Source organism: Hemitrygon akajei, chromosome 5, assembly GCF_048418815.1.
Source record: "Hemitrygon akajei chromosome 5, sHemAka1.3, whole genome shotgun sequence".
Lineage (NCBI taxonomy): Eukaryota > Metazoa > Chordata > Chondrichthyes > Myliobatiformes > Dasyatidae > Hemitrygon > Hemitrygon akajei.
The window spans coordinates 23,383,107-23,455,195 of NC_133128.1; the positions used below are offsets into that span (position 1 = coordinate 23,383,107).

Sequence of the window (72,089 nt, forward strand, 5' to 3'; positions counted from 1 at the left end):
CTCAAACATTTTTTGTGAACATGTGAATAATCTCTATCATTAGGATGTAAATGTCTCCAAACTTCAACCAGGCCAAAATCAATTAAAAAAGAGTTAATAAGTGATGCAGAACAACTCGGAAGCCGCTGATTGGTTGGACTCTTGTCAACCAAAGTATTTAAACAACAGTTGAAATCACCACCCATTAACAACATATATTCATTTAAATACGGCAATAAAGCAAATACATTTTTTGAAAAAAGAAGGATCATCTACATTGGGTCCATAAAAGTTAACCAGAACAAATTTTCTATTACAAATTGTTCTTTTAACAATTAAAAATCTACCATTAATATCTGACACAATGTCTTCTCGGATGAATAAAATATTAGATTTAATAAAAATAGATACTCCCTTTGTTTTTTTTTGACAAGTAGTGTGAAATTGAAGGCCCTTCCACATTTTAAAACATCTATTTTGATCGCCCGTTTTGATATGTGTTTCTTGAGCAAAAATTATATCGAGTTGGAATCGATTAATGATTTTAAGAGTCTTCTTTCACTTAATAGGATGATTCCAACCACGTACATTCCAACTTATAATGTTTATCTGTTTAGTTACCATAAAAAAATGATTTTATTTAACACATAAATACACGCATACCAGCGCGGGCTAATCAATACTGGCGTGGTAAGTCTAACCATGTACAAAACATGCATGCTCTGGAACTCCATAATGGGAAAAAAATACAAAAAAGAAAACTAAAATTAATCCTACAGTTTTACATGCGTACTTTTACTACAAAATGAACCTTTGAACCTTTTAAAACTTTCAAGAAATATCTCATCAAAACAGGCTTGGATGTCACAAGATGGGAGCAGCTGGCCTTCTCTCATCTTACTGGTCGCTAATCTCCCATCAAGTGGAAAGTGTCTTTGAAGAAAAGCACCTTTCCCTCAAAAGCCAAAGGAAAGTGCATAGAAACAAAGGAAGCCCTGGACAGGTCTTTGACAATAAACACGTGGTTCTAGGATCAGATTATAAGACATGAATGAATTATAGCAGAGATAATCTTTCAAAGGAAAGATTGACAATCATTAATATATTCAACCACCCATCACTGTGTTACCACTAGCTCAATAGCAGCCAATGCCTTCTCACATAGATTTTCAAACATATCTAGAACTGAAGGTAAGTGGCTTAACGATTGGTGATGTAATCAAAACTGGGATTTCATTGGGTATAATTTGATTCTGTAAATGTTTCTAGGGAGAAACATGTTTTATATGTTTGCTCTGACTTAGCAACATTGCATCAGACTCTCATTGTGTGCTCTACTCAATAACTTCATCGGAACATGAAGCAGCAACTGTAGTGTTGGCCCTGCTATCCAAAACAAGTTCCTTCTTCCTGTGTTCCAGGCAATTGTCCTCCTAATAAACACTTAAGAGTAATCATGTACGGAATTACATTTCCTTATTGAACTAACTCAATTGCTGAAGCTGCTGCCATCGCTCTAAGGGGAAAAATACTTCAGTCCTTCTGTCTACTACTCCTTTGTATTACTAAGAGTGTCAATAGAAGAAAATGGGGTTAAATGGAAGGAGATTTTTAAGGTAATTGCTAAAAATAATGGAAGTTTATATAATAAGTAAATGAGCGGTGTGTCTGTAGGTTTTATCAGTTGAGCAGCAGGTAGATTTACAAAGGGCTTGTTTAATGAGAATACTACGACTGGCCAGAGTAGATCTGATTGGCCAGTATCTCTGTCAATCAAGCTTTTCGTTTATTCTGGGAACGTAGACCTCGATGGCAACCATGGCACGTAACTGGTTTATCAGGCATTTTCTGCTCATGTTCAAACATTCTGGTGTTTCTGGGGTCACATAAACATAAGACTGAGAAAGGATAGATGATTTCCATTCCCAGCTGTAAACATTCAGTAGTTAAATGGTCACCATTTTGATTCTGGACTTTAATGTTGTTTAAAAGCTCAGCTGAATGACACTATCAATATCTTCTGTCATCTTAATTCATTTTTCAGTTAAGATAGTCTTTTAGAAGTAAATCATATTCCGTTGATGATTATTTGTTGTGCTGATTTGTTTTCACCTGTTATGAACCCCAGTTTCAACACCTGGCATGGTACGTAATGTACTGGGAATCTGTGTGTTGTGTACCCAGGTATTAATACTTGGAACTGTAGGTGATGTACTGTGAATCTGTGACTTTGTTTCTCGTAGTGTCATGCGATGACCCTCCCCAACAGTATAAAAGCAGCCGCGCAGATTACTCCAGAGACACACGTTGACAGACACGCTTTGGGACAGACCCACTTTGGTGGAGAGTCATTAGTGAGAGTGAAGAATGCAAGCTTCGATCGAACCCAAAAGGGACTGGGTAGTTGATAATGCTGTGCTCTTTGGAGGTGACTGACATTTCATAATCTAAACGTGGAATTTTGGCAGCCACTTTGGTGACCCCTGCAAAGTCTCGGGTGTGCGGTGACCAGTCCTGGAAAAGGGACTTCTGTCAGTTACGTGGTGAAATTCTCACATTTTGTGGACTCTTCGAAACAGACCCCAACGTGAACTCGCTTCCACTGTAAAGGTACGGTGGCCGCTGTGTGATATCAGTGCTTGAGAGGTACAGTGTGTCTGCCGAATCGCCTTCGGAAAGGTATGGTGGCTGTTTCGGCGTATCTCTGTGAGACTCGCAACTTCGCTGTATTTTGAATCTCCGTCTTCAAGATCATCACTTCGCTACACTTCGAAATTATAAGTCTCTCCTATCAATACCCTCGTGAATCCCTTGAAACTTTCTGAACTGACATTCTGAGACTGTGCTCCAGTAAGACTCTGGTAAGAATTGTTCCGAAGTTTAACCGTTTTGGAGCTATAGATGCATAGCGCTGTTAACATTGTTTTAAGTTAGTCGCTTGTTTAATTTTCTATGTTTCTGCTTGAGTGTTAATAAACTTAGTTGTTTTGCAATAATTCTTTGACTCCATTCCAGATCCATTGCTGCTGGTTCCATGTTACACACACGACTCAAAAATATTACCTTCCAAAATAAATTTTTGGTCCTAATTGATATCCAACAATATTTTCCTTGTGACAGGAATTGTAACCAGATGCCCACTGGAACTGAAGCTAAAAAGAGTTAAAAAGGAGAATGTTTTGAAGGGGAAAATCAGCTACAGAGATTATTCAAAGGAACTCAGCAGTGCAGCTGAGGTGGAAGAAATTGTCAAAGGTGTGTTCCAAAACATTGCTGTGTAAGATCAGCTGTGGATTCAAAATTAATGATAAATTGGGGTTTAACATTGCCACGATGTGTGCTGACAATGTCAGAACCCAAGTGCAGAGGAAAGACAAACTCTGATGTAGAGATGATGACCAGAGTTTATTTATAAGAATTCCTATGGAACATCAGTGTCTCGACACTGCGAGGCATAACATTCTCAAAACTAGGACCCCGCAATTAGAGCTCACCAGGCGTCCGCTTAAGTAATATGGAATCCGAGCCTATCAACATAATCTTAACAAGTGAAAACAGAAAACACTAGGAGACGGCATTACAAAAGAGAGGCTGCTTGAGAAAAACGCAAGGAGCCCTAAACAATTAATAACTCTTATTAAACAACAATTATCCAATTCGAGTACTTTTTTAAAAATCAGAGCCCCTCACTCTCCTGCTCCCTGCAAAGGTCTGAAGTGCTCATTGCAAACACATCATAATACTGTAAAAATTAATTTAAAATATCGTGAGAGCCAGCTACTTTTTTCAAAGTTAAATATGGCATGCTCAGGTCTTGTGGCAAAATCACCGTTTTCTCTCAGTAATCATCAATAAAAAGTCAGGAGAAATATGGTTTTGGGCTTTGATGTAAGTCTCTTTAATACAAATCATTCTATCAAATGTTTATTCTGGTAAGCAAGTGAGGACTGAGGCTTTTAAAGATTGAATTTTTAGCTTTATTTGTCATATGTGCATGGAAACATCAAAACATGCAGTGAAATGCCTGCAGTCCAAGGATTCTGCTGGGGGCAGTCTCAAGTATGGATTTGCTTCTGACACCAGTAATTACCTGGCTGTAGTTCTACTCTGTGAACAGTTGAGATTGTACTGTACTCTTCACTTAAATGATTATTAACACATCTACCTTCCAATAGACTGAAGTATTTCAGTGTTTCGCGACGTCATTAACTCTCAAAAAATGTAAACGCAGAGCAGGTCTGAGGAGGAGATGGGATTAAGCTTGGTCAGAGCATCAGGAAAGGTGAGAAAAAAACAAGTGCTGACTATTAATTCAGTAGAATAAAAATGGGAAAATAGACACATTAATGAAATAGTCTTTTATTGAATCATAGAAACATCAAACGCAGTTCAGTTTAATGTATTAGTGGAAGGTCTCATTACCAGAGCACAGCCCTGCACTGGGACCAAATTCATACTGAATATATATTGCAATCACTAAATATAGATTTTGAAGAGAACATAGTTTAAAAATACCAGAAAATTTGCATTGCTCACCTACAAGAAGTTGGTGGCTAGAGATAAAATATTGTTCTGTTGGCAATTTTTGCATAATAGAAAATTCCTACATTGAACGTATACCTAAACCTAAATGGAAACTACTGAACCCAGTGGAAAATTTTCATAATGTTTTAACTATATTGAGCTTCTTTCCACATGCATGGGCTATCAACAGCTATTGCTATTCATTCACCAGTTTATTTAATGTTCACTCTATCTAACAGCAGGATATGTTCTGTTAATACATGGTCAAGGCCTCACTAGCTTTTTTCAGTCTCTTCAGGCGGTTGGAGAGGAGCTGGCGCTTCTCGAAGATACCCGCCTCTTCCATCAGCAACATCTCAATCTGATTCCTGTGCTGCAGCAACAACAACATTTTACGGTGTAGCTTGTCTGCCAACTCCTGCAGCAGGTGAAAGTTAATGGCCATTGGCACTATATCAGCCAGTCGGTTCAAAGCAATCTGAAATATAAAGTGGATCCGTCATCAACCTTCTGCGAGTCTTTGCTGCAAGTGAGGGTTGAGGCTTTTAAAGATTGAATTTTTAGCTTTATTTGTCATATGTGCATGGAAACATCAAAACATGCAGTGAAATGCCTGCAGTCCAAGGAGTGTGCTGAGGTTAGTCTCAAGTGTGGCCTTGCTTCTGGTGCCAACAAAGCATGTCCCCAACTCACTAACCCTAACGGTCTGCGCACCGAGAGGAATCCCCCACTGTCACAGGGAGAATGTACAAACTCCTCACAGGCAGCAGTGGGAATCGAACCCACATTAGTGATCAATGGTGCTGTAAAGCACGAACTGCTATGCTACCAAGCCACCCTTTTGAAGTACCTTGTGTACTTTAGATGTACAACATTTTGGTATTATGACGTATTAAGGAAAAGGTAAGAGAGACAATACACTGTACTATATTAACCAGGTTTATCAGAGTCTTATTTCCTGGTAGCAGAGATTTTTTGCAGACTCAGGTGAACTTTTTCCAGTTTGTCTGCAAAACGAGTTATTTTTCCTCTTTTTTTAGGTCTCTCTTTTCTTCTCAATGTTTCTGGGGTCCTGTCGGAGTCCTTGGTCTACAGCTTTAGCTCAGACTATGGTTTTGCAAGCGCAGTGAATTCCTGTTTTCGGACTCACTGTGTGGCCTGGTATTTCGATATCTCCAGGTGTGGCCTGGAAGATGTGTGCCTTTGGAGTGTAGCCCTGTGGACAACCTGTAGACCCCTGCACTTGATCTCTCTCTTTCCCTTGATGGGGAGTAAGAGTCGGTCCTCAAGTCGAGGAACTCGGACAGGCAACATGGCAGATTGTAACATTGAAACAGTGAGCTGTTCGTCTCCCCTCTTGTTGTTGCAGGAGCAATAACTCTCTGCCGCTTGCTAGTGAGGGGGAGAGCCTGTCTGAGATGTTGAAGTGTTGGGATGGACAGTAGTTCCTGACGAACTCCAGATTGTGGTTTCTGGGGGCTTGCTATTGATTGTATGGTGGGTGGTGGGGGGATTTGATGCTTTTGCTGAACCAAGTGGGGGGAAAGGAGAGAGTTGATGCTCTTGCTGTTGCCTGTAAACGGGAGGGGGGGATTGGGCTTTGCAGTTCTAACATTTTCTGCCATTCATTCTTTGGGTTTTTTTTCTGTTCTGTGGATGTCTGTGAAGAGTAAGAATTTCAGCCTGTATATTGTATACATTCTCTGATATTAAACTGAACCATTGAATCAGAACAGCATCTCATAAACATTCTCAACAACAATCCTACCACACATTTAGGATGGGTGAAGAGGTTTCTGCTAAAAATAACTTGGGCATCTTTGGTCTTTTATACCAGATTATTTTGTTCCTGGAAGCACTTGTTGCTCAGTACCCTTAGGCTGTGGTGACCTTTGCCCTCCTCATGTTCACAATGCTGTGTACATGCAGACCAATCAATCTAGACCTACTGAAGGGAGTAGCATTGTTAGTTTATTGTTAAAAATCTAGTTGTATTAGTTGGCTAACTCACCTTATAATAGGCCTTCAAATGAGTTGACATTCCAGCCATTTGTGTGTTTTTAACAACATTCTCTGAGGTTCCTTCTTCTTCGTCTGATTCTTCATATGTGTCCTGAACCTTCTTCAGCTTTTTGCAGTAAATTAAGTCCTGAGTGTAGATCAGGCTTTCCATTTTGAACAAAGTATTCAGCATTTTCTCTGCTTCCATTTCCTGCTCCTCCTGAATATCATCGATCATTTTCTGCGGAAGACAGGTTGTTTGTAAATATAGGTTGAGTACCCCTTATCCAAAATGCTTGGGCCAGAAGTTTTCAGGATTTTAGATTATTGTTTTGAATTTTGGAATATATAATTGAATAGCTTGGGACCACCATAATTTCCAACTCTGAATTTATGTGCTACTAGTAAGCAGTCTTTGTCTTACACTTGTTCATCACTCACGTCCTGCTGCAGCGTTAGATTTTCATCAGCGGCTAACTTATCAATAAATTTCTCTGCTGCTTCATAATCAGCATACACTTTATCACCACAAATCTTTAAACATTTAATACTGTGGCTTTTCTTAAATTTCTACAAACAGCTTGTTGAATTTTCACAATTACTTTCAATTTTCAGTTTGCCACGAAAGAAATTTGCTTCTTTCATGATCAGCAGACGTTCACTCTGACGCTAATGAATCCATTCTTTCAATACATTGTCGAGATATTCATTTTTCACTTTATTCAGTGTTTTTCTATTTTTCATTATGTTCTGTTCATTACAACTGTGAGGTCCCTTTTCAGAGCTGTCTGTGGTGTGCAGATATCTGCACAATGTCTGGGAACCTTCCCGGCACCTTGGGGAATTTACCATTTGTGACATCATGTCAGCACTCAAAACAACTTTGGATTTTAGAGGTTTTTGGATTTGGAATTTCACATAAGGGATACCCAACCTGTACTTTGCTGGGACTTTACAGATGATTTGCGTCAATGCCAGACTTGGCTATGGGTCAAAGACCACTGCCAGTGTTATCCACTCCCACTCAAGTTAGTCCCGGACTTGGAGAGAGTTGCTTCTACCCAGGGTATACTGAGTGAGATGTTGGTGCATATATCACTCTCCATTGCTGGGCCATGTGGAGATCAACAGCAGAGTCTGACCATGCTGGGATTCCCCTTCATTATCTAGTAAAAACTGCTTCTCCCAGACCTCACCAAGCTAGCATGGCTTCAGATCACTGCTTTCTCAGTGATAGGAATGGGGATTCTGCATTACCAATTACAGGGGAAAATGTACGTAGCAGTGTATTTTCATAACTTATTTCATTTCATATTAATAGTACCATAAGATTTATGAGAAGAAAGCTATTCAGCCCATCATGTCTGCTATGTCATTCATTACTGATTTATTCTTCCTTTTCGACCCCAGTTTCCTGCTTTCCCTCCATAGCCAGTGACATCCTTGCTAATCAAGAACCTAGCAAACTCCATTTTAAATATACCCAGTGACCTGTCCTTCACAGCCACTTGCAATGATGAATTCCAGAGATTTACCAACTTCGGGCTAAAAATAAAAACTCTCATTATCTCTGTTCTAAAGGGATGTCCTATTCTGAGGCTATGCCTTCTGGTCCTAGACTTCCACATCCACAACATCTATGCCTTTCAATACTTGGTAGGTATTTGATAGTTGATTTTCGGTCCCCTTCGATGATATTGCCTTCCCACACACTGTTTCAAAGTGCATTATTCACATAATCTCATTAAACTATACCTAGCAAGACTTTTCTCTCAAAAACTACAACTGGTCTTTTGAGTTACTCTAGTTGCAAACTGAAGAACACACAGGTATATGGAACGAGCTGCCAGAGGAATTTGGAGAGGTCGATAAAATTGCAATATTTCAAAGACATTTGGCCAGGCACATAGATTTGAGGGAGATGGGTCAAACACAGCCAAAATGTAACACTTCACACCCAAGTTAAATTCCACCTGCCATTCCATGGCCCACTTTCCCAGTTGATCAAGAGACAGCTGTACCTTACATAACCGTCACTGTCTACTATAATACCAATTTTTTCAGTCGTGATGAAGGGTCTCGGCCTGAAATATAAACTGTTTACTCTTCTCCATTGATGCTGTCTGGCCTGCTGAGTTCCTCCAGCATTTTGTGTGTGTGTTACTCAGCTTTCCAGCACCTCTTGTTTGTACCATTTGTTTTGTGTCATTTAAAAAGTTACCAAGCATGTCAACTACATTCTCATCCAAATCCATAACAGTGGACTCAGAATCAATCCTTGTATCACTAGACAGAGTTTTACAGTTTTCCAATTGTTTCATTGTTGCCATTACTTAGATTGCTTTTCTTTAATTACTCCATATTTATTTAAATTAGCTGAGATTCAATTCTCCAGTAGCTGAGGTGAGATTTGAACTCATGCCATTAGATCACCGATCGCAACCTCTCGAGCTCCTCAATTCTTTCTAAATATTAACAATCATTTTCCCTGGGAGATTCTGCTTTTCAGATTCAGCATCCTCTGATGGATTTCAGACACATCACTCATTCCCAACCCTTCGCCAATGGAAAAACGGATGTCAACTATCCACGTACCTGGACCGATCTCAGTAGGTTTGGCAGACCTTCAAAGTGCCACAAAGTCATGTTTTTAAGCACTCTCTGGACCAGGCCTACAGAGAAAATAAGAGTGAAGTCAGTTAGAGAATTATAATGTCTTGATTGTGTTTTAAATGACTTACAAGTAAATCCTGCTTAAAAGGCAAAAGCACTGGCATTCAATGGCCACTCTATTAGGAACACCTGGACACCTACTCATTGAAGTAAATATCTAATCAGCCAGCTCAATGTATAAAGCTTGCAGACATGGTCAAGAGGTTCAGTTGTTGTTCAGACCAAACATCAGAATGGGGAAGAAATGTGATCTAAGTCACTTTGACCATGGAATGATTGTTGGTGCCAGACAGGGTGGTTTGAGTAGTTATGAAACTACTGATCTCCTGGGGTTTTCACACACAGCAGTCTTTAGCATTTTCAGACAATGGTGTGAAAAACAAAAAATCATCCAGTGGGTGGCAGATCAGTGTACAAAAATACCTTAATGAGAGAGGTCAGAGGAGAATGTCCTCTGAAACTGACTGGGAGGTGACAGTAACTCAGATAACAATGCGTTACAACAGTGGTGTGCAGTTTGAAGTAGTAAAGGAGTAAAGAAGAAGTAATCAGATAGGGCAGGACAGTAGACTCTGGGAGAAAGGGAGGGAGGAGGGGAACCAGAGGGAGGTGATGGGCAGATGAGGAAAGATGAGATAAGAATGGAGCGAGAAGCAGGAATGAAAAGAGAGAAATTACCAGAGATTAGAGAAATTCCAGGGCCTGAGCTGCTGAGTTCTTCTAGCAATTTGCATCTGTTGCTCTGGATGTCGAGCATCTGCAGAACCTATTGTACTAACTCAAGGAAATCTGCAGATGCTGGAAATTCAAGCAACACACACAAAATGCTGGTGGAATGCAGCAGGCCAGGCAGCATCTATAGGGAGGAAATAGATGCTGCCTGGCCTGCTACGTTCCACCAGCATTTTGTGTGTGTAACCTATTGTGCATATGATTTCCATCCCCTTCCAAATGTTCAGGCTGTGTCATTGGAATTCTACAGTTCAAAAGAATGATCCTGTGTTGTTTTTATTTATCTCTCGACTAACACTCAGTGATGAAATTCCTCTCATCAGATTCCTCCTTCTCCAGTCGTAAGACCATCATACACAGGAGCAGAATTAGGCATTCAGTCTATTGAGTCTGCTCCACCATTCTGTCATGGCTGAGCCCAGATCCCACTCAACCCCATAGACCTGCCTTCTCACCATATCCTTTGACGCTCTGACTGATCAAGAAATGATCGGCTTCCACCTCAAATATACCCACGGACTTGGCCCCCACTGCAATCTGTGACAGAGCATTCCACAGATTCACTACTCTTTCACCAATCAACTTCCCAGCTCTTTACTTCACCCCAACCCCACTCCCGGTTTCACCTTTCACCTGGTGTTTCTTCCCCTCCTCCCCCGACCTTCTTGTCCTCATCTTTTTTTCTCCAGTCTCGATGAAGGGTCTAGGCCTGAAACGTTGATTGTACTCTTTTCCATCCGATGCTGCCTGGCCTGCTGAGTTCCTCCAGCATTTTGTGTATATTGGTTAGAAAAATTAATGCTGAATCCGTCGATTTGGAGGCTACCCAGACGGAATATGAGTTGTTGCTCCTTTAGGGGGCAGGTACTTTCACTATATTTAACAAGGACAAGCAAGGACTTGAAACGCTGTGACATATAAATCTACAGTGATAGTCTAGGATAGAGATGTTATTGTGGTGAGGTTCTTGATGGCTAACACAGTCCATTTCTATAATATATAATTCTTTGAGAAAGAGGCCATTCATCCTTTCAGCTCAATGCTGGCAATCAGTTTTGTTTAATTTCCCCACTCTTTTGTTCTATCCTTGTGAATTATTCACTCTCAGCTGACCATTCAATTCTCCTTCTAGGGAGTAACTGACAGTTCAAAATCCTCACATTGCTTCTTACATTTTCCCCTCAATAACCTGAGATCTTCCACCCCTGGTCCGTGAGCAATCACCTAATGGGGTCAATTCCCCACCATGTATTCCTTCTAGCCAATCAAAACCTACCTTGCTCCCTCTATGAAATCTCTTCTCGCAACAAGTACAAGATTCATGATTGTTTATTGTCATTCTTCAGTAAGTGACTGTGGAATGATTGTTGGTGTCAGAGGAGAATGGCCAGACTGGTTCCAGCTGACAGGAAGGTGACAGTAACTCAAATAATCATGCATTACAACAGCGGTGTGCAGAAGAGCATCTCTGAATGCACAACATGTCAAACCGTGCAGGTGGATGGACTACAGCAGCTGAATACCACAAACATTCAGGAATACACTCACTCAGTAGCCAGTTTATGAGGTACCTCTTGTACCTAGTAAAGTGGCCACTGAGTGTACAAATGAAGCGAGGCATCTGTACCTGAGTGCTCAAAGCTTTTCTGCTTCATGGTTATGGCTTGTTGTCAGTTGTACGCATTACCTGATATTTCTTTTAGCATGGTTAAAGAGTGAGGTTGCATCTTCAGAATCAGATTCCTGGCGAGTGACTCAAAGATCTTGTAACTGGTAAATCCAGGTAATTCTCTCCCACGGGACTTTGCAAAGTGTTCTGTTACTTTAGCTTTCATTAACTTTTCGGCTGGAAAGACAGAAGATTGAAGAATAAAGCCTCTTTACGACTTACTTTTATATTTTGACTATTGTTTTTTTTAAATTTAAAATCTTTGGTGAGCCTGGCCTCTGTTCTTGCCCTTTCCCACAAGCAAATCCATACGTCTTTGGAACATAAAAGGAAACTAGAACACCCAGCAGAAACCCATGCGGTCACGGGGAGACGGTACAATCTCCTTCCAGTCAGCAACAGAGAATGAAGCCCATCACTGGTGGTGTAAAATATTACACAAGCTTCTAGCTACCATGACACCCATAACAGTAACCCATTGGCCTTTGGGTTCACAAGAAAACTTGGGAAGCTTCCTGTATGCACTTTCAAATGCGTAACGCATTACAATATGAATGGAAGTCAGTTTTAATACTTACACTTAGCCTGCTCTAAAATAAGCAGATCATTCCAATCACTGAAAGCCCTACGTGCCGTGCTGTACAGTCTATCGTCATCACTGTAGTCCTTTGTGTACTCTCCGCTTGTTACATTAACGACATCCTCAATGTAGTCTCTAATTTTCTGCAAATAATCCAAGGAGTAATTTCTCAGAGATGCATTTGGGCACCACACTTGTACCAGCACTTTCCATTCCCTCGACACCTTTATAACAATCGTCCCCATTACATGCATTTTGTGATTGCTGTTGTAGGTTTTCGTAAATAAAATGACAGAGACATTTTAAGTTTAATGCAAACCAGTACAACTGACTATATTGTCAACCATGCACAGAACATGAAGTTCAGTTAATAAAACTCCATATCATTACATCACATTATATCATTTAAATGAATCCCAACTCAATGTCGGTGCCTGTGAATTATGTGTAGGTTCCACCCCTTACTTTGTTTTTGTTCCTTTTCATGCAGAGGGCAGCTTTTTTTTTGCTGTTTCCTTAGCATTTGTTTTTTTTTATGAGGCTAAGTTGCAAGCTCAACACTCAACACAGGTGAAAGGTGTTCAAGGAGCCAGTCAGATTCGAACCCAGGCCTCAAAGTCCAGTGTTGAAGCCAGCATAACCATACCCCTGCCTCCCTTACATTACCCTCAACAATTGTTTGAGAAAAATATGTCATCGCAGTGGAAGGCAACACTTTCAGCACTTTATAGAGTAGGTAATTCCAAAGATTCATAATCCTCTTTCTGAAGGAATTCCACTTTATCCCAGTATTAAAATGAAACCTCTTATTCCCAGATTCTAAATTTCCACCTTGGGGGAAACGTCTTCACTCAGCTACCCTGACAAGCTACTCAGAAGAGTTCAAGCCTTGCACTTTATTGTTCACCTGCATTGCACTTTTTCAGTAGCTTTCACATTTTATTCTGCATTGTTACTGTTTTATTTTAGCTCAATACACTGTGTAATAATTTAATCCATATAAACAGTACGCACATAAACACAGGAGATTCTGTGGATGCTGGAAATCCAGAGCAACAAACACAAAATGCTGAAGGAACTCAGCAAGTCAGGCAGCTTCTACGGCAAGGAATGGATAGTCCACGTTTTGGGCCAAGTCCCGATGATTTGTCGCAGCCTGAATTGTCGACTGTTTATTCCCCTCCATAGAATCTGCCTGACCTGCTGAATTCCTCCAGCATTTTGAGTTTGTTGCACAGTATGCAAGACAAGTTTTTCACTGTGTCAATGCTAACATTAATACCAAGGATTCAATAAGAACACAGAATATATAGAAGAATAGAACATAGGAACTTGCCTTTTGAGCAACAATGTCTGTGCTGACTGATGCTGATTTAAACTAATCCTATTGGCCTGCATGAGCTGTATGGGGTATTCAGGGAGGGGTAGCACCTCTGGTGAAGGGGCTTGATGTGTCCATTCTGGGGCTGCGCATTCCCCACTGGACACCCAGCTCCCACCTGTGGCTCCTAGTAGTTATTGACATACGAGAGTAGTCACACTCTGGTACAGCATTTCGACAGGCAAGCTAAACCAGGTGAGGGTAAGTTGGGGGGGGGGGGGGGGTTGTCTTGTACCCCAGTGAGATATGGACATGCCTGCCCTACCATGCAAATTCAGCTCCAGCATGGCAGACTGAGTACACTGAGACCCAAAGGCCAGGATTTACAGCGCTCTGTGGAGAGCAAAGGGCACAGTGAGGCACAGAAGTCACGGACATCCACTGCAGCCAAGGAAGACTCCAGTGTGACAGCTCCTCGTACCATTGGATCCGGACGTCCGAGATCAAGAGAGTGGAATCACCCCAGTGCCATGGCTTTTCCACTTGAAAACTCTCTCACACAGGTTTCTTGTCACCTGTGAATGTGACAGACAACTACCATCAGCCTGCACACAGCCTATATCCACTCATCCCCTGTCTGTTCATGTGCCCGTCTAAATCCCGCTTGAACATTGACACAGACAGCCTGCTCTAGGCACCTACCACTCTCTGTGTAAAAAAAAAACTTGCCCTCGTAAATCTTTAAACATTGCCACTCTCACGGTAAAGTTATGCCCTTAGTATCTGATATTTCCACCTTGAGGAAAAAGGCCATCTCCTGTTTCTATGCCTCTCACTGTTTATCTTCAGTCACGATGCCTCTCAGCCTCTGACACTGCAGAACATATAATCAATGTTTCTCCAACTTCTCCTCATGGCTAATACTCTCAAGAGCAGGAAACATCCTGGTGAACATCAGTACCCTCTCCAATGCTCCCACATCCTTCCTGTAAAGTGGTGACCAGAACTGCACACAGTACTCCAAATGTGACCTAACCAGAGAGCATCCCTACCTTCAGAAAGCACCAGGGTCTGTAACAAAGCTTTAATCTGATGGTTTGGTCTATCCTCTGGCTCACCCATTAGTCTGGAATGTGATTCAGTGGTCCAGGGTGGAAGTAGGATGTGTGGCCAGAGCCAGGATTTAGACTGTGTGCGCAGGCCAGACTGTGAGTGGGGTGGGTGAGTGAAGCCAGGATTGGAGTTTGGATCCTTGCTGATGCTCAAGAACGGGGCAAAGTTGTAGCTGGTGTCAGGGTCTGGAATGTTTTTTATCGCCAGCTCCACTTAAACTAAATGACCAGTCCACATCCCTGCTAGCTAATGAAGTCAAGAATTCTTCTAAGTTCAAACAAGGCTACATATGGATATTGGTGCTATATTTCTCTTGAAGTTGTCAAGTGGTGAAGATAAATTCAGCACCTGACGACACAAGAGAGACTGCAGATGCTGGAATCTGCAGCAACACACAAAGCATTGGAAGAACTCTGGGTTGGTAGCACCTATGGAGTGAAATGGAGAGTAGAGACCCCTCATCTGGTCCAAATGATAGAGAGCTGGCCGATATACAAAACAGAAGTGGAGTGACTTAGTGACACCTACTGACCAGGGGTGGGATTACAGATGTGTGAGGGTAATGCTAACATAATGGGTGTGTTACCAGGCCTGTCTTAAATAGGCTTTGAGAATACACATTTTGTTATAATTGCATTTGGGGAATAAAAAGCTGGTGTCAATGAGATAGTTTCAAATATGACCCTGTTAAAAGACTTCTCCACTGCAGGTTCTATTTATACCAAACATTGGATTATGCCTCAAACACAAGAGATCTTACACATGCTGGAAATCCACAGTAATACGCACACACACACACACACACACACACACACACACACACACACACACACACACACACACACACACACACACACACACACACAATGCTAGAGGAACTCAGGAGGTCAGGCAGCATTTGTGGAAGTGAATAAATAATTCAGAGAGCAGTGGAGATCACAGAGGGGGAGCAGTGAGAGGGTCTCAATGAACTCCAATCGAAGAGAAGATAAAACACATCATTGAGGAAAGCAGGGAGAGAGGATCTCGATGAACTCCTGGAGAGAAGACAGTAGAGATTGTAGAGGGGGACAGCAGTGAGAGAGGATCTCACTAAACTCCCCTCGAGAAGTTAGTGGAGATCACAGAGGGGAGCAGTCAGAGAGGGTTGCCCTGAACTTCAGTGGAAGAGAATATCACAGGCACCTCTGATGAAAAGTCTCAGCCTCAAATGTCGACTGCATATTTCTCTCTATAGATACTGTCTGTTGCATTTTGCCATTTGGATTAAATCATGGCACTCTCCAGCACTGAAAACACCACTTCACCATATTGTATTGATGGTCCATTGGTGAATCCATCCAAATAGTCCTAATCCTCCCAGCCTTCCTCTGAAGCTCCTTCGAATCCTCTTTCCCTTTGGAAATGGAGCTACTATTCTTGGTACTGCATTCCAGTTACAACATTGCTCCTGAATAGAAGTATTTCTTTCTGCTGCCTCTTCCTCTTCAGCCAGTCTCTGTGCTGCCCGGATAGCAAGTTTCACTCTATTTACTCAAACACGTCCACTGGTGCTTTGGAAAACCTCTATTCCAATTTCCACTTACGTAAGTTCTCCGCTTCATAGAAAACAACCCCACTTTCACCAGTTATTCCACACGACTGAGGTCATTCATTTGTAGTCACACCTGGCACATCACGTCCACATACCGTGACTTCGTACTCCAAGACCATAAGACATAGGAGCAGAATCAGGCCACTCAGCCCATTGATTTGTTCCATCATTTCATCATGACTGATCCCAGATCCCACTCAACCCCATACACCTGCCTTCTCGCCATATCCTTTGATGCCCTGACTGATCAGGAAATGATCAACTTCCACCTTAAATATACCCATTGGACTTGGCCTCCTCCGCAGTCTGTGGCAGAGCATTCCACAGATTCACCACTCTCTGGCTAAAAAAATTCCTCCTTACCTCTGTTCTAAAGGGTTGCCCCTCAATTTTGAGGCTATGCCCTCTAGTCTGGATACCCCCACCATAGGAAATATCCTCTCTACATCCACCCTTCGAGTCCTTTCAACATTCAATAGGTTTCAATGAGATTCCCCCTGCGTTCTTCTAAATTCCATTGAGTACAGGCCCAAAGCTGCCAAACACTCCTCATATGTTAACCCCTTCATTCCTGGAATCATCCTTGTGAATCTCCTCTGGACCCTCTCCAATAACAACACATCCTTTCTGAGGTATAGTGCCCAAAACTGTTGACAATACTCTGTAAGTGTGGCCTGACTAGTTTCTTATAAAACCTCAGCATTATCTGCTTGCTTTTATATTCTATTCCCCTTGAAATAAACGCCAACACTGCATTTGAGTCTTGCACAAGAAGTCCTAAGCCCCTCTGCACCTCTGATGTTTGAACCTTTCGCCTATTTAGAAATAGTCCGCGGTATTGTTCCTTTTACCAGAATGCATTGTCATACATTTCCCTACACTCTATTCCATCTGCCACTTTTTTGCCCATTCTTCCAATTTGGCCAAGTCCTTCAACAATTGCATTGCTTCCTCAGCACTGCCTCCCCCCCCCCCCCCCCCCACCACCTACGTTTGTATCATCCACATATTTTACCACAAAGCCATCAATTCCATTATCCAAATCATTTACAAACAACATGAAAAGTAGCGGTCCCAATACTGACCCCAGAGGAACACCACTAGTCACTGTCAGCCATACGGAAAAGGCTCCCCTTATTCCCACTCACTGTGTTATGGCTGTCGGCCATTCCACTAACCATGCCAGTATCTTTCCTGTAATGCCATATGATTTTATCTTGTTCTGCAGCCTCGTATGTGGCACTTTATTAAATACCTTCTGAAAATCCAAGTAAATGCCTCTCCTTTGTCCACTCTGCTTGTTATTTCCTCAAAGTACTCTAACAGATTTGTCATGCAAGATTTCCCTTTACATAAACCATCCTGACTTTGACTTATTTTATCATTAGTCTCAAAATACCCCGATACCTCATCCTTAATAAGAGACTCTAACACTTTCCCAACCACTGAGGTCAAAGCTAACTGGCCTATCATTTCCTTTCTTCTGAAAGAGTGGAGTGACATTTGTAATCTTCCAGTCCTCTAGGACCATGCCAGAATCAAGTGATTCTGGAAAGATCATGACCAATGCATCCACTATCTGTTCAGCAACCTCTCTCAGGAGGTTATGGAGTGTTATGCTTGGACGTGGACACAACACTGTAAAATAACTGAAAATCAAAGCACTATGGATGCTGAAAATCTGAAATTATAACAGAAAACGCTGATAACACTCAGCAGATCAGGCAACATCTATGGAAGCAGACAAAGAGCTATATTTGTTCTCTGAAAAAGGCTCTTTGGCCAAATATATTAACAGTATCTTTATCCACGGATGCTATCTGACCAGCTGAAGTTTTCCAGCACCTTCTGCTTCATTTCATTACTGAACAATATCTGACATCACCACCATCTTCTTCCCAATGCTAAAAGAAAAACATGCAGTGTAGATTACATTGTTGGTATAGTGCCTCTTAGTCCATTAGGGACAAAAATAATTTATCACAAATTAAATTACAAATGAGCTCACTGAGAGCCTACAGGCTGAGTCTTGAGAGAAGTTCTGAATGATTGCCTTCTGTTCCCTAGCTCTCCTGTCAGCCTGACTTCTATCAAATCAAAATGGCTCAAACATTTTTGTCACAAAGCTAAACTTTTTTTGGAGAAGATCCCTCAGTGAGTTCTCTATTGTGAAACACCCCGATTTCCTTGGCTACACAATTTAAGGAAAGACAATCTCTGGCCCCGCTAAACTCGTGAGATTGAGGCGCACTTGATCCCACCCCAAACCCCGGTTTGTGTGGATGCTGTGTCAATTGCTATTCCGTTACAAATTAATGCCATGAAACAACAGACAGTACACTGCATACGATTAAAGAAATTATATTTATGAATCTTAACTAAAGGGGTAGTAAAAAATAACAAAAAGAAAAGGGCCCATTCTAATTAAAGAGTCAAATCTACACAAGTTGGAGCTCATCTTGAACTTCTCTGTCATTCATGTGCTAGGCCCTTGGTCCATGTGAAAGCACACACCAGCTTCTGAACATCACTCGCAATCCATCTCGAATAAATGGGTCTCCCACCGATCGTACGCTACAACCGGTTCTCATCAGTGTCTTCTCTCTTCGTCTCCTCTCCAACAAAAGCACCAAGCCCATCCTTAGTGCACCTCACCAGAGAAACCTCCCCTTAATCTGACCATCCTAATTGGATGGCACACATTTCTCCTCATCTCTTATCTTCAACAGTAACCCAAACATAAGCTGAAAACCAGCAGCTCGCATAGAACACAAACTGAAATACATCCAGCATAACAGGAAAAAATATGAACCAGGACATTACAATTGTACTTACATCAATGAGGAAGGACATCTTTTCCTCATCATCCACAGGCACTCTCCATCCAAGCCTCTGCAATTCCTTATTGGTATCTGCAATTTTGTGCTGAATTTCATTCTGAATTGTTGGTAAAGTTCTCTTCATTGTGGAGAGAAGTTGAGAACATGTTATTATACGCTACAAAACTGTCTTGAGCAGGCAGAGTTTTCCCCCACTGCCCCTCTCTAATTGAAGAATTGCTTCTAAAACCTATTTACCTCTCCCAGGCAGCATTGATTTCGCCTTTTTTTGGAAACAAATTTTTATTTATTTAGCACAGGGTTTCCTAACCTTGGATCCACAGACCTCCTGCTTAATGGTATTGGTCCATGGCATAAAAAAAAGTTGGGATCCCCTGGCTTAGAAATACAGAACGGAATACATCCTTCCAACCCATCATGCCTCACTGCTTAGCAACCTCCAATAACCCCGATTTAACCCTAACCTAATCACAAGACAATTTACAATGACCAATTAACCTACCTGGTACGTCTTTGGCCTGTGGGAAGAAAGTGGAGCACTAGGGGAAACCGTGCATTCCATGGGGAAGACGTACAGAGACTCCTTACAGAGGATGCTGGGATTGAACTCTGAATACTGTCACAGAATAAAAATGTGTGTGTGTGCGTATCTATCTAGATATATATGTATAGAGCCAACAGTTCCCAGCAGTCTGTAGACAAACACATGCAATCCAACTTGTCATTCCATTGATGTAACACTGGAGGGCAGCACTGACAGGAGAGACCAACCTCCAACCCAGTATGGAAGCTATGCCTCCGGCATCTCCTCTCCTGGATACCCAGCAGGCAAGCCCGTGGATTGCGGCCTAGTCATCACTACAAACAAAGCCACACAACTTACAGGCTGGCTGTCGCATCTTACACTATCAATGTCCAACAGGGTTCTGTGATTGCAAGAGAAATGTCTAAGACAGTCACCCGCGGTTACTCTGCACGCTGCTTTCACGCACCAAATACTTCCTGTAGCAGACAGCAACACAGTCTTCACCGAGTCCAGCTCCTCCACCAACAAGCAGCTCACTGATGGGGTAGCCTGCAGTACCCGAAGTTCCTGGAGTCCAGCATTGTCTTGCAATCGTAAGAAAGACATTTTTAAAAGAGAAAAGAACTCCTTTGTTTGGCCCCCGGAGCACACCACCATCTTACCAGAAGAGGATCAGAGGACATTGTGCCATTTGCTGAACGAGCTGCTTGCTGCGCTGTTTTTCAGGGTTTTACAGCTACTCCGAGTATAATACAGAGGTTTATACTACATACCCTCCAAGAAGACCACAACCTTGGATTGGAGGCTTGCATACCTCAATGACCCAGAGAGCAGTGTTGGCTGGAGTCAGGGCTTTATGCTTTGCCTCTTGGTAGGGTCACCCATGCCAAACAGGTCAAAGGGTAGGGGACAGACGAATAGTGGTCTACCAAGCTCCAGGTCTGGGCATTCAGCTCAGGGCCAACAACCCTGACTGGTAAAACAAAATTGTTACGGAAACAGCAATGAAGATCCCTTCTACATCTGAGTGCGATGGATTCCTGAGTCTTGCATGACTGACAGTAGAGAAAACTGAGAGGAAGCTACTGACATGATGAAGGAAGCCCTGACCACTGCCAGAGATGGAAGAGCTAAACGCCAGCAGTGTAACAGGCAGTAAGTTCAGTATACTGGATGAAATAAAGAGTCACTCACCTGAATGTGCATCACCAATTCTTTCGACAATCTAGCAGCCACACACTGTATTGTCGCCGCATTATCGTCCAAGAGTGTTCTAAGAAAAAACAAGAAGGTAAGAGAAAAACATCACATCTGGATTCCTGTGACCACTTAGGTGAGATCATAAAGTCTGCAGATCCTGCAAATCCAAAGCAACCCACAGAAAATGCTGGAAGAACTCAGCAGGTCAGGCAGCATCTGTGGAAATTAATAATGTTCATCTTCTGGGCTGAGATCCTTCCTTATTAATTAGTTAATCATTCTTCAACCCACAGTTGCCGACTACAAAGACAAGATGTGTGCTTTAATATTCAATATTCTTTGTAATCTTCCCTATTGAAACAATAACAATGAAAATATGATGACAAAGGAACAATAACAACCATTTTGTCTTACCTGAAAACCTTATTTTGCTTGAAAAAAGCTTTCTCACTCTCTAAAGCCTTAGCCAGTGTCAAATTGTCATTAATATCCTGTTGTCCACGGCATTTCACAACCATATAACCTTTCTTCAAAGTAACAACCTCGTTATTCACCAGTTTAAGGATGTTTATTTCTGTTCCCTTGTCAACCAGGTCAGGTTTAGTCAATATACCTGCATATGAAAAAGACAGCAAGACTTCTGTTAAAAGCAGCAGAGTCGTGGAATGGCAGAGAAAGGCAGTTTGTCCTATCAGGCCAATTCCTGAATGATGTCTATATTTCTACACATCAAATCCTACGCCCTTGGATCTTCCATCGCCACTGAGTGGATCCTAGTTTAGAGTTGATTCTGGGTGTATACCTTCATGTGGATTTAACGTACTTCTGACCAACATCAAACTATTTTCAGGATTCTGATTGGATGTTAGTTCAACAAGCAGCACATTAGCTACACACGCAGTATAGTGCAGTGATTAGCAAATGCTCTTGCAACTCAGGGCATTGGAGTTTGGAGTTCAATGTCAACCGTATGGATTTTGTACATTCTCCCTGTGAATGCATGGATTTCCTCCCACATCCCAAAGACATTCCAGTTAGTAGGGTAACTGGTCATTGTAAATTGTTCTGTGATTAGGCTAGGGTTAATAGGTGGGTTGCCAGGTGGTGTGACACGTTGGGCCAGAAAGGCCTGTTCAGTAATGTATCTCTAACTTATATATACTTCGCAACTCCCTTGTCCATTCATCACTCCCCACTGGTCTTCCTCCTGGCACTTATCCTTGCAAGCGGAACAAGTGCTACACCTGCCCCTACACCTCCTCCCTCACTACCATTCAAGGTTACAAATAATCCTTCCAGGTGGGGCAACACTTCACCTGTGAGTCTGTTGGGTTTATGTACCATGTCCGGTGTTTCCAGTGTGGCCTCCTGTATATCGGGGAGACCCGATGTAGATTGGGAGACTGCTTCACCGAGCACCTACACTCCTTTCTCCAAACAAGCGGGATCTCCCAGTGATCATCCATTTTAATTCCACTTCCCATTCCCATTCTGATACGTCAATCAATGGCCTCCTCTACTGTCGCAATGAGGCCACACTCAGACTGGAAGAACAAGGCCTTATATTCCGTATCGGTAGCCTCCAACCTGATGGCATGACTTCTCAAACTTCTGGTAATGCTCCCCCGCCCTCTCCTTCACCATTCCCCGTCCCCTTTTCCCTCTCTCACCTTATCTCCTTGCCTGCCCATTGCCTCCCTCTGGTGCTCCTCCCCCACCCCCTTTTCTTTCTTCCATGGCCTTCTGTCCTCTCCTATTCGATTCCCCCTTCTCCAGCCCTGTATCTTTCACCGATCAACTTTCCAGCTACTTACTTCATCCCTCCCTCTCCAGGTTTCACCTATCACCTTGTAGTTCCCTCTCCCCTTTCCCACCTTTTAAATATACTCCTATTCTTTTTTTCTCCAATCCTGCCAAAGCATCTCAGCCTGAAACGTCGACTGTTTACTCTTTTCCATAGATGCTGCCTGAACTGTTGAGTTCCTCCAGCATTTTGTGTGCGTTGCTTTGGATTTCCAGCATCTGCAGATTCTCTCTTGCTTGTGACTGTACCACCTTGACCACTTTTGCTGGCAGCTCATTCAAGGATACACACTACCCTCTGTGTAAAGAAGTTGCCCTTCATGTGTCCTGTGAACGTTTCCCCTTTTACCTTAAACCTACACCTTCTAGTTTTTGATGGCCTTTCCATGGACTGTGTGTCTTCACCCAATATACACCTCTAACATCATCTGAAGTGAAGGGGAAAGATGACAATACACGGCCTATCAAGCAGAAAGAGAAATGCTGAGTTGAATGTTAAAGGTTCACAAGGTTACATCAGAACTTGAGGAAAAACGGGAAAATGCTGTCTTCTGGCAGGATTGCTGCCAGTACTACGTGATAGTGATGGTAAGAATTGGAGGAGATGGCAGTTGAATGCATGGCTGAGGAGTTGTTGCAGGGCACAGGGTTTTAGGTTTTTGGATCATTGGGATCTCTTCTGGAGAAGGTGGGACCTGTACAGATTGGATGGGTTGCACCTGAACTCGAGGGGGAGCAATATCCTTGCAAGTAGGTTTGCTAGCATGGTTCAGGAGGGTTTAAACTGATTTGCAAGGGGGATGGGACCCAGAGTGATAGAGCAGTGAAAGAAGTGCATGGAGTAAAGCCAGATGTAACATATAGAGAGGCTTTGATGAAAAAGAAGCAGAATAAAGGGTGAACAGGTAGTAAGGTAGAAGGGCTAAAGTGTATGTACTTCAATGCAAGAAGCATCAGGAACAAAGGCGATGAACTGAGAGCTTGGATACATACATGGAATTATGATGTAGTGGCCATTACGGAGACTTGGCTGGCACCAGGGCAGGAATGGATTCTCAATATTCCTGGATTTCAGTGCTTTAAAAGGGATGGGGGGGGAGGGGAGGAGGGGTGGTATTACTAGTCAGGGATACTATTACAGCTACAGAAAGGGTGGATAATGTAGCAAAATCCTCTTTTGAGTCAGTATGGGTAGAAGTCAGGAACAGGAAGGGAGCAGTTACTCTACTGGGGGTATTCTATAGGCCCCCTGGTAGCAGCAGAGATACCGAGGAGCAGATTGGGAGGCAGATTTTGGAAAGGTGCAAAAATAACAGGGTTGTTATCATGGGTGACTTTAACTTCCCTAATATTGATTGGCACTTGATTAGTTCCAAGGGTTTAGATGGGGCAGAATTTGTTAAGTGTGTCCAGGATGGATTCCTGTCACAGTATGTTGACAGGCCGACTAGGGGGAATGCCATACTAGATCTAGTATTAGGTAATGAACCGGGTCAGGTCACAGGTCTGTCAGTGAGTGAGCATCTGGGGGACAGTGATCACCGCTCCCTGACCTTTAGCATTATCATGGAAAAGGATAGAATCAGAGAGGACAGGAAAATTTTTAATTGGGGAAGGGCAAATTATGAGGCTATAAGGCTAGAACTTGCGGGTGTGAATTGGGATGATGTTTTTGCAGGGAAATGTACTATGGACATGTGGTCTATGTTTAGGGATATCTTGCAGGATGTTAGGGATAAATTTGTCCTGGTGAGGAAGATAAAGAATGGTAGGGTGAAGGAACCATGGGTGACAAGTGAAGTGGAAAATCTAGTCAGGTGGAAGAAGGCAGCATACATGAGGTTTAGGAAGCAAGGATCAGATGAGTCTATTGAGGAATATAAGGTAGCAAGAAAGGAGCTTATGAAGGGGCTGAGGAGAGCAAGAAGGGGCATGAGAAGGCCTTGGCGAGTAGGGTAAAGGAAAACCCCAAGGCATTCTTCAATTATGTGAAGAACAAAAGGATAATAGGAGTAAAGGTAGGACCGATTAGAGATAAAAGTGGGAAGATGTGCCTGGAGGCTGAGGAAGTGAGCGAGGTCCTCAATGAATAATTCACCAATGAGAGGGAACTTGATGACGGTGAGGACAATATGAGTGAGGTTGATATTCTGGAGCATGTTGATATTAAGGGAGAGGAGGTGTTGGAGTTGTTAAAATACATTAGGACATTTAAGTTCCCGGGGCCTGACGAAATATTCCCCAGGCTACTCCACAAGGCAAGGGAAGAGATTGCTGAGCCTCTGGCTATCTTTATGTCCTCATTGTCCACAGGAATGGTACCGGAGGATTGGAGGGAGGCGAATGTTGTCCCCTTGTTCAAAAAAGGTAGTAGGGATAGTTTGGGTAATTATAGACCTGTGAGCCTTACGTCTGTGGTGGGAAAGCTGTTGGAAAAGATTCTTAGAGATAGGATCTATGGGCATTTAGAGAATCATGGTCTGATCTGGGACAGTCAGCATGGCTTGGTGAAGGGCAGATCATACCTAACAAGCCTGATAGGGTTCTTTGAGGAGGTGACCAGGCATATAGATGAGGGTAGTGCAGTGGATGTGATCTACATGGATTTTAGTAAGGCATTTGACAAGGTTCCACACGGTAGGCTTATTCAGAAAGTCAGAAGGCATGGGTTGTGGTGGAGGGAGTACATTCAGATTGAAGGGTTGTGACTAGTGGTGTCCCACAAGGATCTGTTCTGGGACCTCTACTTTTCGTGATTTTTATTAACGACCTGGATTTCGGGGTAGAAGGGTGGGTTGGCAAGTTTGCAGACGACACAAAGGTTAGTGGTGTTGTAGATAGTGCAGAGGATTGTCGAAGATTGCAGAGAGACATTGATAGGATGCAGAAGTGGGCTGAGCAGTGGCAGATGGAGTTCAACCCGAAGAAGTGTGAGGTGGTACACTTTGGAAGGACAAACTCCAAGGCAGAGTACAAAGTAAATGGCAGCATACTTGGTAGTGTGGAGAAGCAGAGGAATCTGGGGGTACATGTTGCTCACAAATAGATAGGGTAGTTAAGAAAGCTTATGGGGTGTTAGCTTTCATAAGTCGAGGAATAGAGTTTAAGAGACGTGATGTAATGATGCAGCTCTATAAAACTCTAGTTAGGCCACACTTGGAGTACTGTGTCCAGTTCTGGTTGCATCACTATAGGAAGGATGTGGAAGCATTGGAAAGGGTACAGAGGAGATTTATCAGGATGCTGCCTGGTTTAGAGAGTATGGATTATGATCAGAGATTAAGGGAGCTAGGGCTTTACTCTTTGGAGAGAAGGAGGATGAGAGGAGACATGATAGAGGTGTACAAGATATTAAGAGGAATAGACAGAGTGGACAGCCAGCGCCTCTTCCCCAGGGCACCACTGCTCAGTACAAGAGGACATGGCTTTAAGTTAAGGGGAGGGAAGTTCAAGGGGGATATTAGAGGAAGGTTTTTCACTCAGATAGTGGTAGGTGTGTGGAATGCACTGCCTGAGTCAGTGGTGGAGGCAGATACACTAGTGAAGTTTAAGAGACTACTAGACAGATATATGGAGGAATTTAAGGTGAGGGTCAGCACAACATTGTGAGCCGAAGGGCCTATAATGTGCTGTACTATTCTATGTTCTATGTTCTAAAAACGAGAAAACGCTGTCTTTGACCTCCTAGATACTTCCAATGAAGCCCAATACAAACTGGAGGCTCAGCTCTCAGGCCTCCATATTGAATTCATTTATTCCATGTAGATAGTCTTCCAAGATATAAAGTCATCCATTAGTCACAGCATGGAAACAGGCCCTGTACCCCAACTCCTCTTTCCAACTATGAAGCCTTCCTGAGCTAGTCCCATTTGCCTGCAAACCACCCATAACCTTTTCCAATCTATGCACTGCCGAAATGTCTTTTAAACACTGCAATTGCCAGCGGAGAGCTGGCAGCTTGATCCATACTCCCAACACCGTCTGTGTGAAAAGCTTGCTTGTCAGGTCCCCGTTAAATCGTCTTTCTTTTCCTGAATCCTTGGCACTCTAGGTTTAGACTCCCCTGCCCTGGGGAAAATGACTGTGATCCCTCACCTTATCGATCACATGCCTCTCGTGAGTTTGTATACCCGCATCAGGTTACCCCTCAGCTTCCTACATTACAGGCCTATCCACTCTCTCATTATAACCAAAGCCAAGCAGCCCCAGCAAAACAAAAGCACAAAAATTTGGCAGAGGCTGGAAAACCAAAGCAACATATTCATAAATGCTGGAGGAGCTCAGCAGGTCAGGCAGCATTCATGAAAGAGTTGACGTTTCCAGTCGAGACCTTCTCCCCACTTTCTTTCCAGTCCTGAAAGGTCTTGGCCTGAAATGTCAACTGTTTGTTCATTTTCATCGATGCTGATGGCCCCAGCAAAATCCTTGTGATGATATGAACTCCGTGATTCCCTCCCTACAGATGTTGCCTGTATACTTCCAAAGTTCAGATTATCAGCATATTGTTGTTTTCTGTTTCTCATTCATCACCCTCCAGAAAGATCAACAATGATCTATTAACTAAACTGCACTCAAAGCAATTCCCTCAAGAGGACCACAAACTTGTCATTGGGTTTGGAGGCTTGCGTGCCTCAATGACCCAGAGAGCAGTGTTGGCTGGAGTCGGGCCTTTATGCTTTGGCTCTTGATAGGGTCACCCATGCTAAACAGGTCAAAGGGTACAAGCCAGACTAAGGGTGTTCTCCAGGTTCGGAGGTCAACTCAGGGCTAACAACCCTGAATGGTAAAACAAAATTGTTACGGAAATAGCAATGAGGAATCCTTCTACATCTGTGTGTGGCAGTATGGACTGACGGAGATGGAGGACCTTCATTGCTGCCTTAAATGCCAGTGCATAATGGGTAGTAATTACCCCAAGCAATTGTGTCTCACAGCACGAGGAACATGAGATCTTAACCTTGTATGCTGTCTGTGTGGAGTCTGCATGTTTTTCATGTGACAGGGAGATTTCCCACTGCAAATTCCATGCGAACAGAACTGATGCTTGGACCCTGGAGCTGTGAGACAGCAGCACCAACTACTCTGCCACCACGGAATTATCAGCTTGAAGTCGGCCAATACCAGATAGTCAAATGCAATTGATTCATGATAGGAGATTCCCTTTGTTTTCCCATCCTTTCCTCCTTTCTGTGCCTTAAAACATGCTTGTTCTCTCACTTTTTCTCTATTCTGAAGAAAGAAACATAGAAACATAGAAAATAGGTGCAGGAGTAGGCCATTTGGCCCTTCAAGCCTGCACCGCCATTCAGTATGATCATGGCTGATCATCCAACTCAGAACCCTGTACCTGCTTTCGCTCCATCCCCCCGATCCCTTTAGCCACAAGGGCCATATCTAACTCCCGCTTAAGTATAGCCAATGAACTGGCCTCAACTGTTCCCTGTGGCAGAGAATTCCACAGATTCACCACTCTCTGTGTGAAGAAGTTTCCCCTCATCTCACTCCGAAAAGGCTTCCCCTTTATCCTTAAACTGTGACCCCTCATTCTGGACTTCCCCAACATCAGGAACAATCTTCCTGCATCTAGCCTGTCCAATCCCTTTAGAATTTTATACGTTTCAATAAGATCTCCCCTCAATCTTCTAAATTCCAGTGAGTATAAGCCCAGTCGATCTAGTCTTTCTTCATATGAAAGTCCTGCCATCCCAGGAATCAATCTGGTGAACCTTCTTTGTACTCCCTCTATGGCAAGAATGTCTTTCCTCAGATTAGGGGACCAAAACTGCACACAATACTCCAGGTGTGGTCTCACCAAGACCTTGTACAACTGCAGTAGAAGATTGACCTGCAACATTCACTGACCTGACCTGCTGAGTACATTAACAATTTTCTGTTTTAATTCCAGGGGAAAGAAATCATCCAGTAATGTTTATGTTCTTTTCAGAACATCCAGATCTCTTTACAGCTAATGAAAGGCTTTGGATACAATAATAGTAAACATGGTAACCTACTCACACACACACACTAAACACCAACATCAGAGAAATTATTACATGTCTGCAATACTAGCCCTTCCATCCACAACCTACTTTCTTAGCTTCACCAATGGCCTTTGTACTTTCAACCATATCTTCTTGTCCTCGGACATTTCCTTGTACAATCTCTCCGTCACTCATTTCACCTTTAAGAGATCCACAGAACCTACTTCCATGATCTAAGAACTCATTATAAGACTCACTGTCAAATGTTCTTTGATGAAGTTCTATGATAATGTCTTAAGGGAACATAAATAGCTGTTGCAAACCCTTGATGTTTAATCGGAGGTTTGGTGCACTATTAATACAGCAACCTTCTAAAAGTGAGAAACTTTTTCCTTACCCAGTGTTCTTTCTCCTGTAGGGTCAACTTCCTGGGCCATTTTCAAGGCCTCTGTGGTCGCTATGTCAATGTTACATGGTATGACAACAAGGTTAATGGTCTTATCCTCCTTAATGTAGGAGCCAATTAGCTGCTTGATCTGAACGAAGAATGAGGAAACTTAATTCATTCAACAAATTGATTGATTGATTGATTTAATATTTACAATTTTTCTCCATCTCTTTAAACTCAAATGCAACAGTCAATGTGCTCACAGCAAAGAAGATGTTCAACAATATGATTTGTTATCTTTCAATGTTAGTTGGCATATTGGAAATTTTTTTCTGGTTCCTGTCCAGATTGGGACCAGTTGGATTCAGCTGGAATGATCTGAAGAAGGCACTCCTAATGAAACACTAACAGCTCACTTCTGGACAGAAGGAGAAGATGTCACCATTTTGGGATAAATTGTGTAGCTGAAATGTAAACAACATCTTCAGAAAGGACCTAAAAGTGCAGAGCACGTGACATAGAAAATCAATATCAGAACAGCAGATAGATGAAGTGAACAGTTAACAAAAGGGGTAGTAATTCCCGACGTAGATTGTGAAATTGCTTTGCCAAGCCCCTTTGCTCCATCTGCCACAAAAAGCAGCATCTCCTGGTGGCCACCCATTTCAATTCTACTTCCCATTTCCATTCAAACGTGGCCTCCTCTACTGCCACAATGAGGCCACATTCAGGTTGGAGGAGAAATAACTTATATTCCACCTAGGTAGCATCCAACCTGATGGCATGAACATCGATTTGATGAACTTCTGGTAATTCCCCCGTCCACCTTCACCACTCCCTATTCCTGTGTCCCTCTCTCACCTTATCTCCCATCAACTCTCTCTGGTGCTCCTCCTTCCCTTTCTTGCATGGTCTTCTATCCTCTCCTATCAGATTCTCCTTTCTCCAGCCCCTTATTTCTTTTATCAATCAACTTCCCAGCTCGTAACTTCACCCCCACCCCCTCACCCAGTTTCACCTATCACCTTGTACTTATTCCTCCCATCCCTCCCCACCTTCTTACTCTGACTTTTCCCCTTCCTTTCCTATCCTGATGAAGGGTCTCAGCCCGAAATGTCAACTGTTCACTCTTTTCCGTAAATGCTGCCTGGCCTGCTGAGTCCCTTCAGCATTTGGTGTGCTGGCTTTGGATTTCCGGTACCTGCAGAATTTCTTCATATTTGTATTCACTGTTTCCCCAGTTGCTTGCTGGCTTCTGAGAACTTCCAGCATTGTCCATTTGAGAGAAGAAAAGATCAAGGGGGCAAGACATAAAGTGAAAAACAAGAGAAATGTAGAGACAGCAGACAAGAGGAACAGAGAGAGATGACTAGTAGGAGTGAAAGAAGAGGAACAAAATGTGAAGAAGACAAGTTTCACCTGAAACACAAGGATGAGTGGGAAGAAAGAATAACAGATATGTTCAGGTATGAAAGAAACGCTCCCTTTAATTTGCCGTAAATAGAAACTTCAGTAGCTGACTCAGATCCAAAGATTACATTATCACATAATAATTTCCTACCGCACAGTCAGTTTCTGTCTTACTTGGTCTCCAATATCCCGTGGCTGGTTACCAACAGCAACCCTAGTGATGCCTGGAAGGTCGATTAACGTGAGGTCGGGGACGTTGTCAGACTCCACCTCTAGACTGATGAGCTCGGAGCTGATTCCCTGGTCCGCGCCAGCCATGGTGTTCTGAGCTGTGACCCAAACAAACCCATTATCAATGTCGCTGCACAACTACAAGGATTCTGCAAAGAAACACATCGCTGTGGTGGCAACCTCACCAGACAAGTAAAAAAGAGGCAGTCACAACGTGAAGGCCTGAATTCAAGTCCTGCTGGGACAGCTGTGGAGTTCAAAAGGAGACAATTAAGTAAACCAGGAATCAAGTGTCTGGTTAAGCCTCATTTATTAGGGGAAGGGTAGCCCAGGTCTGACCTTTAAAGCAACATGCAATCACACACCAGGGAAAAGGCCCTTTGGCCCACAAAATGAAAGCTGGATAACTCAGGGTTGTTTTCTCTGGAATAGCAGAGGCTGCAGGGAGCCCTAATGTCAGTTTATAAAATTACAGGAGTCAAAAATGAACAATTAGTATCTTTATCTCAGGATCAGAAAGATTCATACTAGAGGATATGCTTTTAAGGTGAGAAGGGGTAAGTTCAAAGGAGATGGGTGGGTCAAGTATTTTATTTTACACAAAGAGTGCAGGGTTCACAGAATGCGGTGCCTGGGATGGTGGTGCAGGCAAACATGATAAAGGTGTTTAAGATGATCTTAGATAGGCAAGTGACTATGTTGAGAATGTTGAAATATGGACCAAGTGTCGACAGAAGGGATTTAACGTCATTAGATTCAACTGTTTGGCACAATATCGCGGTTGGAATGGTCTGTTTGTGTGCTGTACTGTTCTCTGTTCTCTGACTCCATGCTGACCATCAGTTACCAGTTTACATTTACTTTATCATCCTCACATTGCATAGAACACTTCTGCACAGTACCAACCCTTTGAGCCACAATGGTGTGCCGATCTTTTAACCCACTCCAAGATCAACCTAACCCTTCCCTCCCACAGAGTCCTCCATTTTTCTTTCACCCATGTGCCTACTAGTTTCTTAAATGCCCCTGGTGTATCTGCCTCAACCACCACACTTGGAAGGGCATTCCATGAAACCATCACACTGTGTAAACACCCCCACCCACCCTAAAATAATGTCCTTTTGTATTAGCAATTACCTGGGATAAAAGGCACTGGCTGTCCACTCCATCAACACCTCTTTTCATCTTATACGCCTGAGGCTCAGAATCAGAATCAGCTTTCCTATCACTGACATATCTCATGAAATATGTTGTTTTGCAATGTGTGTCCCATCGCTGAACTGATCCCACAACCTACGGGCTCAGTTTCAAGGACACTTCATCACATATTCTCAATATTTGTTGCTAATTTATTCATCATTATTACTTGCTTATTTTTCTAGTTACCCAGTTTGTTGTCTTCTGCACACTGTCTGAATGCCCAGTTGGTTTCACTAACTCTATTATGGTTATTATTAGATTATCGATTTATTGAAGAAAATTAACCTGCAAGATAATTAGTCTCAGGTTTGTATAAGGTAGAACATAGACAACATAGTAAACCTACAGCACAATACAGGCCCTTCAGCCCACAAAGCTGTGCTGAACATGTCCCTACCTTAGAAATTACCTGGGGTTACCCTTAGCCCTCTATTTTTCTGAGCTCCATGTACCTGTCCAGGAGTCTCTTAAAAGACCCTATCATATCTGCCTCCACCACCGTTGCCAGCCCCCCATTCCACGCACTCACCACTCTCTGCATAAAAAACTTACCCCTGACATCTCCTCTGTACCTACTTCCAAGCACCTTAATACTGTGCCCTCTTGTGTTAGCCATTTCAGCCCTAGGAAAAAGCCTCTGATTATCCACACAATCAATGCCTCTTATCACCTTGTACACCTCTATCAGGTCACCTCTCATCCTCTATCGCTCCAAGGAAAAAAGGTCGAGTTCACTCAACCTATTCTCATAAGGCATGCTCCCCAATCCAGGCAACATCCTTGTAAATGCAAACATGAGGAAATCTGCAGATGCTGGAAATACAGGAAACACACACAAAACGCTGGTGGAACGCAGCAGGCCAGGCAGCATCTATAAGAAGAAGTACAGTCGACGTTTCGGGCCAAGACCCTTCATCCTGACGAAACGTCAACTGTACTTCTTCCTATAAATGCTGCCTGGCCTGCTGCGTTCCACCAGCGTTTTGTGAACATCCTTGTAAATCTCCTCTGCACCCTTTCTATGGTTTCCACATCCTTTCTGTACTGAGGCGACCAGAACTGAGCACAATACTCCAAGTGGGGTCTGACCAAGGTCCTATATAGCTGCAACATTACCTCTCAGCTTCTGAGCTCAATCCAATGATTGAGAAGGCCAATGCACCATATGCCTTCTTAACCACTGAGTCAACCTATGCAGCAGCTTTGAGTGTCCTATGGACTCGGACCCCAAGATCCCTCTGATCTTCCACACTGCCAAGAGTCTTACCATTAATACTATATTCTGCCATCATATTTGACCTACCAAAATGAACACCCTCACACTTATCTGGGTTCACCTCCATCTGCCACTTCTCAGCCCAGTTTTACATTCTATCAATGTCCCGCTGTAACCTCTGATAGCCTTCCACACTATCCACAATACCCCCAACTTCTGTGTCATCAGCTAATTTACTAACCCATCCCTCCACTTCCTCATCCAGATCATTTATAAAAATCATGAGGAGTAGGGGTCCCAGAACAGATCCCTGAGGCACACCACTGGTCACCGACCTCCATGCAGAATATGACCCATCTACAACCATTCTTTACCTTCTGTCAAATGCCTTGCTGAAATCCATATACACTACATCTACTGCTGTACCTCCATCAATGTGTTTAGTCATATCCTCAAAAAATTCTATCAGGCTCGTAAGGCACAACCTGCCTTTCATAAAGCCATTTTGACTATTCCTAATCATATTATGCTTTTCCAGATGTTCATAAATCCTGCCTCTCAGGATCTTCTCCATCAGCTTACCAACCACTGAAGTAAGACTCACTGGTCTATAATTTCCTGGGCTATCTCTACTCCCCTTCTTGAATAATGGAACAACATCCGCAACCCTCCAATCCTCCGAAACCTCTCCCATCCCCACTGATGATGCAAAGATCAATGCCAGAGGCTCAGCAATCTCCTTCCTCGCCTCCTACAGTAGCCTCGGGTACATCTCGTCCGGTCCTGGTGATTTATCCAACTTGATGCTTTCCAAAAGCTCCAGCACATCCTCTTTCTTAATGTGTATATGCTCAAGCTTGTCAGTCTGCTGCAAGTCATCACTACAATCATCAAGAGCCTACTCCATAGTGAATACTGAAGCAAAGTATTCATTAAGCACCTCTGCCATCTCCTTTGGTTCCATACACACTTTTCCACTGTCATACTTGTTTGGTCCTATTCTCTCACATCTTATACTCTTGCTCTTCACATGTTTGTAGAATGCCTTAGAGTTTTCCTTAATCCCACCCGTCAAGGCCTTCTCATGGCCTCTTCTGGTTCCCCTAATTTCTTTCTTAAGCTTCTAGATCTCTATCATTACCTAGTTTTTTGAACCTTTCATATGCCCTTCTTTTCTTCTTGACTAGATTTACAACAGCCTTTGTACACCATGGTTCCTGTACCCTACCATCCTTTCCCTGTCTCATTGGAACATACCTATGCAGAACTCCACGCAAATTTCCACTGAACGTTTGCCACTTTTTTTTCCATACATTTCCCTGAAAATATCTGTTCCCAATTTATGCTTCCAAGTTCCTGCCTGATAGTTTCATATTTCCCCTTACTCCAATTAAATACTTTCCTAACTTGTCTTTTCCTATCTCTCTCCAATGCTGTGGTAAAGGAGATAGAATTGTGATCACTATCTCCAAAATGCTCTCCCAATGAGAGATCTGACACCTGACCAGGATCATTTCCCAATACCAGATTATCTACATATTGTGTCAAGAAACCTTCCTGAACACACCTAACAAACTCCACCCCATCTAAACGTATCACTGTAGGGACACGCCAATAGATATTTGGGAAATTAAAATCTCCCACCACAACAACCCTGTTGTTATTACACCTTTCCAAAATCTGTCTCCTTATCTGTTCCTCGATGTCCCTGTTACTATTGGGTGGTCTATAAAAAAAAATACAGCACAGAAACAGGCCACCTGGTCCATACCAAACCACTTAAATGGCCTACTCCCATCAACCTGCATCAGCACCATAGCCTTCAATATACTTCCCATCCATGCACCTATCCAAACGTTGAAATCGAGCTTTCATTCACCATTTGTGCTGGCAGCTTGTTCCACACTCTCATGACCCTCTCAGTGAAGATCCACCTCATGCTCCCCTAAACTTTTCACCTTTCACACTTAACCCATGATCTCTGGTTGTAGTCCCACCCAACCTCCAAGGAAAAATCCTGCTTGCATTTACCCCTCATAATTTAGAACACTTCTATCAAATCTCCTTTGAATCTTCTACATACCAAGAAATAAAGTCCACACCTATTCAATCTTTCCTTATAACTCAGATTGTCTAGACCCGGCAACATCCTCGATGCAGCATTTTTAAAAAAACGTGATGAGTATAACACAATAAATATAAATATAAATGCAATCCTAAAAGCCCCAAAACACAAGTAACTGTTAAATACTGTGCATGGGGAATGAGGGGTGCTGAGGGGCTGTGGAAAGGAGTCACTGAAGTAGAGTTAGTGTTGGTGGGGTGTGGGTTAGTGGTGGAGCTGTTGATCAGCCCGATGGCTTGGGGAAAGTAAATATTTCTGAGCCTAGTGGCTCTGGTGTGGATGCTGCGTAGCCTTCTCCCTGATGGGAATGGGACAAACAGCACATGGGCAAGAGTAAGGAGATCAAGAGAAAAAAACAATAAGAGAATATGAGTTGGGCTTGAAGTATCAGTTCCCTAATTACAAAACTCAGAATTACTGTACATAATTATACTGTATATGATTATAATCAAACATCATGGAATAGACAGGCATGTCATAGCAGTGATCCAGCAGTTACACAATTTCAACCGACCTTTCAGAATTTCTTTGCCCACTTCAGATGGGCCTGACAGTTCTTTGCTGTAGTTGCTGTAACTGATTTTGGCCCTCCATGTATTCTTCACCTCGGTATTCTTCAGCTTCAGTTCCAAAGGACATCTCGTCATTATACCTGACAAATAAACAGAAATGACAGTGTCAGGCTTGCAATAATCAGAAAGGGGAGGGGGATTCACAGGGGCCGGGGTGGGGCGGGAGCTGGGTGTCAGCAGGTGAGTACTTTTGGTCTGTTACTGACTGTCACTTTTGCTACTAAAATAGGATTAATACTAACCAACAATGAAATGACTAATCGACTTCCTTATTTCCCTTTAGAAATCTCCAGGCATAGCCTATTCGGTCCCTCAAATGCTTACTAGCTCTCAATATTATTTCTGTTGTTTTATCATCTCCAGTACATTATTACTAACAAGAATCTAGCAATCTATAACTGAGGGCTAAGTTCCAGCTTTCTCACTATCCTTACCACAGGAGCTTTTGCAGATGCTGGAAAACCAGAGTAACACACACAAAATGCAAGCCAGGCAGCATCTATGGAGACAAACAAGTACAGCTGTAATCAATTATCAGGGTGTAGGCAATTATGGTCTATCCATGTCCATAACTGTTCTTGGCAAATTTTCTTACAGATATGGGTTGCCATTGCTTTCTTCAAGCTGCAAGGAGTTGTAAAATTATTCAGCCCCATCATGGGCACAGGCCTCCATAGTACCCAAGACATCTTCGAGGAATGGGGTCAAAAAGATGATGTCTATCATTAAGGACCTCACCACCCAAGACAGGCCTCTTCTCATTGTCACCATCAGGAAGGAGGTACAGAAGCCTGAAGGCACACACTCAATGATTCAGGAACAGCATCTTCCCCTCTGCCATCCAATTCCCAAATGAACATTGAACCTATGAACACTACCTCACTACTTTTCTATCTATTTCTGTTTTTGCACCACTCATTTAACATGTATATATACACACACTGTAATTTTTTTTTACTATATTATCACAAATTGCATTGTTTTGCTACCGCAAAGTTAACGAAATTCTTGACATATGACAGTGATACTAAACCTGATTCTTATCTACCTGAAGTAGGTAGCTTTGGTAAACCGAGATTAAATTTGTTCAAAGGGATATAGTTCATTGTTTTGGGGTACTGTTCTTACCACTGCCCCTGGGTAGACCAATCCCAGAAAGTGCCTCAAGGACGGAGCTTTTTCCAGAGCTTTGATCTCCAATTACTGCGATGGCTGGAAGAGACAGATCCTTTTCCAAACCCAATGCTCTCAGCTTGTCAATGAGGTCAATGCAAGGTCGCACTCTCTTCTCATACTGATTGTACAGCAATGCATCACTTTCCTGAGGCAAGAAACATTGGACCATAGAGTGAGGTACACTTCACAAAGTAATTTTTTCTCTGTGCCAAAAGATGAACTCGAAGTCTAGTAATAGTATTCACAACCTCGGATTATCTCAAAGAACTTCAATGACAAAATAGCATCTATGCAGTACTGTGGATAGGACAGCATGGCAGTTATGAATTTGTTTGTGGAGAGCTGGGCCACTGATTGTGATCATCTAAAGGTCATGGGTTAAGGATGAAAGGTGAAATGTTTAAGGGAGCATGAGAGGAAACTTCTTAACTCAAAGGGTGGTGAGAATGTGGAATGAGCTGCCAGCAGGAGTGGTAGGTGCGGGTTTAATTTCAATTTTTAAAAGAAACTTAGATATACACGTGGATGGGAGGGCTATGGTCTGGACACAGGTGAATGGGTCTCTCTTTCAATCTTTTTATTAATATTTAGAATATTATGAATGAGATACAATTCAAATAATGGTAAGGGATTACAAATATATAGACTCCCATTATACATAAAGAAATACATAAACAATGAATACAGCATAAGTAAGTTTCCCAAAACATAAACCATATAGTATATATATGAACAAGGTAAGTTTAGATATTCCATAATATATAGTATAAAAAAGAGAAAAAAAAAATCTATCTAAGAAAGTTAGCTAATCTACTAATGTAGTATCAAGAAAAAGAAAAAAAAAACAAAGAAGAAAAAAAAACTAAAAAAAACTTTTAAAAAAGAGGGAAAAAAAGGGCTGTTCATAGTATCTCACGAGCATACATAAACATCAATGACGTCAACTCCGATCCTCTCAACATACATACGATTAAAGCTGAAAAAAAACGATAAGCCTGGCACAGGGCCATTACATCATATGAAAATATTGAATAAATGGTCTCCATATCTTTTCAAATTTAATAGAAGTATCAAATACAGCACTTCTAATTTTTTCTAAATTTAGACATAACATAGTTTGAGAAAGCCAATGAAATACCGTGGGAGGATTAATTTCCTTCCAATTCAACAAAATAGATCTTCTAGCCATCAAAGTGAGAAAAGCAATCATTCGACAGGCGGAAGGAGATAAGTGAAGTAAGTCCATCATCGGTAAACCAAAAATTGCGGTAATAGGATGGGGTTGTAAATCAATGTTCAATACCGCCGAAATAATATCAAAAATATCTTTCCAATATTTTCTCAAAAGTGGACATGACCAAAACATATGAGTTAAAGAAGCGATTTCTAATTGACATCTGTCACAAATAGGGTTTATATGAGAATAAAAATGAGCTAATTTATCCTTGGACATATGGGCCCTATGTACAACCTTAAATTGTAATAATGAATGTTTGGCACATATAGATGATGTATTAACTAATTTAAGAATTCTATCCCAATTCTCAATAGGAATAATAGGTGAATGGGTCTAAGCAGAATAATAGTTAAGCACACTAGATTGACCAAAAGGCCAGATTCTGTGTTGTAGTGTTCTATTGCTTTATCATGAATTTAACTTTCACCATTTTAGCTGGTGTTTAAATTATGAGTGAGGAGACAACTTTAAATGTAAATTTTAATTCACCTCTAGATAGAATATTAATTTATTTGCTAAGTTCCACATTCAATATATATTTCACTCATTGCTTACAAACCTCCCTCGTCGGAACATAAGAATATAAGAAAATAGTAACAGGAGCCAGTTACTATTACTATTAAGGGTACAAATCTCTTACAGCCAGTGCCAGAATTGAACTCTGATCTGCAATGCCCCGAGCTGTAATAGCATTATGCTAACCACTACACCGTCATACTTATTTATTTATCATCGTTATTATTATTTTGCTTTTCTTTTTGCATTTGCACTACTTGTCGTCTTTTACACTTTGGTTGGTTGTCCATCTTTGGTTGTGTGTAGTTTTTCATTGTGTTTCTTGTGTTTCTAGGTATCTATTGTGAATGCCCACTAGAAAATGAATCTCAGGGTAGTATTTGGTGATGTATATGTACTTTGATAATAAATTTACTTTGAACTTTGAACTAAGTGAAAACCTAATAATATTTGCAGACCCACCAAATTATTATCATGTGTGTCCTTTGATGGAAGAAAGGAGTCCTTGTACGTCCCCTGCAAGTTTTGTTCGTAGCTTTCCTCTGAAAAACAAAAGGGGAAATGCAACAGACATGGTCAATCAACATTCCTGAGAGTTAAGCAAGTGCTTTCCATCATAGTCCTATAATGGAAAGGATGAGGTCAGAATGTATGCCAAAATTATTTGGAACTATTTCAGAATTATATTAGTGGCTAATGTACTGGAACAAATCTCCCAAGCCAGAAAATGGTGATCAAATGACATAAGATCAAAACTCACCATCGGCAGCTTCATTTAAGAACAATTACCTAAACCCACAAGTGGAATTTGCTCTTCTTATCCTCTCCTTCTTCTCAGCAGTCTTTTGCAGTGAATAATGATTCAAAGGTACTTAGGTGTGTATTCTTTCATTCTGGGACAGCTCTTGGAAACCAGCTAACATATGGTCCTGATGGAGTGAGGTTTTTATCCAAGATGATGTACATTGATAGGCATACATAAGTTCAAATAAGTCCACTTCTCCATTCTCCATTGAGTTGAACAAGTACTTTGGATCTGTCTTCACTAGGGAAGACACAAACAATCTCCCAGATGTAATAGTGGTCAAAGGAACAAGGGTAAAGGATGAACTGAAGGAAATTTATATTAGGCAAGAAACGGTGTTGGATAGACTGTTGAGTCTGAAGGCTGATAAGTCCCCGGGACCTGATGGTCTGCATCCCAGGGTACTTAAAGAGGTGGCTCTAGAAATCGTGGACGCATTGGTAATCATTTTCCAACGTTCTATAGATTCAGGAACAGTTCCTGCGGACTGGAGGGTGGCTAATGTTGTCCCACTTTTCAAGAAAGGAGGGAGAGAGTAAACAGGGAATTATAGACCGGTTAGCCTGACGTCAGTGGTGGGAAAGATGCTGGAGTCAATTATAAAAGATTAAATTATGACACATTTGGATAGCAGTTGAAGGATCAGTCCGAGTCAGCATGGATTTATGAAGGGAAAATCATGCTTGACTAATCTTCTGGAGTTTTTTGAGGATGTAACTATGAAAATGGACAAGGGAGAGCCAGTGGATGTAGTGTACCTGGACTTCCAGAAAGCTTTTGATAAAGTCCCACATAGGAGATTAGTGGACAAAATTAGGGCACATGGTATTGGGGGCAGAGTACTGACGTGGATTGAAAATTGGCTGGCTGACAGGAAACAAAGAGTAGCGATTAACAGGTCCCTTTCGGAATGGCAGGCTGTGACCAGTGGGGTACCGCAAGGATCGGTGCTGGGACCGCAGCTGTTTACAATATACATTAATGATTTAGATGAAGGGATTAAAAGTAACATTAGCAAATTTGCTGATGACACAAAGCTGGGTGGCAGTGTGAAATGTCAGGAAGACGTTATGAGAATGCAGGGTGACTTGGACAGGTTGGGTGAGTGGGCAAATGTATGGCAGATGCAGTTTAATGTGGATAAATGTGAGGTTATCCACTTTGGTGGCAATAACAGGAAGGCAGATTACTATCTAAATGGAGTCAAGTTAGGAAAAGGGGAAGTACAACGAGATCTAGGTGTTTTTGTACATCAGTCAATGAAAGCAAGCATGCAGGTACAGCAGGCAGTGAAGAAAGCTAATGGCATGCTGGCCTTTATAACAAGAGGAATTGAGTATAGGAGTAAAGAGGTCCTTCTGCAGCTGTACAGGGCCCTGGTGAGACCCCACCTGGAGTATTGTGTGCAGTTTTGGTCTCCAAATTTGAGGAAGGACATTCTTGCTATTGAGGGAGTGCAGCGTAGGTTCACAAGGTTAATTCCCGGAATGGCGAGACTGTCATATGTTGAAAGATTGGAGCAACTGGGCTTGTATACACTGGAATTTAGAAGGATGAGAGGGGATCTGATTGAGACATATAAGATTATTAAGGGATTGGACACGCTGGAAGCATGTGGTTACTGGAGTTACAGTCATCTTCCTGTCAGCTTGAACAGTCTGGTTAGTTTCCTCTGATCTTATTAACAAGGTGTTTTTGCCCACGGAACTTCCACTTTCTAGATGTTTTTATTTTTGGTTTATTCTCTGTACACTCTGCTGTGTGTGAAAATCTCAGGAGATTGTTGGTTTCTGAGGTACTCAAACCACCCCATCTGGCACAGACAATCATGCCACAGTCAAAGTCATTTAGATCACATTTCTTCCCCAATCTAATGCTTGGTCCGAACAACACCTGATCCTCTTGACCATGTCTGCATGCTTTCATGCATTGAGTTGCTGCCAAGTGATTGGCTGAGTAGGTATTTGCATTAACTAGCAGGTGTACCTGATGAAGTGGCCTCTGAGTATATGTATTGATATCAACAAAACAAACTGTTCTCAAACTTTCTAACTATTCTAGTATCATTAGGTTCATTTGCAACCACTGAACAAATAGAATCAAAATTATTTAAAATCCTGTCACATATTTGTTGTAACAACTTTCCACAAAATTATGTTTCAGAATTTTGAATCCTACTACAGACAGCTTACAGTACTGAATCTACGATTAAGCAGACTCTTTTGTCATTTGCATTTACTTTAAAGCCTAATCAGAAAAAGCAATAATTGTTTGAAGTAAATGTAAAGAAATGTACAGTTTATTAATTTATATTTCCCATGGACAGTACTTATTCTACAGATCACAATGGTAATGTCTTACAGGGACAGAATGGCATTGCTCTCCAAATAGTTAACATACTTACCACTTTACTGTATATTGCCCTGGTGACTGAAGCAGACAGATTTTTTTTTTTGGATTCTGGAAATGCACATGTCTAGCAGCAATTAGCCTGTACTGGATTCTGCTCAAACTAAAGCAAAACCTGTCTATTATGTTCAGGTATCCTTTAATTCATGTATGCATTCCTTTGTTTAGCATTGAACTAATTTGCTCCACCTAGAGTATTTCCATCGAGGGCTGATGTCCCATTAAATCTCAGGGCAGAATTAAGCCATACAGCCCAACGAGTCTACTCCCCATTTCCATCATAGCTCATTTATTATTCCACTCAACCCTATTCTCTTGCCTTCTCTCCATAACCTTTGACACCCTTACTAATCAGGAACCTATTCTTGCTTTAAATGACTTGGCAGCCGCCTATGGCAATGAATTCTACAGATTCACCTGCTTCTGACAGAAGGATTAATGAGTGATACTATATGCTCCAGTTCCTTAGCAGGAGCATATAGTCATCCCTCAGTCATCCAACTACCCTTCTCCATTCACTTCTCCCAGTCTGTAGACATTTTAATTGCTGCTTTTCAAGCTCTGACCTTATTATAGAGTATCCAAATTCATGCCTCAGACAGCAACTGAAGCTTAATACTAAGAGTGGTTTTCTATTGCGAGACCCAGGTGATATTGCAAATATTTAGAAGCAACTTTGAACTAACCTCCGATATATAACTGTTTCATTAGGTTTCCAAATTTCGGCAACATGCTTAAACTCGATGCTGATCTCCCGTGTGGTGGAAGACGTCCTCCTGGGGAGGGTGGCTCCTGAAACAGGTATGACAGCCAAGTGACTGTGTCGCGGTTCGATGCCGACCTGGGAGAGTCTTTGTCTACCAGTCGGTAAGGCAAGGAAATAAAAGGAAGAGAATTAGATGAGAGAGTACGTGCCTTAGTGCTACCTGGTGCTCTTGTAAGCGTTATCGAGCCGCCGGGGCTCGGTGGGAGGGAACCGCTACGTCTGTAAAAGGGGTGGGGGCGGTGCGAGGATCGCCGCGACTGGTCCAGCAGATCCGTAGATGGGGTTTCGACCATTAGGAAGGGTTGAAAGGAGCCTAAAGGACCCCAGAAGAGATGGGTTCCCACCACCGGAATTATCAAAACCATCGGGAACAGAATATCCGGACCTTCAAACCTGGGGTACCAATAAAATCAGACCTACCGTTAGAGACCCAAGTGCCTTGGGGTCGACAACTGGGGGCAAATATCACAGCACCGGCACACCAGCACTTTGCTTCTTTTGGTCAACACGTTAATCAGTGATTGCACTCGATCTAATATCTAAACGGTCTTTTCCACTGGGACTTAGAAGGCTTAAGAAAACAAATGGGCTTGAAGACCCCATTGCCAGTTGCAAATAACTTTTAAAGTTAAAGGGGGAAACTGCATCAACCAAACTAACTGCAGAAGTTGCAAGTTTCCTGTTATTGAGAGATGAAGCGAAAGGCTTAATCGAGCTTGCGTCTCTGGGCGCTATCGATTCATTCGCGTGAAAGCATTAGCGAGCTGAATTTAGAGTTAGGAAGGGTTGGAAACTACGGTTCGAAAGGCGTAGGGTTTCGCCGGCAGTGTTAACAATACCTTGCAATTGAGAGCTCTCCTCGCAGCCGAGACGCCAACAAAAGGAAGAATAACACTACCGGGGATTTTCTGCACCGCTATATCTTACTTCTTTTTTGCTTTCACTTTCCCCGCTCAGACATCTCGCGTCATGTGATTTTTTGTAACTACAGGTTTGTTTCTCTGAATTCAACCACCTTATCGCCGGAAACTGATGATGGACTAAGGAACTTCACACTCTGAAACAGTTTGCAAAGTCATTCTTTAAAAAAAAGACACGCGAATAAAGACGTCTGAAATCTCCAAGAGAAGTTTCATGGCTGTCTATGCATGCTATTATCACATTTTACATGACAATATAATTAATGTATTTAACATATATTAATTACAGAAAAGGAATTTAGGATTCAGGTTTATTTATCACATGTACATTGAAACATACAGTGAAACGCATCACTTGCCTTAAGAACCAACATCCTTGCTGCGACAGCTCCCTCCCACCCACCCACAGACACGGACGGTCCCCCAACTCCAGGACAGCCCAGTCTCCAGGCTTCAGCCAGTAAGCTTTGACTTCCGATTGAATTATGGGCTCCGATCTTCAGAATAAACCCCCAGAATAGCTGATGAGGCGACCCCCAAACTCCAGGTTCTGCTTCCCTCAGGCAACAAGTATTGCCAATACTCCCATAGTTTCTACTTTAGGTTTAGACCTGAACGCCTCTGACCAGGTCAATATGCACAACACTCCCCGCTTTCCATCGAAATCACTCTCACACTCTGATCTTTATCATTCAGAGATTTAGAGTCATAGAGCTTATCCATGCCAGTCAAATTGCCCAACTCAACTAGTCCCATTTTCCCATGTTGGCGCATATCGCTCTAAACCTTTCCTATCCATGTACCTGCCCAAGTGTCTTTTCAATGTTGTTATTGTACCCACCTCAATCATTTCATATCTGCACCATCCTCTCTGTGAAGAAGTTGTTCTCGTGTCCCAAACAGAGATCAGAAGATCGGACTTGGCTCACTCAGGTTCACCAACTGAGTAGAAAAGGCAGCAGTTTAGGGCTTTGAACAGTGGCCAATCAGCTTTCGGGATTGATTGGCAAGAACAAAGTAAAGTAAGTCAGGGGCAAGAGGAGCAGCCATCATTGGTCAGAGTTGGAGTGGGGTTTTTGAGGCTTTAGCTCTTCGTGGCTTCAGCAAGGAGAGGCTTGAGAGAGAGAGAAGACAAGAGCCTTCTCCCCCACAGTTTACTATATATTTCATTCTTTGTAGCTGCTCAGTAAGTAACAGTAAAGGTGCCAGGCAGGAGAGTGGAATGCTCCTCTTGTGGGATATGGGAAGGCAAGGAGACCTCCAGTGTCCTTGACAACTACAACTGCAAGAAGTGCATCCAATTGCAGCTTCTAACAACCTGTTAAAGAGTTGGAGCTGGAACTGCATGAACTCTGGATCATTCAGAAGACTGAGGGGGTGACTGATAGGACACACGGAGAGATGTGTTAAACTCAAGGTGCAGGACACAGGAAATTGGGAAAAGGGTTATACAACCAGTGCGGAGTATCCCTGTGGCCATCCCCCTCAACAACAGGTATATCACTGTGGATACTGTTGAGGGGGAATGACCTAGCAGAGGAACGTCACAGTGGTCAGGTCTCTGGCACTGAGTCTGGTTCTGTCACGGAGAAGGAAAGGAGGGGAAGAGGCAAGTTGTGGTCATAGGGGATTCATTAACTAGGGGAACAGAAAGGAGGTTCTATGGTCAAGAATGAGATTCCCAAATGATATATTGCCTCCCAGATGCCAGGGTCCAGGACATCTTGGATCGAATCTGAGGTGAACAGCCAGAGGTCATGGTCCATGTACTGTAGGTACCAACGACATAGGTAGGATAAGTGATGAGGTTCTGCAAACTGAGTTCAGAGAGTTCGGTGTTAAGTTAAAGGGCAGGACCTCTAGGGTTGTGATCTCAGGATTGCTACCCATGCCATGTGCTAGTGAGGCCATCTACAGTTTAACACATGGCAAAGGAGTTGGTTTAGGAGGGAGGGCCGAATATTTTTGGATCATTGGGCTCTCTTTCAGGGAAAGTGGGACCTGTACAGAAGAGACACTTTGCACCTGAACTTGAAGGGGACTAATATCCTAATGGAAAGGTTTCCTAGTACTGGACAGAGGTGGGTTTAAACTAGGGTTGCAGTGGGGTGGGAACCAGAGTGGAGAGGTTGTTAAGACCTCAAACAAAGTCAGAAATCGAAAGGTTCAGCTGTGTATATTTCAATACAAGAAGTATGGTATGAAAGTAGATGAGTTCAGGGCATGGATCAACACCTGGAATTATGACGTTGTACCCCCATTTGTTTCCTGGGGTTCCATTTTCTTAGATGCGACAGAGCAGGAGGGATTAAAGGAGAAGGGGTGGCATTACTGGTCAAGGAAAATGTCATGGCAGTGCTCTGTCAGGACAGACTGCAGAACTCAACCAGTGAGGCATTGTGGGGTAACTTTTACGTGACGCTTCCAACCACGCCAGCTTCCAAGACTCTATAACTCTCCAGAGTATTGTTAGCTGGCATGGGGTCTCTTCAAGGGCTGAGGACATTCCCGTTAATTGATAATCATGTTTTATGATCATAAAATTTCAGAGCAGAATTAGGACACTTGGCCCATCGAGTCTGCTCCACCATTCAATCACAGCTGATCCATTTATCTTCCCCCTCCTCAGCCCCACTCCCTGGACTTCTCTGCATAATCTATGATGCCAATCAATACTCTATCAATCTCCACCATAAATGCATCTAACAACAGTGGTAACAATCTCACCACCTTTTGGCTAAAGAAATTTCTCCACATCTGTTTTAAATGGATATCCCTCTGTCCAAATGCTATGCCCTCTTGTCTTAGACTCCCCCACTATGGGAAACATCCCTTCTCATCTACTCTCTTTGGCCTTTCAACAGTTGAAGGGTTCCAATGAGATACCCCCTTATCCTTCTAAATTCCAGGGTGTATAGGTCCAGAGCCATCAAACTTTCCACATATGATAACCATTTCTTTTCTGGAGTCATCCTTGTGAACCTCCTCTGAACCCTCTCCAATGCTAGCACATCTTATCTTAGATAAGGAGACCAAAACTGTTCATAGTACTCAAGGTTAGGCCTCACCAGTGATTTATAAAGCCTCAGCATCACATCCCTGCTCTTGTATTCCGGATCTCTTGAAATGAACATTAGCATTGTATTTACCTTCCTCACCACTGACTCAATCTGCAAGTTAATCTTAAGGGTGTTCAGCACAAGGACTCCCAAGTCCCTTTGCATCTCAGATTTTTGGATTTTCTCCCTGTTTAGAAGTAGTCTCCACATTTATTTCTACAACCAAAGTGCATGGCCATGCATTTTCCAACATTGTATTTCATTTGCCACTTTCTTGCCCATCCTCCTAAACTGTCTAAGTTCTTTTTGTTTCCTCAACAATCTCTACCCCTCCACTTATCTTAAAACTTGGCAACAAAGGCAACAAATCCATCATCTAAATCATCAATATACAGAATAAAAAGAAGCGGTCCCAACACTGACTCCTGTGGAACATCTCTAGCCACTGGCAGCCGAACAGAAAAGGATCCTTTTATTCCCACTCACTGCCTCCTACCAATCAGCCAATGCTCTAATCATGTTAGTAACTTTCCTGTAATACCATGGGCTCTTAATTTGGTAAGCAGCCTTACGTGTGGCACCTTGTCAAAGGTCTTCTGAATAGTCCAAATATACAACATCCTCTGCATCCCCTTTATCTATCCTACTTGTAACCTCCTCAATGAATTCCAACAGGTTCATCAGGCAGGATTTTCACTTCAGGGAACCATGCTGACTTTGTCTTATCTTGTCCTATGTCACCAAGTACTCCATAACCTCATCATTAACTTTAACAATTGACTCCAGCATTTTCCCAACCATTGACGTCAGGCTAATTGGTCTATAATTTCCTTTCTGCTGCTTCCTTCCTTTCTTAAGGAGTGGAATGGCATTTTCAATTTTCCAGTCCTCTGGAACCATGCCAGAGTCCAATTATTCTTGAAAGATCATTATTAATGCCTCCACAATCTCAACCACAACCATTTTCGGAATCCTTGGGTGCAGTTCATCTGGTCAGGGTGATAATGTACCTTTAGGTCTTTCAGCTTTTTGAGCACCTTCTACCTTGTAAGAGTAACTGCTTCCATTTCTCTTCCCTCACACCCTTCAATGCCTGGCACATTACTATTGTCTTCCACAGTGAAGACTGATGCAAAATACTCATTTAATTCATCTGCCATCTCCTTGTCCTCCATTATTATTTTTCCAATCTCATTTTCTAGCGGTCCTATATCCACTCTCATCTCACTGTTATTTTTTATATATACTTGAAAAAGCTTTTTCTATCCACCTTTGTAATGTTTGCTACTTTGCTTTCATATTTCATCTTTTCCCACCCAATGATTCTTTTAGTTGTTTCTGTAGGGTTTTAACAGCTTCCTAATCCTCTGTCTTTCCACTAATGTTTGCTTTGTTGTATGCTCTCTCTTTTGGTTTTACATTAGCTTTGATTCCCCTTGTCAGCCATGGTTGTACTATATTCACATTTGTGTATTTCTTTGTTTTTGGAATACATCAATCCTGCACCTTCCTCATATCTCCCAGAAACTCAAGCCATTATTGCTCTGCTAGAATCCCTGTCAGAACCTCCTTCCAATTTTCTTTGGCCAATTCCTTTCTCCTACCACTGAATTCCTTTACTCCACTGAATTACTGCTATGTCAGACTTTACTTTCTCCCTATCAAATTTCAGTTTGAACTCACTCATATTGTGATCACTGCCTCCTAAGCTTTCTTTTACCGTAAGCTCCCTAATCACCTCAAGTTTGTTACGCAACACCCAATCCAGTATAGCTGATCCCCTAGTAGGCCCAATGACAAACTGCTCTAAAAAGCCATCCTGTCAGCCTTCTACAAATTCACTCTTATGAGATCCATTAACGATCTAACTTTCCCAATCCACCTGCATGTTAAAATCTCCCAAGACTATCATATTATTAACTTTTTGACATACCATTTATATTTCCCATTGTAATCTGTGTTCCACGTCCCAGCTACTCTTGGGAGGCCTGTATATAACTGCCATCAGCTCCATTTACTTTTGCAGTTTCTTAATTCAACACACAAGGATTCAATATCTTCCGATCCTATGTCACATCTTTTAATGATTTTATGCCATTCTTTATCAGTAGAGCCACGCCAACCCCTCTGCCTACCTTCCTATCCCTCCAATACAATGTGTAACCTTGGATATTCAGCTCCCAACTACAACCATCCTTCAGCCACGATTCAGTGATTGCCACAACATCATACTGACAAGCTGTAAAAGTGCATCAAAATCATCCACCTTATTTCTTATACTCCACACATTGAGATATAACACTTTGAGTGCTGTATTTGCTATCCTTTTTGATTCTGCATCCCTAATGCACTGATACTCACCCTGCTGGCTACATTTTGTGCTATCATCTTGACCGCCCTACCTGACAGTCTGACTGCATTTTTTACCATCTGTCCTATCCAGAGTCCTTTCACTCCAGTTCCCACCCCACTGCCAAATCAGTTTTAACCCTCACCAGCAGTTCTAACAAACCTCCCCGCAACATTATTGGTCCTCCACGCGTTGAGGTGCAACCCGTCACTTTTGAATAGGTCATACCTCGCTCAGAAGAGATCCCAATGATCCAAGAACCTGAAGCCCTGCCCCCCTGCACCAGCTTCTCAGTCACACACTTATCTGCCAAATTGCCCTGTTTTTATTTTCATTGGCACGTGAGCGCCAAGAATTGAGTATTTAAGGAACACTTGAACACAAGTTCGGTGCTCAACCTTAAGATTATTAGTGATTTTGTCTAGAGTTTGGTTTCTCAATCCCATTTGAGACCATGTCTCAATCCCAGCCTTGGATACTCCAGCATATGGATCCAAGCCATCCTCATCAAGGACTCTCATCACAGTACGATTTAGCCAACACGGACCCAGCGTGGTATCAGAGACTATTGTCCGCTGTGACCAGCCGCAGTGAGATATTTTCAGACCAAGCCTGGAGACTCACAAGCTCAGGTAGCCATTGGACAATTTACACAAGGAGGAGGCCAGAGTCATTTATGAGGACCAGCCGGTCCTGCTCCAGAGCCAGTAATCTCCCAAGCCCAGAGTGATTCGGCAGTAACCTTGGCCCTTGCCACAGCCTCCTCATTCAAAGCTCATTAGTATTTGAAATTCAGCCATCCTGGTTCTTGGTTCCCTTCAAAGCACAGAAAAGTGGCCTTCATTATCTCTCTCCTGACTGAACGAACCTAGGCCTTCGCCACCACGCATTGGGAATGTGTCAGAGTTCTGCACTGATTTGGGGACTTCATCACCGCCATGAGGAAGGTCTTTCATCACCCCGCCGGAGCCAGCCGATCCTCAGACCGCCTGATGAAGATTCAACAGAGTGGGCAGTTGGGCAGCCGACTACGTGATCGAATTTCAGACTTAGCCCAGGAGAATGGTTGGCATGTGGAGGCTTTGGCCACACTATACTGCCACAGACTCCGAGACAAACTGAAGGAGAAACTTGGGAGAACCAGCGGAGAACTAAGAGGTTTTCATCGACTAGTCCATCTGTCTCGATAGTCGTGTGGCAGCGGAAAGTAGGACCACTTCAGGAGGTCAAGGTGTGCTGATCTGAGCCTGGTCCCAATACATCGCAGTCCCACTCCCCCACCTCGGACCAAGACCAGCCCGCTGCCTACACAAGGTCCAGTCAGACCCATGCAGGTTGGTCACACTAGATTCTCTGCCAATGAGAGTTCCTGGCGTTGGAGTCAAGGTTGCTACTTTTACTACAGAGAAGCAGGTCACCTGTGGGCCAAATGTCCAAAGCTGCAGCCACCTGGGGAACTGCTAGAACCACCTAATGTCAGAAGGACTATGATGGTCACACCCACTACTCCCAATCCCACAGATTCTGGTTCCGCACTGAAGGGGTAAGAACTTGAGGAAGGTGAAGGCTTTTGTGGATGGGGGGAGGTGGCAGTGGGTAATTTTCTGGATTGAGAATCCGTCCATCAGTTTGACATAGCACTGCGAGAGTTGAGGCAGTCCTTGTCCAGACAGATCCAGCAACGGACTGTAGAATTGCAGATGAGGGTAGAGGTTCATGTGGAGGACATTAATTTCTACATTATTGTCTCTCCACTCATACCCCTGATCCTCGGGTAACCTTTCCTGTCCCAGCATAACCCTTCCATGGACTGGAGGGAGGGGAGAATCATTGCTTTTCATTGTAAGAAACTTTGATACGGCATGGTGTTCCGACACCCAGACTCTCTAGTGACCAACAATCTATAAGGGGGCAGGCTTCAGTACAAGGGAACCTGAGACCTTCTGGAGACCTACTCCAGTCCTCAGGAGCAGACAAGCCAGTTCTGGACAACAGAACAGTGTGAATCCTGACGCAGTCTAGTTGGAATCCCACTGACAATAGACAATAGGTGCAGGAGTAGGCCATTCGGCCCTTCTAGCCAGCACCACCATTCACTGTGATCATGGTTGATCATACACAATCAGTACCCCGTTCCTGCCTTCTCCCCATATCCCAATAGACAATAGGTGCAGGAATCACTGGAACTAGAGAGGGAATTTCTAGGTCAGCGGAAGACAAAGGAGAGGCCCGAGCAGTCTGGAAGACTCGCCACTAAGCTGAAGATATCCAGGATACTTTACAAATGAGTGAGGTGTACTTTTATGACAGGGTCAAAGATGGTCAGTAGTTTCAGAAAGTCAAGGAAATTTCCCACATTGGAGTCATCGTCTAGCTGAAATGACTCCCTGTGTCCTCGCAAAGCCAAGTTCTGAGTCGTAAGGAATTTTATGCAGTGAAGGATTCCCGTCAAGATATCATGCCACTTCTGCTTTGCCTTCTCAATCTGTGTCTGAAATACCGCGTAAATAACTTCTCCGTTTCCAGCTAAATTTCTTTCCATTTCTTTCCACTGTGTGAAGCATTCCCAATGATTCTTGGCATTTTCATGAACACTAATCCTTTCAGGTGCTTTCCACTGGTTGAATCCACTTTCCTGCTCCAATGAGGATTGATGGTCTGACTGGGAATAGGGAAGACAACAGATACAAAATGCAGACTTTTTAGAAGGGGAATAGACCAGCCATGAGCGAGTCACTTCCTCACCATGACCATTTCACAATTTCCTCTTGAACCAAGTTTTGTTCATTGAGCGGTTATTTGTTGGTAGGAAAGGCCCTTAACTGTTCTGGAAATACTTCGAACCCAGCTTTATTATTTCTGTTCTCAACGCGTCGGGCAGAATTGCTTTTCCAGTATCCTTGTCGAACTTCAGAAGTTCAATGTCATGCTGTTCAATCACTTCTGGTATGACAGTTCGAGGCTCTTTGACACCATCCAGTTCACTAGGTTCAGTGTTGTCAGGCTCAATCTCGTCAGGTAAAACCTCGTCAATAAACTCAACATCATCACCATCACCACCACCATCGTCTTCCCCTCCTGTCATGTCCACGTTCTCTGTGGCAGCCTCACTCTTAATCTCGTCATACTTGGATTTATCTGACTTGACTTCCTCCTCGGCTTGTGATGCATTTGTGCTTGATCCACCTTCGGATTCTAACAAACTTGTAGCAGGTGCAGGCGACTCCAAAGAACATGTCAAAATACTTGTTCCAGGCTTTTCAAAGAAGGGCATGAAGAACTTGCTCAACTTTTTGGCTTCCTCCACCTCCAACTTTCATCTCTTCCGTCCTTCAGCTCCACTTTCCTTATTCTTCGTGAAGAAACGTTTCATGGTCTTCTTACACAATGCTCTGAAATAAGGCCATCCTAGTGCTTCTCACCGATGATAATCAAAGACAGATCATACATCTGAAGAAAATTCTTTTTTCACTATCCGAGGATGGCTTGTCTGACTTTAACAGAAACTGCTCAGTGGCGCCCCCCCCCGCCCCCACTTCAAGTGGAGCCCAGGGCACATGCCATACCTGTCATACCTTAGATATGTCACTGGTTAAGCACACACCCCTGAAGTGCGCCAGTCTTGATCGTCAGCGAGGAGGGTGTGTTATCACCAATCTACATAGATTGTGGTTTTCTAGTCAGGAAGTCGAGAATCCAATTACAGAGGGAGGTACAGAGGCCCAAGTTCTGAAACTTCTCAATCAGGATTGGTGGAATGATGGTATTAAATGCTGAGCTATAGTCGATGAACAGCATCCTGACATAGGTGTTTGTGTTGTCCAGGTGGTTTAAAGCCAAGTGGAGAATCATTGAAATTGTGTCTGCCGTTGTCCTATTGTGGCGATAGGCAAATTGCAATGGGTCCAGGTCCTTGCTGAGGCAGGAGTCCAGTCTAGTCATAACCAACCTCTCAAAGCATTTCATCACTGTCGATGTGAGTGCTACTGGGCGATAGTCATTAAGGCAGCTCACATTATTCTTCTTAGGCGCTGGTATAATTGTTGCCTTTTTGAAGCAAATGGGAACTTCCGCCCGTAGCAGTGAGAGATTGAAAATGTCCTTGAATACTCCCGCTAGTTGGTTGGGACAGGTTTTCAGAGCCTTACCAGGTGCTCCATCTGGACCTTCCGCCTTGCAAGGGTTCATTCTTTTCAAAGACAGCCTAGCATTGGTCTCTGAGATGGAGATCACAGGGTCGTCAGGGCAGCAGGGATCTTCACAGCTGTTGCTGTGTTCTCCCTTTCAAAACAGGCATAGATGGCATTGAATTTATCTGGTAGTGAAGCATCACTGTCATTCATGCCATTTATACATTGGGGAGACCCGCCGCAGACTGGGAGACCGTTTCCCTGAACACCGGCGCTCGGTCCTCCTGCAGTGGCGGGATCTCCCTGTGACTGGGAGATCGTTTCACCGAACACCGGCGCTCGGTCCTCCAGCAGTGGCGGGATCTCCCTGTGGCCACACACTTCAATTCCACAGACCACTCCCACTCCGACATGTCTGTCCATGGCCTCCTCTACCGTCAATATGAGGCCACACGCAGGCCACCTGCCGGCATGAACCTTCAACTCACAGACCTCCGTTGATACCCCTGCCCCCCCTTTAACCCATCCCTATCTATAATTTTAGTCTGGTTCTCTTTCTCTCTCTTTTTCCCCCCTCACTATAATCTCCCCCCAGCCCTACCTTTCTTTCTCTTTTATTTCCCATAATTCTCCACCTTCCCCCTAGCCCATTTCCCTTCAGCCTATCACTTCCCAGCTCTCTACTTCATCCCGCCCCCCACTTCTTATCCCCCCTCGACCATCCCATGTTACTTCACTCCTGATGAAGGGTTTCCACCTGAAAAGTCGTCACTACCTCCTCTCATAGATGCTGTCTGGCCTGCTGAGTTCTGCCAGCATTTTGTATTTTTATTTATTTCCAGCATCTGCAGATTCACTCGTGTTGCCTTTGAATTCACTACTGCGAAGCCTCTTCCAGTGATGCCTACACTGAAGAAGTTCAGATCTTCTCTCCGACGGGAGTTCAGCGAGAGCCTCTCTGTCTGCTCCCAACCTACTATTTCTTCGGCCCTGAAACTTTTGGACCACACGCTAACCCAGACCCGGTATTATAGTCACATATCCTTCCTTGGTGCGTGTCTCCGCAACCGACTAACTCCAACGGGCTTCAGGATTCCTTTCCAAGCCTCCCGATTTGGACCTTCGGGGGATCACAGGTACTCACAGGTAACTGACTCTGCTTCTCCCGCCGGGCTGTGGCTGCGATGAGGAGATACCTGGCCTCCCTTTCCTCGTACCTCCCGCACCTCCGGGACACCTTCTTCGCCGTGTGTCGTGGACCCACCCGCTACTTCATCCTTCGACGGATTCATGCCTGCAATCGTCGTTTTTTTGACTTTGTTTTGTCCGTCAAACACCGCAAAATCGCCCATCTGCGGACCCCAGAGCCCGTCGGCTCCGACGCCAACACGCATGAATCTCGGATCGCGACCCCCCCGCTGCCAATCACGGCACCGGACAGACTCCAGTACCACCAACGCGGGTTCCTACGGCCATGGACACCCCCTCAGAGACGCCTGCTTCCAGTCGGACCTCCACGCCTGCCCTCTCCCCCCTCCCTCCCCCACCACACTGGATCCCAGCCTTGACCTCCGAGCTGGACCTCCACGCCTGCCCTCTCCCCTCTCCCCACCAGCACACTGGATCCCAGCCTTGACCTCCGAGCTGGACCTCCACATCTGCCCTCTCCCCCTCCCCCCACCAGCACACTGGATCCCAGCCTTGACCTCCGAGCTGGACCTCCACGCCTGCCCTCTCCCCCTCCCCCCACCAGCACGCTGGATCCCAGCCTTGACCCCCGAGCTGGACCTCCACACCTGCCCTCTCCCCCTCCCCCCACCAGCACACTGGATCCCAGCCTTGACCTCCGAGCTGGACCTCCACGCCTGCCCTCTCCCCTCTCCCCACCAGCACACTGGATCCCAGCCTTGACCTCCGAGCTGGACCTCCACATCTGCCCTCTCCCCCTCCCCCCACCAGCACACTGGATCCCAGCCTTGACCTCCGAGCTGGACCTCCACGCCTGCCCTCTCCCCCTCCCCCCACCAGCACGCTGGATCCCAGCCTTGACCCCCGAGCTGGACCTCCACGCCTGCCCTCTCCCCCTCCCCCCCACCAGCACACTGGATCCCAGCCTTGACCCCCGAGCTGGACCTCCACGCCTGCCCTCTCCCCCCTCCCCCCCACCAGCACGCTGGATCCTAGCCTTGACCTCCGAGCTGGACCTCCACGCGCTGCCGTCTCCCCCCTCCCCCCACCAGCACGCTAGATCCCAGCCTTGACCTCCGAACTGGACCTCCACATCTGCCCTCTCCCCCCTCCCCCCCCACCAGCACGCTGGATCCCAGCCTTGACCTCCGAGCTGGACCACGCCTGCCCTCTCCCCCTCCCCCCACCAGCACGCTGGATCCCAGCCTTGACCCCCGAGCTGGACCTCCACGCGCTGCCGTCTCCCCCCTCCCCCCACCAGCACGCTAGATCCCAGCCTTGACCTCCGAACTGGACCTCCACATCTGCCCTCTCCCCCCCTCCCCCCCCACCAGCACGCTGGATCCTAGCCTTGACCTCCGAGCTGGACCTCCACGCCTGCCCTCTCCCCCCTCCCCCCACCAGCACGCTGGATCCCAGCCTTGACCTCCGAGCTGGACCTCCACGCCTGCCATCTCCCCCCTCCCCCCACCAGCACGCTGCCATCTGATCCTTCCAAGCCTGAGGTTCAATCACCGGTTCCCAGGCCCTCAGGGGCTTCAGCTTCCTCTCACCCCCACCCCTTCCCCGCTGACTCCACCAGCCTCCCACCCCCCTCGGACCACAGCTCTCAACCCTGCTGGGTCTTCACCATCCCCTCCGACCTTACTCTCTCTGAGGCTGAGTGCTCTGTCCTTAGTAAGGGCCTCACATTTGTCCCCCTTCACCCTCACCTCAGTGAGTTCCGCGTGTGCCAGGACGTGGAGCTCTTCTTCCGCTGGCTCCGTCTTCGAGCCCACTTCTTCAGTAGGGACTCTCCCATCCCCACCGATGACCCGTTCTCCCGTCTCAACCCTCCTCCTCCTCATGGACTCCCCGCCCAGGACTTCTACCTGCCCTGGATCTGTTTATCTCTAATTGCCGTCGGGACATTAACCGTCTTGACTTCACCACCCCTTGCTCCAATTCCAATCTTATCCCCTCTGAACGCTCTGCTCTCCATTCCCTCCGCAACAATCCCAACCTTACCATCAAACCCACTGATAAGGGGGATGCTGTTGTCATCTGGCGCACCGACCTGTACATAGCGGAGGCACAACGACAACTCGCTGACACCTCCTCTTATCTACCCCTGGACCATGACCCCAATAGGGAGTACCAGTCCATTGTCTCCCAAACCATTTCCGATCTCATCAGCTCGGGAGATCTCCCATCCACGGCCACCAAACTTATAGTTCCCACACCCCCCACTTCCCATTTCTACCTCCTACCTAAGATTCACAAACCCGCCTATCCAGGCAGACCCATTGTCTCTGCTTGCTCCTGCCCCACTGAACTCATTTCTGACTATCTCGACTCTCTTTTATCTCCCCTTGTTCAATCCCTTCCCACCTATGTCCGTGATACTTCCCATGCTTTACATCTCTTCAAAGATTTCAAGTTCCCTGGCCCCCACCGCCTCATTTTCACCATGGACGTCCAGTCCCTATATACCTCTATCCCCCACCAGGAAGGTCTCCAAGCTCTCCGTTTCTTCCTGGATTCCAGACCCAGCCAGTCACCCTCTACCACCACTCTTCTCCGCCTCACGGAATTAGTCCTCACCCTTAACAATTTCTCTTTTGGCTCCTCCCATTTCCTCCAAACTAAAGGTGTAGCCATGGGCAACCGCATGGGTTCTAGCTATGCCTGCCTTTTTGTTGGCCATGTGGAGCAATCTATGTTCCAAGCCTACACCGTTATCTGTCCTCCTCTTTTCTTATGTTATATCGACGACTGCATCGGCGCTGCTTCTATTGGAGTATAAAAGTATAAACTTTAACTATGAAGTCAGTTATTTGCTATGCATGTACTCAATTTAGTAGAATGAAATCTTAGGAATGTAGAGGTAACTAAAGAGCTAAAGAAATGTAGATTAGAACATTGCTCAGTTCTGAGTTTATTATTTGCTATGCATGTACCCAATTTGGTAGGAGACTGCAGTCTTAAGATGACAATGGTGTGTTAAAGAAAGGTAGCTAAGAGATGTAGATTAGAACATTGCTCAGTTCTGAATTTATTATTTTCTATGCATGTACTCAATTTACTCAATTTAGTAGAATGAAATCTTAGGAATGTAGAAGACAATGGTGTGTTAATGAGAGGTAGCTAAAGAACTAAAGAAATGTAGATTAGAACATTGCTCAGTTCTGAGTTTATTATTTGCTATGCACAATGTACGTGCAGCACGTGTAAAATGCAACTAGAGATTGCTTTAAAAGCTGCTGTGTCCGAGGATCGGTGGGCAATCAGCGACTAGCTCAATGACTGTCTCAGCTTTGATTTGCAAATTAAAGTTTAACCCTTCTTGAAGAATCTTCTGCGTCTCCTGGTCATTTGTAAGGCACGAAAAACCACGACATAATTGGCGACCGTGGCAGGACCGGATAGAGACCCGCGGAAGGGAAACGGCAGATTGGGAATGCTTCCCGGTCCTCTAGGGACCCCCACAAGGCTAACAGAATTAAGGGTGCACCCAAATAAAAGGAAAGCGCTTTTTGCGACAATTTGGACTAAGAATTCTGTTGGCTTTGGGGAGGTCTTGGAGTCTCAGAAGTGTGGAACCGCTGCCAAAGGGTCTCTCCGGTCCAAAGAATCTGGCAGAATTGGGGGTTAACGGAGGAGGCTCAGAGGATTGCTCAAGAACACTGCAGTGAGGGTAAGTACAAATAAGTTAATACGTTAAGAAAAAGTGGTGTTGGTAAATCCCTGTGGGTACCGCTTCGTATGAAACGAAGGGCTGAACGGGCAGGGAAAGTAGAATAGAATTAGAGTAGAAAGTCCTTGTGGTTACCGCCTTAAGAGATAAGGGTCTGCCCGGGCGAGGTGTTAGAATAGAATTAGAGTAGAAAGTCCTCGTGGTTACCGCCTTAAGAGATAAGGGTCTGCCCAGGCGAGGTGTTAGAATAGAATTAGAGTAGAAAGTCCTCGTGGTTACCGCCTTAAGAGATAAGCGTCTGCCCGGGCGAAGTGTTAGAATAGAATTAGAGTAGAAAGTCCTCGTGGTTACCGCCTTAAGAGATAAGGGTCTGCCCGGGCGAGGTGTTAGACTAGGTGTAGAATTAGAGTAAATAATATTATCCAGTAAACAAACTGTGAATCGCTGAAATACCTTAACAAGAGAGAATAACATGACAGGTAAAGGAACAGCAGTAGAGATTCTGAGCAAAAAATTCCCATTTTTTCAAAATGAGATCACAAAAACTTCAAAAAAATTGGAAAAAAGAACCAAAAACCTGGTCACAAAGTGGCCAAGAGAAGGAACGTTTGCTGTAAGTTTGTGCGAAGAAATGGAGGGACTAATTAAAAATTACAAATCAAAAGATAAATCTAAGAAAAGAGAGCAAAAAAGAGAACAAGAAATGGAAGTGCTAAAACTCTTCAGAACGGAGGGAGAAAGGCTGAGGAGGACAGGTAGAATATTGATTACAAGCGAGGAAGACACTAAGGTGCTGGAGAAACAGCCTGTTAAAGAGAAAGAAGGGTACGGTGAGAAGCTGGCTTCAGCTCCGTACCCGGATGCGAAAGAAACAGAAAAACCCCCTCCCTATAATGAGGAAGGAACCCCTAAGCAGTGCCTCCTGCTGACGGGAACAGTAAACATGCAGGGAGAAGTACAGGTTTGGGATAATGAGGAGGAGGAAAAAATACGAGAAGGAAAAAGTGGTGATATGGCAGGAGATACAGGCAGAAAGGATAAAGATAGAACAAGTACAGAGAGAAATGGAAGAAGGGATTGAACGGATGAAATACTTGAGAGAGGAAAAGGAATATGAGGAGTATCGATTATACCATAGAAATAAACAGACTAGAAAAGGTGACTCATTGGAGGAGCAAGACTTAAGTGGAGAGAGAGAGGATGTGAGAATTTGTGGGGAAGAGGTAGGAGGCAGAAGCCTAGAAGGAAAGAAGGAGGCAGTAGGGGAGCGACTTGCAGAAGTAGAGAGAGAGCCAGATAAGTTACTGAAAGGGGATTGCCAGGAGAGATGCGAAAAATACTCCAGGGGCCAACCAAGTATTGAATCAAGACAAAAAGAAAGGACTCCACAGGGAGACCGAGGGAAGAAGAGGACCCCGGAGACATTTGTGTGGGAGGCAGTAAAGACATACCCTGAGACAGATGGGGAGTCAGGGTAGGAGGAGAGCCAGGGCAGGTGGGAAGGAGCAGGAAGAATGATGCCGTTGTTAGTTAAAGGATCAGGACAAGTGCAGTATATCCCTTGGGGATCCCAGGACCTAGAAGGGCTGAAAAACACTCTGCCCAATTTACATGAAGGAGCAGGGAAATGGATTAGAGCCTTTGAAGAAGAAACAGCAGGACGATTATTGGCTATGGGAGATTTGAAGGCACTGTTGATAAGGTTGATGGGAACCTCCAAATTTAACGAACTAATGGAAATGGCTGGCAAAGTAAACTCGAACGACCCAAGAACTGATGGAGATGGGTTTGACAGAGAGGCAGAGGGTATGGCAGGCCCTCAGAAAGCTTTATCCACCCAAAGTGGACCCCAAAGCCTAGAAAGGGGATTCACTGGGAGACACTGAAAACCCAGCAGCCTACGTAGAAAACCAGTTGAAAAGGTGGAGACTGGAGACTGAGCAAGAGGTGGAGAATAGCTTATTTGTGACCTCACTGTTCCGACATAGCATTTTGGATGCAATGCCACCACAAGTAAAATCCAAACTGGAGGAGGTGGTTGGGCTAACGTCAAAGACCCCACAAGAATTTAGAGACCACGTAGTCCATGCAGTTGAGAAATACCGGAAAGACAAACAAAGGTTGGCTGAGCAGCAGGAAGAGGTGCAAAGAAAGTTAATACAAATGCAGCTCGAAGAACTCAAAAAGAAGGAAAAAGAGAAAAACAAAAAGATGCTGCCAACAACCACCGGTTCGAGTACAGCCATCGAGCTGGACAAAGCACTGCTATATGGAGGGACCAATCATACTGTAAGACAAGGGCTGGAAAACCCCATGCCAATAATTGACTTTGAGGGAGCATTCCCACAAATGCCCTATCAGGAACAGACTAAATTCAAACAGCCCAGACAGGACTGGAAGTTCCAAGGAGGGGGACAGAGAAGCTATGGAAAAAGGGAAGGCAGATGAGGAACCCATTGTTCAGGTTATTTTAGAAGGGCAACTGACACCAATGATGATAGATACTGGAGCCACGTACACTTGCGTACAGCCACAGTATGCCCTTCACCTTCCCATGTCAGGAAAGTTTATTAAGACGGTAGGGTTCTCGGGGAAACACAGTTGACACAGTGCACGGCTCCAGTGCGGTTGAGAATGGCAAATAAAGAAATTGTTTTGCCGGTGCTAGTATTTAAAGGAACTCCGATTAATTTGTTAGGCAGAGATGCCTTATTGAAACTGGAATTAAAATTAGAATGCACCAGAAATGGGCTGAGTGTGAAAAGAGCAGGGGCTCAATTGATAGTGCGAAAAGACAAGAAGGCTAATGTCTTTTGGATGGGAGACATCGCAGACCAGATTCAGGAAACCTGGGAAAAATGGAAAAAGGGCGTGCAGGCTATATTACCCAGGGCTGTAATGCCCAAATCCGAGCTACATTGTACAGTGATTTTTGACGAGACTCAGAACAGGGAGTTAGAGGAGAGATGGCACCTGGAGGCATGTACCCAGCAGCACCTGGAAGGGGAGGCTGTGATAATTGGAAAGCTAGGGGCAGCTTTACAAGTTAAGTGGAACACCTTTTTAGAAAAATGGTACAGGATACCGGAGGCGGCGCCCCACGTAACGTTGTTGGTAAATAAGGGATATCAGTCTAAAGACTTAGGACCTTTAGTTAAGAGTGCTGAAACCGTAACAGTGTGGAGGAAAATTACACCAGAGGTGTGGATATCAGAAAACAACAATTGTATTAAAATAATGGTAAGTGTAGATATGGTAGGGGCAGTGAGAGAGGTTGAAATAACTCCCCACCCGCACATGCCCGTGCTGGGAAAGGTAAAAGGCCAGCAGAAAGATAAAAGGTTAGATGAGTTGCCATCTATTCTGTGGTCACAGCATGACACGGACGTAGGGAAAATAAAAACAGCTAGTCCGGTGGAAATAAGGCTGAAAAAAGGAGCAATTCCACCCAGGAGACCACAATACCCTCTAAGACCAGAAGCAGAAGAGGGAATAGCGTCGACAGTGCAGGGGTTGCTTGAAATAGGAGTGCTTAAAAGAACAAACAGTCCATGCAATACCCCGTTGTTGCCGGTCTTAAAAGCAGATAAATCTAAGTGGAGATTGGTGCATGATTTGCGAGCGGTAAACGATGTGGTAGAGGACTGGCCAGCGGTAGTCCCCAACCCACACACGCTTTTGACTAATGTTCCACCAGAAGCAAGTTACCTTTCAGTGATCGATTTGTGTTCGGCTTTCTTCAGCATTTCTCTGGCCAAGCAGTGTCAGTATTTGTTTGCATTTACTTACAGAGGTGCTCAGTATACCTATACCAGAATGCCGCAAGGATTTAAACATTCACCACACATTTTTAATCAGGTATTGAAGGCAGACCTAGAGGGCATGCCATTGGAAAGTACATTGTTACAGTATGTGGATGACCTGTTGATTTGCTCCCACAGCGAGGAACAGTGTGAGCAGGACACTATAACTCTGTTAGAGAAGCTAGCGCACGGAGGACATAAAGTATCCAAAAAGAAACTGCAATTCTGCACGCAGCAAGTGGAGTACTTAGGCAGGGTAATATCCAAGGGAGTGAAGGCGGTAGCACCAGATCAGATTGAGGCGATAGCTAAGGCCCCAAAACCCCAGACTGTAGGGCAGATGATGACATTTTTGGGAGTGGCAGGGTACAGCTCAGATTGGATAGGAGAATGTGCTGAGATTGTGGCACCTTTAAGAAAGATAATGAAAGAAGCAGGACATACAAATTTGAAGAACGGCTTACAGTGGAATGGAGAGGCGGAGATAGCTTTATACAGAGATGCACTACCAGTAATATAGCCAATTTTGTCCCTTTAGACTATGAAGGAGAACCCCATGATTGTGTAGGGAAGATGATGGCATTTGCCAAATTGAGAGCAGATTTACGGTCAGAACCACTAGAGGATATAGATAAAAAGGTTCTGTTCGTAGATGGCTCTTGTTATAGGGATTATGATGGAAATCACGCAGGATTCTCAGTGGTGCAGCAGGATCAGTCGAGCTATAAGATTATTAGGATGGAGCCCTGACCCCAACTGTGTTCCGCCCAACTAGCAGCAATCAAAGCCCTGACAGCTGCGTGTGAAATGATGAAAGGTGAGAAAGTAGACATCTATACTGATTCAGCATATGCTCACAGAGTATGCCATTTGTTCGGGGCAGTGTGGAAGCAGAGAGGTTTTAAAAAAAGTAGCGGAGATCCCATACAACATTGTCAGCAAATTCTAGACTTAATAAAAGCCATAATGAAACTTAAAGCATTGGCTATAGTAAAATGCCAGGCACATAAAAAGGGAAACGATGTAATAACAAAGGGAAATCAAGCTGCAGACGAGGCAGCTAGAAAAGCGTCTGGATGTACGTCAGCTGTCATTGTCCCCCAGGTAAGCCTAACTCCAGAACCTGACGTAGAGGACCTAATTGAAATACAAGGTAAGGCAACTTTGGCAGAACAGAGAATGTGGAGAAAAAGGGGGTCCAAGCAGAACCCGGAAGGCTTGTGGAGCACGGAAGACGGTTTGTTGGTAGCGCCCACCCCTCTACTGACGATTCTGATTTCAGAAGCACATGGGATGGACCATTGTGCAAGGGGGGAAGTGATAAGGAAAATAAAGAAGGATGGTTTTTGGTCACCTTTATTTACAGGCTTCAGTGGACTTTGTTTTGTCACAGTGCGAGGTATGCGCACAAAATAATGTTTGGAAGGGAATTACAACCCCAATAGGTCACATTCCTGTACCTGAAGGACCATTTAAACATTTAGTGATCGATTACGTAGACATGATAAAGACAGTGGTAAAATTTCTGACAAATGAAGTGATCCCAAGGTTTGGAATACCTACAGAAGTTAGCTCAGACAATGGTTCAGCTTTTATCCAGAAAGTGGTCAAACTGGTACTACAGGCGCTGAGGATAAAGCAAAGGTTTGGATGTGTATACCACCCTCAGTCGCAGGGCAGGGTAGAGAGAATTAATGGAACCCTGAAAGCCAAACTAAACAAAATTTGTGCAGACACTAAACTTAATTGGGTCGATGCTTTACCGTTAGCATTGATGAGTTACCGCATGCAAACTAATCGAGTGACATGCCTGACACCGCATGAGATGCTCACTGGGAAGCTATCATACCTGTGATAGGGGTAAGCAAAAATGTTGAATGGATAAACTATATATACTATAATCAGCAGAGGTTCATCAACTACACCGATGATGCACTGGAGGCCTTAAGGCAACAGCTAGATGCAACTAGCAGGGTGGCGTGGCAAAACAGGTACTGGATTGGCTTTTGGCAGAGAAAGGGGGTGTGTGTGTATAATGTTTGGAGAACAATGCTGCACTCTCATACCGAAGAATACTAGCCCAGAAGGGTCTTTCACCAGAGCAATGAATAAATTAAAGAATCTGCGGACGGAGGTCAAACAGAATGCAGGATTCGGACATCAGTTCTTTGATTGGTTAGAAAGTAGACTCGGAGGATGGGGAGCATGGCTGACTAAAATAGCAATAACTGTTAGTATTATATTGTTGAGCTGTGCGCTTCTGCTGTGCTGTTTTCCTCCTTGTCTCAAATCTCTTGTAGTGCGTGCTGCAACCAAACAATTTCCGATGCTCACGGCAATTACTGAAGCAAGCTTAGTGGAGAAAGAAACACCGAACATGTATCGTTACAGCCTACAACACCTGCAGGATGAACAGGAGACGACAGTGTGGGAGTAGATTGTAAGGGCTTCTGAGTCTTTTTCCCTGTCTCAGATACATAGGGACAGGTTTTTGGCTCAGCAGCCCAGGGTAACAGGGAGAGAATACTTTGAGGTCTTGGCACAGAAAATTATAGTTTAACCCGAGATTTGGGAATAAGTGCTTGAGTTTATTGGGGCTTTTGTGCACATACTCTTTGTCTTCCTTCTCTGTGTGAGACCCTCTGGGTCTCAAAGGGGGGATATATTGGAGTATAAAAGTATAAACTTTAACTATAAAGTCAGTTATTTGCTATGCATGTACTCAATTTAGTAGAATGAAATCTTAGGAATGTAGAGGTAACTAAAGAGCTAAAGAAATGTAGATTAGAACATTGCTCAGTTCTGAGTTTATTATTTGCTATGCATGTACCCAATTTGGTAGGAGACTGCAGTCTTAAGATGACAATGGTGTGTTAAAGAAAGGTAGCTAAGAGATGTAGATTAGAACATTGCTCAGTTCTGAGTTTATTATTTTCTATGCATGTACTCAATTTACTCAATTTAGTAGAATGAAATCTTAGGAATGTAGAAGACAATGGTGTGTTAATGAGAGGTAGCTAAAGAATTAAAGAAATGTAGATTAGAACATTGCTCAGTTCTGAGTTTATTATTTGCTATGCACAATGTACATGCAGCACGTGTAAAATGCAACTAGAGATTGCTTTAAAAGCTGCTGTGTCCGAGGATCGGTGGGCAATCAGCGACTAGCTCAATGACTGTCTCAGCTTTGATTTGCAAATTAAAGTTTAACCCTTCTTGAAGAATCTTCTGCGTCTCCTGGTCATTTGTAAAGCACGAAAAACCACGACACTTCCTGCACACATGCTGAGCTCGTCGACTTCATTAACTTTGCCTCCAACTTTCACCCCACCCTCAAATTCACCTGGTCTATTTCCGACACCTCCCTCCCCTTTCTAGATCTTTCTGTCTCTATCTCCGGAGACAGCCTATCCACCGATGTCTACTACAAACCTACAGACCCCCACAGCTACCTAGACTATTCCTCCTCCCACCCTATCTCCTGCAAAAATGCTATCCCTTTCTCTCAATTCCTCCGCCTCCGCCGCATCTGCTCTCAGGATGAGGCCTTTCATTCTAGGACAAAGGAGATGACTTCCTTTTTTAAAGAAAGGGGCTTCCCTTCGTCCACTTTTCTGGTACAGGCCTGGGTTTCCAGACTTGAATGCCACAGATCTAGCCTTTAGCAGATGACGTACCTCCCGGTTCATCCGCAGCTTTTGGTCTGGGAATGTACAGTAAGTCTTTGTAGGCACACATTCATCCACACAGGTTTTAATGAAGTCGGTAACAACTGCAGCAAAATTCATCCAGATTTGAAGATGAATCCTTGAATACAGTCCAGTCCACCATTTCAAAACAGTCCTGTACGCGTTCCTGAGTTTCCCTTGTCCATACCTTCTTGGCCCTCACTACTGGTGCTACAGTCTTCAGTCTCTGCCTATACTCAGGGAGTAGAAGTACAGTCTGGTGATCAGACTTCCTGAAGTGAGGGCGTGGAATAGCACAGTAGGCATTCTTAATCGTGGTGTAGCAATGGTCCAGTCTGTTGTTTTCTCTAGTACTGCAAGTGATCTGTTGATGGTAATTGTTTAGTAATCTTTACAGACTGGCCTGGTTAAAATCTCCCAAAACAATGGTGAAGGTGTTAGGATGCGCTGTTTCATGCACATTGATCCCATTGCTCAGATCATCTAAAGCCTAATTGACACTGGCCTGAGGTGGAATGTATACTGCTACCAAAATGATCCTGGGAATCTCCCGTGGTAGGTAAAACGGATGGCTCTTAACTGTGAGATATTCTAGGTCTGATGAACAGAATTGGGACAGTACTGATATATTTGTGAACCAAGAAGAGTTGATCATGAGGCATACTCCTTCAGCTCTGCTTTTGAGAGACGCTATAGATCTATCCTGAAGGTGTATAGTAAACCTGTTGATCTGAATTGCTGCATCTGATACAGAACAGGTTAACCAGGATTCCATGAAACAAAGGACACACGTGGCCATAATGTCCCTCTAATTCAGCACCCTAGCTCTGAGATCATCGGCCTTTTTTCCTTTCAGCGATGGAGGATGAGAGGTAACTTGATAGAAGTGTGCAACTCTCACTTTGGCCAGCAGCTTAATATAGGGGATGATAGCCCCTGGCCCAGCCAAACTTAAGAAATCTCGTTGGGTGGATGCTGCATGATGTGTCTGCAAACCCTGTTACAAATCAGTACCACGATATGTGTGATTAAATGATTGAGCTTTATAATTCTGAATTTGACTATATGGTTAGTAAGGAAAACAGAAAAGAAAAAGGGCCCATTCTTATGAAACAAGTCTCTTGTGCAATGTTGGAGCTCACCGATAAGGTCGTTCGTCCACCATCAACCTCCTCTGATTGTTGCTGACCATCGGACCCTCTCTCCAGGTCCACTCTGTCCAGTGTCTACCAACTCTCTCTGTTCGCGTCTTCTCTCCTCATCTCTCCCCGGCCAAAAACCCAATGAATCCCCAGCTCCCAGACACACAGGAAAGAACAACATTCTGCTCATTGGCTAGCATGCCCCGTTATCTCTATTCATAACCCAAACATTGCTGCTACAGAGAAACCATTACCTCAGCAGAGGAACATTACAGAGAAGCCATTACATTAGCAGTGAAACCTTACAGCGAGTTACACTCTCCCCCCACTAAATTTAGTCATGTCCTGATGACGTTGAGATAATTTGCCAACCCTTCCTGCACAACATAAAGTCCGATCCAGGTGTACAAGGCAGTGACAAAGCTCCCCAAAACAGTAGGGGTCACATTCTGCACCCCTGGTGCTACATAAGCCAGCCTATCCTGTTGTCTCCGAACTCTCTGAGACCTCTGCACCCCCTCACTTAACGCTTCAGGTTCAGACACTACTGGGGATACTTCTGGTCTACCAGGTGAGGCCTCCCCCGACCTATCACTTGAGCCCACCTGCAACTCGGACCCCTCTGTCCCGTGGCCAAACCCCGCTTCCTCCCCTGCAGAGTCCCACTGCAACCTAGGCTTCCTACACCACCACCGGGCACCCCCCACTTCACCTGACTCAGCGTGAGAAGGGCCGGGAGTCTCTTCCTCAATCAATGGGTAGTTAGCTAAATTCAGCATCTACCACACATCCAGGTCCTCATCCTCCGAATCAGAATCCCTCTCGGGTGGGTGGGGGGCTGGCCTAACCTCACCTGCAGTCACCCCGCGTTTCCGCAGAGTCCTCTTACTAGGTGTAGTCTCTTTTTTTAAATGTATTTTTTATGCATTTTGTACAACACTACAACAAAAAAAACCTCAAAAACAAAATAGGAAATTAATACAGTGCAAGATAAAAATAGAATAATAATATAATTCACATTAATAATTGAAAAAACACCCAAATTAAAGTCGTGTAAAGTTATTGTCCTCCCCCCACCCCCGCAAAGAAAAAAAACTCCAGACCAACCACAGCAAAATCTAGGAGATATAGATCAGAACATTCAAACCCCCAAAACTGTAAATACAAGTAAAAACAGAAGATAATAATGCCTACTACCAAAAAAAAGCTGAAAGTAAGGGACTGAAAAAAAACTTAATCAGAAGAAAGGTTATGAAAATATTTCAAAGGTCCCCAGACCTTATGAAACTTTATGTCCAAATTAAAAATTGAGTAGTGAATTTTTTCAAGGTCTAAACAGGAGCCTTTGAGCATCAGTGGGTGGGGAAACATCTCTCCATCTAAGGAGAATTAGACATCTAGCCAAAAGAGAAGCAAAGGATAGTGTTCAACATTTAGTCGAGCTTAAATGTATATCCATCTCACCCAAGGAACCAAAAAGAGCAATCAGAGGATTAGGTTCTAAGTGGCAATTCAGAATATGAGATGAAGTTAGGAAAACATCTCTCCAAAATTTCTCTAGACTAGGGCAGGTCCAGTACATATGAATGAAAGAAGCCTCGCCACTTTTGCATTTATCACAAACCGGACTAATATTAGGGTAACATCGAGACAATTTAGATTTGAACATATGAGCCCTATGAACAATCTTAAACTGTAAAAGACAGTGGTGAGCACAAAGAGAAGTTGAGTTAACTGACTTGAGAATTGAGTCCCAGACCACATCAGTTAAGGGAATATTTAAGTCATGCTCCCAAGCCATTCTGAATTTATCCAAAGGGGCGCGCCATAACGGTGCTAATTTATTACGAATAAAAGATATTAAGCCTTTACCCAGTGGATTAATAGAAAGAAACAAGTCCACAGCATTTTTCAAGGACATCTCAGGAAAGTTGGGTAATAAAGGATTAATGAAGTGTCTAATTTGGAGATATCTAAAGAAATGGGTATTAGGTAGATTAAACTTAGTAGAAAGTTGTTGAAAAGATGCAGAATGATTATCAATGAAAAGATCTTCAAAATACCTAATGCCCTTTCTATACCAATCATAGAATGTTGACTCATGCCTGGAGGGTAAAAAAAGATGATTATGTAAAATAGGACTAGAAAGGGAAAAACCACAGAAACCATTAAGTTTCCTAAACCGGGCCCATATTCGCAGAGTGTGTCTAACAAGAGAGCTAACAATTAGTCTAGGCAAAACTACTAGGGAGTGCAGATCCAAGAAGTGCAGGAATAGAGAGATCCTTAGTGGAATTCAGCTCCATTGCTACCCATTTAGGGCGGTCAGACTGCTATGAAAAAAAGACCAGAAGGTAAGACAACGAATGTTAGCTGCCCAATAATATAAACAAAAATTAGGTAAGGCCAGGCCACCTTTTTTAGATTTTTGAAGGTAAGCTTTATTAATTCTGGAACGCTTACCCTTCCACAAATAGGACAAAATAATAAAGTCTAAGGAATCAAAAAAGGTTTTAGAAATTAAAATTGGAATAGATTGAAATACCGTAGATTCCGGACTACAGAGCGCACCTGATTAAAAGCCGCTGGCTCTAATTTTAGAAAGAAAATCAATTTTTTACTTGTACAGGCCGCACCGGATTTTAGGCCGCAGGTGTCCCACATTGTAATATGAGATACTTACACAGAAAGATATTACACGTGAGGATTTTTTAACTTTTAATTAAATCCATATGGTAACATAAACAAATACATATTGCAAATGCTTTTTTTCGAACCGTGCCTGTAACACGGCTACTTTTAAATATACGTTACGTATACTTTTTTACTGAACAACATTCCAATATCTCCTAACGACTGGTAAAAAATATATATACTGCAGCCTACCAGGAAAAGTTATTGATCGCCTTTAACTTAAAAGCAGCGTTCGCTCAGATCTAATGCCGCTCGCGTAATGTGCTCGCCCCCTCCTTCCCGTTTATCGCAAACTGGCATTTTTCCCACAAGACGCGGCGAAACCGGGTGTGACGTCATAGCATCCCGCGATGTAGTACAGAAAACAAATATAGTTAAAACACTTCTAACTTTAACTAGAAAATGAATTACTAAGTGAAAATATTATAAACTAAATAACTGCCATAAAGGCAGCACAATGCTTTTCTTCGAGTGTTTTCCATGTTGATGAGGGTGAGTACAAATGACTGATTTACAATAATTTAATGTGAAAGTGCGCTTGATTTATCGTACAATTTCATTGGACCTCTGTGAACTACTCATCAATTTTATTGGTCTACTGTTACGAGGCAAAATGTTTTTGGCGGCATGAAAAAAATCATGCATTAGCCGCACCGTAGTAAAGGCCGCAGTGTTCAAAGCTGTTCAAAATGTGGGAAAAAAGTAGCGGCTTATAATCCGACATCTACGGTAGGTATAAAAATTTAGGGAGAATATACATTTTAATAACATTAACATGACCTACCAATGACATAGATAAAGGTGACCATTGTGACATTCGCAAAAAAGATCCTTAAAATTCCTTGTAACTGTAATACCAAGATAGGTAAATTGATTATCAACTACTTTAAAGGGGAGGTCGCGAAATACTAATGCTTGTGCTTCTTTATTAATTGGAAAAAGTTCACTCTTATGAAGATTAAGTTTATAGCCAGAGAACTGGCTAAATTGATCAAGAAGAGAAAACATTGTAGGTAAGGATGTGGACGGATTTGAAAGAAAAAGTCGTAAATCGTCAGCGTAAAGAGAAACTTTATGCTCAACGACACCCCCCCCCCCCCCAAGATCCCCCCAAGATTCAGGACAGCTTTGAAATTAAATCGCCAGAGGCTCTACAGCCAAATCAAAAAGAAAGGGAATTAAGGGGTATCCTTGACAGGTGCCACATTTAAGGCTAAACGACAGGAACTGCTGAGAGTTAGTCAGAACAGAAGTGGTAGGACATAAATATAGCAATTTGATCCAAGAGATAAAACTTTGACCGAGGTCAAATTTTTCTAAAACCACAAAAAGGTAGTTCCACTTTATACGATCAAACGCTTTCTCCGCATCGAGAGAAATAATGCATTCAGGAGTCCCAATTGAAGGCGAGTATAAAATATTAAATAAATGCCGTACATTAAAAAAAGGAAGGGTGTAGTCTCCAAGTTGGGCTCTCAGTCTCCCTGTACCTCTTGTCCCAGGGGCAACAGGTAGTTCTGATGGAGAATCTTGACAGGCCCATTCCCATCCTCTGGTTTCACCTGGAAAACTGGGAGGTTTGGCATCTGATTCTCCACCACATAGAGAGTAGCTGCCCAGTGGTCAGCCAACTTAAGCTTTCCAGGTAGCCCCAAATTCCTTATGAGGACTCTGTCTCCAAAGAGGAGTTGGGAGAACCTCACCTTTTGATCTTATATCCTCTTATTTCCTTGATTCTACCTGGCAGTTGTGACCCCAGATAATTCATAAGCCCTTTTCAGCTCTCTTCTCATGTCAGACACATACTTCAGATAAGTCTTCAAGGTAAAGTAACCCTTGTCAGTCCCAAAACAAAGGTCAATGGGCAACCTCGCCTTGCGCCCAAATATCAGATAATATGGCAAGTACCCGGTAGCTCATTTCATGTACAGTTGTAACTGTGAACCAGATGCCCAATATGTTGACTGTTCTTCTTGTTGATCTCCAGGGTCCCGAGCATCTCTAGCAAGGTCCAATTAAACCTCTCTGGGGACCTCCCTGCAGGTCCTCGACTTATCGACTCCAAGCATGCCCAATAACATGGATGAGTCTGCTCTCGAAATCCCATCCCTGATCACTATGTATTCACCTGGGAAGGCCATAAGAAATGAAATACTCTCCCATAACACTTTTGCCATGTAGACGGCCTTTGGTCCTTGGTAGGAAAAGCTTGAGCATATCTGGTGTAGTGGTCCGTGATGGCTAAGACATTCGCTGTATTGCTGGCATCAGGTTCTATGGACAGGAAATCCATTCACACCAGGTCCAGGGGCACCGCACTCTGAAGGTGGGACAAAGGAGCTGCCCGCGTAGGCAGTGTCTTCTGCCGTATGCATCGAATGCACAACTTGCAGTATTATTTGACTTCCAACTTCATACGGGGCCAGTATAACCAGTCTCTCAGCAATCCATAGGTCTTTTCCACCCCCAAATGTCCAGAATCATCATGAACTAACTTCAACACAATCCTCCGATATTTCCTGAGCAGAACCAGCTGGCAACACCGAGATCGGTCCGGGAGTGACATGTCCTGATATAAGATCTGGTTCTTCAACTCCTACCGAGGCCATTCTCTCAATAATGGAGGGACCAACGCATGTTTCATCTTCTCCGCCTGAGCCACGTCTCCCTTTTCAACCACTGCCCAAATGGTACCAATGTCCAGGTCATCTCACTGAGCAGCTGCCACTTCCCTAGAACTCAATTCTGGCAGCAGATTTGTCTTCAGAGCAGTCAGGTTATAGTACTCTTGAAGAATGTTATCATCAGAAGCTCCCAGTTGATCCACCACTCAATCCTGCCCCTCCTTTCC

The 72,089-nt window shown here is 43.7% G+C and overlaps 1 protein-coding gene across 2 annotated transcripts; it reads right to left on the minus strand.

Annotated features, from left to right (window-relative positions):
* Positions 1 to 4,322: 4,322 nt before the first annotated feature.
* Positions 4,323 to 43,551, minus strand: LOC140727546 (interferon-induced GTP-binding protein Mx-like). 2 transcript variants are annotated; one of them, XM_073045015.1, is made up of 15 exons: positions 43,427 to 43,551; positions 42,508 to 42,678; positions 39,070 to 39,149; positions 36,807 to 36,999; positions 35,621 to 35,758; positions 30,509 to 30,663; positions 28,934 to 29,072; positions 21,167 to 21,365; positions 20,747 to 20,825; positions 19,022 to 19,144; positions 12,157 to 12,301; positions 11,597 to 11,755; positions 9,100 to 9,176; positions 6,515 to 6,745; positions 4,323 to 4,981 (listed from the first exon to the last, which is right to left on the minus strand). In XM_073045015.1, exons 2-15 carry the CDS (start codon positions 42,551 to 42,553, stop codon positions 4,757 to 4,759), a joined length of 1,989 nt encoding a protein of 662 aa, XP_072901116.1. In that variant the 5' UTR covers positions 42,554 to 42,678; positions 43,427 to 43,551; the 3' UTR covers positions 4,323 to 4,756. The 2 variants fall into 2 exon arrangements, with proteins under 2 accessions (XP_072901116.1, XP_072901117.1); XM_073045016.1 differs by lacking the exon at positions 43,427 to 43,551 and adding an exon at positions 43,008 to 43,292.
* Positions 43,552 to 72,089: the final 28,538 nt, after the last annotated feature.

Excerpts from the sequence above, each read along its gene's own strand:
- LOC140727546 (XM_073045015.1), bottom strand. The coding sequence starts at position 42,553 with ATGTTGCCGAAATTTGGAAACCTAATGAAACAGTTATATATCGGAG. Across the intron at positions 11,756-12,156 it reads TATTTTAGAGCAGGCTAAGT|CCGAAAAGTTAATGAAAGCT; the intron begins GTAAGTATTAAA and ends CTGTCTTTCCAG. Across the intron at positions 4,982-6,514 it reads ATTTGAAGGCCTATTATAAG|ATTGCTTTGAACCGACTGGC; the intron begins GTGAGTTAGCCA and ends TTTATATTTCAG.